Source organism: Conger conger, chromosome 3 (genome assembly GCF_963514075.1).
Source record: "Conger conger chromosome 3, fConCon1.1, whole genome shotgun sequence".
Lineage (NCBI taxonomy): Eukaryota > Metazoa > Chordata > Actinopteri > Anguilliformes > Congridae > Conger > Conger conger.
In genome coordinates this window covers 31,489,832-31,550,779 of record NC_083762.1, presented here as the reverse complement: position 1 = coordinate 31,550,779, position 60,948 = coordinate 31,489,832, and the positions used below count along the sequence as shown (strand labels likewise).

The following is a 60,948-nucleotide window of genomic DNA, read 5'->3' as shown; positions in this document are numbered from 1 at the left end:
TGGCGACCAGTGAAAAGACCGGAACAAGAGAGGCTTCTACATCCCTGGATACTGGTTACCAATGTGCTGGATCAATGAAGAATGACTGAATCTCTCTGGGCAACGGTCCCTCCGTTCTCCATTCTGTGCCTAGGAGAAGGGTGTAGGAGTTGGATATTGCCCTGGTCTTGTTTTCTGCTGCGAATCTTGGCACCTATGCCCCTCTTGGGAAGTAACTGCTCGGTTCAAATGAGCCAAACAAGGCTTTCGAAGTTCTGTTCTTAAAACTTTTACTTCAGCGTGTTATGATATTAGTCCCGATAGACAGTTCACTTAGTTTTGGTCGGCAGTAATGTATATTTCCCATAAATTTCTGTGCATGTACACATATGCACACACACAGACGTACACACAATTCACAGCATGATGAGCTGTTTGACATCTTACATTAGGCTACTAAATATCGCTAAACCCTTCAAGTCATCAAGTCATGTTCACATAATCATGCTGAATGAATGTTTAATGAATGTTTGAGACTATTTTACTTGGAGTGGATGCATGAAAAAACTATCCGTTCCATCTTCATTGAAAGCAATTCGAGGGGCTGATCAACATAAAGCCCTGGCAGTGACGTCACCCACCCCGTCTCGAAACAGGACACTGTGCAGTGTCTTTTCAGATTAGTTCAGCGTTTACAGTGCATCTCCGGGCTCGACATCCCTGTTACCTCAACTTTTTCCACGTTAAAAACTTCTGAACTTCTGCGAAGGCGACAATATGGGTATGATCCAATTATAATTTATGTGTAAAGTCTTATTGTCCTTTATTCGTTGCGGTAGGTCATGAAAACTCATGATGAAGTTACGATATTAACGACCTTTGTCGCTGTTTTGTTTATAACGGTTCAGTGCTGAACTGCAATTGCTGCTTCGAACAGGGTATTGGGGGCGTTTCATAAGTTATTTTTCTAATGTGTATATTTTTATCTGACCCCTTTCGCTTTGAACTGGCTTGAGGTATAACTGAATTAATCGGATGATGCGATTACCGATAAAACCAAAAGGATTTCCCGGCTGTCAGATGCAGTTCTCTATGTTCACTTGTGCTTAGGTACTACCAATCTGCGAAAACTCGCGTTTATTTTCCCGACCTTTCTTAATGACATCGATTGACATTTCAATAATATTGACAGTAATAAATACGTATTCCCTTTACACACATAACATTAGAAAAATCTAATTTTATGAGCTCGCTTTTGTTCCAATTTTATAATAGCCTACTTGTCAGCAAAAGTAACAGTCATGCATGCAAGGAGTTCTAGAATTCTTGTTACCACTATACATTTTGTTTTTCGTGGATGAAGAAAATTACACCGCTGATGTATCCCAGCTGTTTCTTTTTGCTCTTGCCTGTTTTTACTTTCAGTCTGCGGAGCGCACTCATTCGATCTCACCCTGAAAGACAGAGGCATACTAGTGACCCGTGTAGCCGATGTTTTCTAAGCAGAATTGGCGTACCGTGTGTACATGATGGCAGTTCAATATATAAGCGCAACAAGTTTAATTGGAACATATAGAGTAGGAGTGGAACAACTGCTTTGTATAAGAAATATACACTATGATTGTGTGATGTTAATTGAATGACGTTGTAAGTCAAAGCCAATTTGTTTTTATTTCTAAAATGTTCTGTAGGAGGATACTATAGGCTTCTATAGTAAATGATTTCATAAGACCTAATCTTATGAAATCATGTGATAAATCATCTTGTCCTACCGAGAATACATACAGTTCAGGGAATGTTCTGGCTAACTTGTTTAGAAACATTTTTTAAATGGATCCCTAATTGATCACAAGCTATTGCACAATCCCTCCAGCTAGACATCAGTGGGAAAATGTAGAGGTAATTTAGAAAATAACAAGGGAGGGTTGATTCTAGTTTGATCCCTCACAGTATGGCATCCTATTAAAGTAAAGTAGTGAATGCTGGTTATTATACAGTAACAGACATTAAAAAAAACATTTCCTTTTTGTCATTTATTTGTCATTAAGGGATGTTTAAATCATATAGGGCCTGGGTAACAGCCTTGGTCTTTGGGTTTAAACAAGGGTTTCATTGATTAATCTTATATCTTATCAGGAAGCTGAGCTCTTTGGTTATTGGTTGGAGTGAGGGCCATTGGGGTCATGTTTTAGAAGCACAGTGATTCAACACAGTGTAGAATCCTGACTGATGTCTATTGGTCGGCTGAGTTCGTTAGAGCTATTCATAAAAAGAGTGTGTGTGTGTATATGTGTGTGTGTGTGTGTGCATGCATGAAAATTTGCTACAGATGGTGACATCACAAGCCCCCCCCCCCCCCCCCCGGCAGTCATGTCCAGTCTTATCAATCATTTGTTCAATGAGCTGATCCTGTCTCTTGTTAGCGCTTGTTCTACAGTATGCGTTTGGAAAAGTTTGCAAGACTTTATTCAAGCTCTGACTTCACGATAGCCAAACAGGTCTCACAGAAAGCCGCACATTACCCTAATTCACATGAATATTGTGAAGAATCATTTCAGACCATCAGTGATTTTCCTTCTTCTTGTGGAAAGTGTATTGGCAGCCTCTCAGCCTGCTACCATTTAGCATTAGTGTGGAAGATGCTGTGGAATCTACACTTCAACATATGAAATATCCTGAGTCCAGATATACCCCAAGTGTTCACCGTCTCTGTCTAACCGAAAGGAGGCTTTGATAAGGCACCTTTGCTTGGGAAGTCCTTTTCCACTTAAAGACTCTTTTTGGATCTGCAGACCAAATGGGAAAGGAAGATTGACATTCGCTTGAAATCCCAGGGTAGATATCCATCGGCTGTTATGATAATTCCAATGATATGATAATCAGAATTCTTCAATTATTAAAATAACATTAGAATGAACTGAGGACTTGCTTCTAAAATTGTCATACATTCTCATAAACCACTGCTTAGCATGTTGAATAAGTGTTTAGCTGTCTTGTAAGGGAGATTCACAACAAACTATGTTACTGATTCAGGAAGTGATGAATGTATGCTCATCATGCATACAAAATGAGTTGGTGAAATGCTGTATTTGGGCCAAATCAGAATTGGATATTATGTTTTGAACACTGATCCCAGATCAGGACTTAATTGAGGAAACCCATTTGACTTAAGTCCTCTTATTTTCCATGATAACATACATACTGTATTTAGTGAGAGACTGTACAGTCAGATGTACCATACAATTATTGTGCTTGTGAGTCTTTATTTTCCATTTTCATATTCTGTTTCAAATTAGGTGAGGAATTTGTTTGTGCGTGTGTTGGTTTAGGGTTAGTCACCAGATCCCAGAATAGAACAAAATATGTTTTGAAGCTTAGTTTCACAGCAGTACAGAACTGCTGCCATTTTACACATTTCCTCTCAAGTTTCCAAAAACTGAGCTTGTAGTTACTTTTAAAATCTACCATAGATTTGTATTTCTGAAACTCATGGTTGCTCTTGGACTTTTCTTGTATTATAATAACTATACAGTAAGAAAATATTTTCAGAGCATCGATTTCAATGAAATGGCTGAGGTGAAAGTTACCTGTGAGTTAACTGGGAACACAATGAGGACTGATGTCTCAAATTTTTCATGACTGTTCATATGACTCTCACCTGCCCACTCCACAATCACTTTTTCCCCAATGCTGCCCCACCTATAGTTAGTTACCATGATGCATTGCTGAATATTCAGTGGTAAAGGGCTGCACCCACATGGACAAGAGCTGTTTTCATAAATGAATGAATGCAAGGATTTGCCTTCAAAATAGATGAATAACCAAGTTTGTAATATACTCAGTTTTGAATAAGAGATTATAATTTGATGTTTGTCTTTTTCTGGTCAGTAGGAGTTTAGTTGGTGTAATGCAGGAGAAGGGGTATTGCAAGTGAAACTGAGAAATTTACATGCTTTTCAATTTCTGTTTTAGGGAGACAATTGCATCACATGTCATTTACCATTGGGCTGTCTTGTGACCATTTGAGTTAAGGGTAATCTAATACAGTCAATTATGACTAAACAGTGAATAAGCCTTCTCTGTCCACCCATAGACCAGGCATAGAAGCAGTAACCTCTAGAGAACCATAGAGTATAAGATATTTTTCCTGCTGCAAAATTAAAACATTTATTCTGCAAGAAAACTGACTCTCAGGAAAAGGTGATTAACTACTTAGCTACACCAACCTGTACCTGCAGTATGATTTATAAAATGTAATAGCTTGGGTGTGCGGTTGTACTTTTTTCGTACATGCTTTGTATGTTTTCCTTTTGCTTATCTTGATGAGTTGGTCCTAATGTCATTTTTCTTCCCTGTTCTTAAAGCTGCGGGTGTGCTCCTATACTGCAGAGTCCAGTTGTCGAACCATATCTTTCACTGGCATTCAGTACCTATAGCAGGAACTTCCATAGTAATTGGCTTTTTTTAAATAATATAGCAGGAACTTCCATAGTAATTGGCTTTTTTTAAATAATTTTTTTAAATATATATCACAATGGTGATTTCAAAGGGAGATAATTAGACATTTAACAATGTAACTTTAACACTGGAGTTTTTCAGGTAGTGAATCCACAGTCCTTGCAAGGACATCTGGAAACCATCTGATTGTTTTCCTTGTCCAAATTGCGTGAATTGAGTGAATTGTGAGTCAAACTCAACATTTTGTCAATAGGCCCCTCGGCAATGACAGGAAATGACATCACACGTCTCCAGCACAGACTGTGATGTCCTTGAGTAATGTAATGTGCTCTTGTTAAACAATGGATCTAAGCTGTGTATTCAGCTGTTGCATAGCTACCTCTGGAAATGTGAAGTTTTTTTTTGTGGAAACTACAGTTAACCTCTCTTTGGGGTTTTGAATTTCCTTGGCCCCAGGTTCAGCAGCAGTTAACAGACCTGGAAATATTTTCATATGCAGGTGTATGTTGATTTTAACAACATTGACTAACCGGGCCTGTGATGCAAGGCTTCCTATGATTATATTTCCCATTGTCAGCAATTTCAGGGAGCACTGACAAAAACTGACAGAACATGGTACTTCATGGTGAGGTTTTTTGGGTGTCTTTAAAGTTGCTTTTTAACTTAAAAGCCATCTAGCGGGCTGTTTACTACAACACTACACACTTTATAGATGATGAATTTATGTACCCTCTTGAGTTGGTATGAGGATCTGAAGGGAATAATTTTAAGATTAACATATGCTTCAAATGGTGTGAAGAAATTGAAAATGAAATCATCTTTATTCTCCACTTCTCCCTTTTTACTCCGTGCCACGTCTTCAGTTCTTTTCTTTTTTCCCTTTAACTTCCGTCTCCTCTCATCCTCGTCTATTCCAGAGCAGTTGTTCTCATTTGGAGGCTTAATGGTACACTGGTGACAAAGACACACTTTGTTTATTGTGATATGAAATGATCAGGAATAGAGCTTCCTGAGTGAAAATGCTTAATGAAGCATGACCTGGCCCCCAGACTCTCAATAGGAACCCATTCATGGGCACACACATTCATGAGCAAGTGTATTTCTGTATGTGTGCATTCTGGGATCATGGTCTTAATTAGGACATTGTACATGAGTGCACTTTTCAATTGGAAGAAAAGTTCCACAATTTCCGCAAGATGTATTAAGCATGTTCCATCACAATGAAGTCTTTCTTATGTATGCAGACTTGCATGTATGCCCTATAGCACTGCAAGACTTCAACCACTACTTCAACTACTGCTGGAAGATTACAGGTGCCCAAATAACTCCCCTCTCACAAAATGGCACTTGTACAACTTGTACAAAGCAGACTGGTAATGATAAGCAATACCTACACACTGTAGGTGTGTAATTTGATGGTGCTTTTCTACCTGCACAGGTCTTCCTCAGCTATGCGTGATAAATACTTGTTTCACTGTCCGTAAGTTTAAACATTATTTGTAAACCTACAAATGTTAGGAGCATCTAGTCCAGTGTGCAGGTATAAATTTACTTCATGAACAGTGTGTTGCCCTGTCAAAATTCTGCCAATGTCACCTTGCAAAATGCATCTATGTACTGCAATCACTAATTATAACAATTTTTGATCATATCAATTATACTTTTAACCAGGGATTAGAAACTCAGGGAGCAAAAATTATGAAAGAACCCTACTTTAAGAGCATGTAAACTGGTTCATTATGCTATTTTTTCTCCTTGAAAACGCCAAGCTGCAGTCAAATCCATTAAATGTCACTCCATCTGGCACTGGAAGTGGAAACTTCCACTTGGGGGAATCGCTTTAGAAGCCGGAAGTTATGCCTTGACCGTTCTGTAGCGCCTCCCCTTTCTGGCCTACTAGAGAGGCAAATTGAGGTGTGGCCCAGGAAGAGAATCCACAAATGATCTAATACAATTTTAGTAAAAGCAAGAGATTTAAAATTCTGTCCTACAAAGTATCCTTATAGGAAGTAATAGCTACCAAGAGAGCAAAAACAACCTCCTCATTTTGACAAAGGCACAAGCCTGTTGTACAAAATGTCTCCATTAATGAGCTACATGTCCTTTCAGCAGAGTAGAGTAGGGGAATGTATGTCACGGCTGTCGCTGCAATTAGACACTAACCTGTCAAGCTTTCTAACTTCTCAAGAGCCAAAATATCAGTAATAAGAAAACAAAAGTTGAAAATCATTTTTTTAAATGTAGTCCAACATACTTTACTTATTCTGTTTATAGCAGACCATTACAAAATTGAATTGCTTTATGTGGACTGAATGCTAGAATGGAAATGTTATTATGCAGTTTTTGTTCAGAACAAAACAAAATGAGAAATCATTCATTCCTAATTCCTGCTTTTATTGAAACTGTACATTGTGGGCCAAATCCCCTCTGGGAAGACAGATGTGGGGGTATGCTGGGGGCTGAGGGGATACTGGCCTTCATGTCTGTGCTTGGAAAATATGCGGAGATGTGGGTTTTCGTTTGTGCTGAATGCTAGCCAGGGTGAAGTAATGGATTCGACAGGGAGCAAAGCACCGTAGCAGGGCTGATAGACAGCCGTACCATCAGTGAGCCAAGAGAGAGCTCCTGGCCCTCTGCCACATCCTTAATGAATTTACAAAACATGGGACGTGCATTTTCCATCACACCAAAACCCATTTGCCACTTAATACATGTCCATGTGTGGCAAGCATGAAGAATTTATTGATGAGGGAAATCAATGTCCCTTTCTTGATTAGCCCACTTAATTGCTGTGTGTGACTAAACAAACAGGAGCAGTAGCAAACAAACACAAACTGACACACCAGGACACACAAGCATGCACGCAGACACACATACACACACACACGAAGGAACGCACACATACACGCACCAGACCCCAACACACAGTCATGCCCCCTTTCATCATGGCAGGTACTGGGCCAGTGGGTTTATACAGTAGAATATACAGTAAATAATTTAGTTATCATTAGTTATAGTTATCATTAGACAATAATGAGGAGGGACTAAAGATTGTTGCCAGTAGAGATGAAGACATACCACTTTCCATATTTAGGTTCCTGGCTAAGCGGTGTCGTTGAGGAAGTGTTTTTTGTCCAAATGGTCCATATCCCATTTGGAGCCCTGTTTATAGTTAAATATTTAAGTTGGTTGACTTAAAAACTCAGCTATCATGGTAGTGACCATCTGGCTTGCAAGAAATTATACAAAAGCTGTTTTCCTTTGTCAAACTGCAATTGCTAGAAGTTGGAAACTCTCCAGAATTGTTTATTTCTTTGAATACCCCAGAAGTATATTTTGGCATGGAGTAGAGGCAGTCTCAATGGTGCATTCTTAAACTCTTTTTTTGTAAATGAAAACATATTGGCTGTTACATTTGGATGTTTCAGAATTTTGTTCCCACATGCTGTGAGAATTACATGTGAAATCATGCTCCTCATGTCATCTTGTATTTTAGTCTTTACTATCATTGTTCTGTTTTGGCATTCGATCGTGGGGAAATTGTTTAAAGTGTGGACCCAAGAACCAGTACAGGGTCATACTGTACAGGGCCCCCTGGAGTATATTCTGTGAGTCAGCAGCTCTCATCAGATTCAAGCCAGAGAAAACATGAGCCGCATTTCCTGTGCTATACTTTCCCCCGTTTGGAATGCTAATCGCATTGATTAGCGCTCGCTGTGGCAAACCTACACTATTATTTTGGGAGAGCGCATGAAATAATGAGCTCTCCACTGAATCATGTGATGTCAGGCATGATGTTCTTGTCACACTGAGGTTTGCTAGTTGAGCTTGCACAGACATGAGCTGGAGGAAGACACGTTATTTGAAACTTAACAGTCAAACTTTCAGGCTACCAATCGACCAGCGGGGGTCACTGGTGTGCAATGAGATGCTGCCATCCCCATTGAAACCCTCTATTAGCCTCCCCTGAATGATTCTAGAGCTGATTGTATATTGCCCTAGGGAGCTGATTGTATATTGCCTATGGCCACAGTCAACACTTCCATGCTCTGGAGTATATTCACAACATAATAATCATTTAAATGCCTCATTTGGGCTGTAGTGTAGTATAATGGTGATAAAGAAACTGGGCTGATAACCTCATGGTTGAAGGTTTGATTTCCTGGTAAGACACTGCCATTGTATGCTTGATCGAGGTACTTTAGTATATCCAGCTCTATGAATGTAGTAAACTATGAAAAATGCCGTCTGGATAAAGCCATCTACTGAATGACAGGAATATAGTGTATAAGACAACTAATGCAATCCTTCTTACTTAGGGTTTGAGTGGTATTTCAGGACAACTACTCATAATTCAGGTGGTCATATGTGGATTTTGCTTTGAAAGAAAAAAATCACCCAGTTCAACTTCGTCATGCTTGGAAAAACCAGGCTAGAGATTGTTTCAGCAAAATCTCTTTGACACCATAGACAAAGCGCTTGCCATCAACTGTGGGAGTGTGAGGAAATATGGAAATCACTGCCAATACTGTTTTTAAATATGATAAAAGGATAAAAAGAATGACAGAACAACTTGATCTACTGATAGAGGACAAATGCCTGCACACATAATTGATTTTAAAATTGTAATGCTAAGTTGCCAGCTGCCATTAATACCAATGTTTTTCACATTAAATGTAAATAATTAATTATTCCTAACTACTGTATGTGAACATAAGTAACTTCTCTAACTTACTGTATATTAAAAGCAATGGTATTACACATATATAACTGAGGGTGTTTGTCTTATTACATGCAGATAGTACAAAAAAGTGAATTGAAACTGTTAGAAACTGAGTGAATCCACCATATTGATGCATATCTGTGTCTGTGTTAGGGTCTCTTTCAAACTGATCCATGACTGTTTCTCTGTAGCTACGGTCCCCAGAACCCAGAGAATTCCTGTTTAGTTATGGGCCTTGATTTGCTTTGCTTTTCTCAGATGTTTACAGTTTCCAGAAGAAGTATGGGACCCTCTCCACACATATGCTGAGGAAATTCCAAAAGCTCATCTTGAAGTATGCAAGAGAGTTTGAAGGGGTGGGGGGTGGCTGCTTGGGGTTCAGGGGTGGGAAGGCAGGGAGGGGTTAGTGGGCGAAAAAGAATCTGAGGGATCTGTTATAATCGTTGGGACTACTTCCATATGAGCAGGAAGAATACACTGAAGCGACATTTTAAAAATGGCCCATAGTATAGACGAGAGATGTGTAGAGATGACAGTTTTAGACTGCAGATGACAGTTTTCCCGCAACTGCTTACACACATTTTCTGAAATGATACACCATTTTTCCTAAACTATAAGCACAAACCCAAAAACTCAGACTGCTCTGGCCAAACCTCAGCCTTCTAAGGCAAAGTGCAGCTGCTCTCATTGAACATAATAGTAAAAGATGAGGACAACAAAGAACAAAAACAAAAAAGCTTTAAAATAATGTCCTAAATTAGTTGTGCACAGCCAAGGTATTGAAAAACTTTGTATTTTGTACATTTGCCATGTCCAAATAAAGATGATTAGCTTTATGCTAATAATATAATGGAAAACCCCATAGATAGCTAAGAAAACTAGCATGAAACGAAATGCGATGTTTTACACTCCTATGAGGTCTGGTTTTCGCTGTTACTCTGAACTTAATGAATTCATTAGAGCAGTTGATTGCACAGTTAACTCACCACACCTTGTTACTTAGGTCTCAACAGGGCGCTGATTTTAAAGTGAAAACAAAAACCTGAAGACCCAGTAGCTCTCCAGGACCAAACTATTAACACAATCCCAAAACTACACATCAATCTGTACAAACCTCAAACATTGTGATGATGAGTTAATTATATTGAATGTCAGTGCTTTCTAAATGAGAACATGGTGCAACATGCTTTAGGAGATATTTTTACTGGTGAATAGTGTTTATATTTTTGAGTAATGAGTCTTTCCTTTTGGTAGCTGATGGAATGATTTTTGCTTATAGAATCAGTTTTTGTGTGTAACCGTTAAAAACTGTAAAAAGGACACTGCTCTTGGCAGCCTGCCCAGGACCGTATTCAACACTTCACAGAAAGCTCTTTGTGCCGACCTCCCCTTTAATGCCGGTGCTAAACAAAAACAAAAACAAAGGCGTCTGAGGTCCTCCAGCTTGCAGCTGTGAGAAGCATTCACCGCGTGAAGAATTTGGCTGAATTGCTCTCCACTGACGCTTTGCTGGCATCCTCAGTGGGACACTCCCGATTTATTAAGCAGAATCACCAATCCATGCTGAAGTAATGCTTAGAGAGGCTTGAGTGAATACAGAATCTACTGTAGCTTTACACACATACAGATACAAACACACACACACAATCCCATTCACATGCAACACAGTCTCATATGAATGCGTTGGACACAAGCATACATACATGAGCACATTCAAATACAACCGGTCACATGTAAACACACACCCATACACACATGAAGATGTTCAAATGCAACCGGTCACATGTAAACACACATGCATACACACATGAAGATGTTCAGATGCAACTGATCACATACTGTATAAACACACACAAAATATGAACCTATTATAGTGCACAACTGGTTTGCCATTTGTTAACTTTCAAGTGAAGTAATGTACATTGGTTCTCTAAGTGAAATAAACTGGGCCATATTGTCAGCACAGAAAGGTATATGTAGGGTAATGGTTATATAATAACATCTGTTCACTTTTATCAAGCATGAGCACTGAGCATTAGGCCCTAAAAAGGCAGTTATGTTTTGTATTGTATGTTCTATCTGTATCCCTTTTCTGTAATTGTGTCTTTTTCTGAATATTACAATGCTGTTTCATACAGACTGATGATTCATATTTGCCCTGATCACTGTGACTCACATGCATGTGACTTACAATGGTAGTTAGCTTCAAAGGACATTGCTCATGTTGCACACAGTTCAGCTATTATATCTTTCTTCTGCTCTGAAAAACACCTTTGTCCCTCCACTGCTTTAACAGTAATTCCAGTGTTATACCTACACTGTGTTTGTCTCAGTTATACATGCTCCTGAACCCTACAGCTGGTACAGTAGCAAGTTAAACAGTTCAGACCAGCTCCCAGCTTGACATGGTTTGACAAGCTCAAGTTTGGAAACAGCTGGTTGACCAGCTACTACCAGCTCAGACAACCTACCAGCACCAGCTGGTTGAGCAGCTCATACCCAGCTAGACCAGCTAATGACCACCTTGACCAGCTCAATTTTGAAGCATAGCTGGATTTTACAGAAGAGGAGGTATTGATATGCATGGAGAGAATGTGCCAGGCAGATGCACGATCCTGCAATAGTTGAGCTTTCTCCAGGGTTAAACAACAGCTGCAGGAAACACAATCCCCTGTGCATCGGGGGAGTGTAACTGCAACAGAGTTCCTGGGAATTGAGGAAATGGATTAAACGGCAAAGACAAAATATTCCTTGTTCCGCTCAGAGACTTGCGAAAGTGCAAACCATATTGACAGAGCCAGTGGTCAGCTGAGGACCAATAGTATTGACAGTAGATTGTAGCAAAGGTCGTTTGTCACAGCAAAATGCGCTCTGCTGAGAATGATAATCACTGTTATGATAAGGAGCACAAAACAAAATCAATTGTTCAAGTTGTAAAGCAGCACATTATGTCGTTTTGGCATTGTTGTTCTGTGTTAGCCATGCAACTCAAGCCCAAATGAGCTGTGACATACTTTGGCTGGCCCATTTACAGGCACAATCAGTCTCAAATTCCAAACATTTGTAGGGTGCTTGGGAACTCAATGCAGTATGGTAAATGCAGTATGGTACATGTTTATCCTTGTAGGACCCTGCAGGAAAGTTTAAAGTGTTTTGGTTGAAAGCATGTTGCAGTGAAAATATTTTCAAAAATACAATATATATAGTATCTAAAAATACTTATATACTATTTTATTTTTATTTTATGCTACTAAATATTTTTTTATTGAATGTCCCTTGTAGTGTAGGTTTCAGCACAGTAGATTATAGACCAGAATATAAGACCAGAGACTTGTGTTCCCCATGGGGGATGAAAATGAATTGCTGGGTTTTAGGGGGATATTGATGTTCATTAAAGAGACCATGTATGGGGTGCTCTGATAATTCAATGTTTATTAGAGGGATAGTTAAAGTAAAACCTGGGTAACTACAGGATGCAAAAGGATCCCTGTGGTTCACATCTGACAACCAATCTTAAGACTTGGCCCCGTGACCCTGGGCGATATAACATAATGAGTAAGGGCCTCAGTCTAATGTAGTGTTTATGCTGCTGAGAAGTCTCAAGGCATTTTAACCTTTGACCCCAGGTCTGTGGAAAAAAAGAATGATAACAATAATACAATAAAGTAACGACAGCCGGCAGCTGAGGGAACAAAAACAGAGTGGCGCAGGAAAACATCTGGAGGCTGAGGAGCCCTGAATTTCCGGGTTCAGTGCTACTCGCACCGGTTCGGGGGCCAATTAGGGAGTAACAGTTTATTTTATTTTGACACAAATCATGGGCCTGGATTTCCAGATGTTCAAACGAAGTGCGATCTAGTGTTTCCTCTCCCAGTGACCCGCTATTGCTTGCTTCATGGCTAGCTTGGGAGTTGAAGGATTCTCCTCCATGCTGGCCAGCTGTAGCCTATCTGACAAGTTTCCTCATCTGGGAATGGACTCAGGTTTGGAACAAATTTGCCTGGACCTGGTTCACAGTTCCCAATGTGAAAGTGAAAGTGTATTGTTGGTGCAATGAATGTTCTAAACTAGAATGAAAACAATGTACATTGGCATGGAAATTTCAGGGAAATTTGAGGGTGCCAATAATTCTGGAGTCGATTATATATATTCAGCTTTCTGGTAATTTCTTATAAAAAATATAAAGAAAAATACACAGTTTAATGGAACAGGGTACATTATTATTTGCTTCACTGATAATTCTTGATGAAGGTGTTTGTGAGAAACTCATTGATATGGAGATGAGGGTATGAGATTTGCCAGCAGAATGTATGCATATCAAATTTCAAAGACTCTGGGAATTAAACCTATGCACATGAGGAACTCTCTGTTTTCCAGCTCACTTAAACAATTTCCTTATTCTGCTTTTATATCAGTGTCTTATCCCTTCAAAAAAAAAAAGAGATCTTGCCACCAATAAGTATCATCTTTGGCACCTATTACCAAGATAATTCAATGAATGTCCTTACAGACTGACTGGGAAGCACCATGTGGTAGACATAATTTGTTAATCGAGTGTGATACTAAAACACTAATTTTGCCCAAGAGATGGTGGCCCATTTAATGGTGGCCCATTAAACTAATTTGCTTAGTGTAGAGCCAGCTATATCCATCCAGAGGAAAGAGAGACCAGGACCACTTCAAACTTCACACATAACTAACATACACTTTGTTTCCATCTGAAAGAATTTTCAGAGAAAAAATCTATTTTATGCATATAATTCAATTATACATTATTGTCACCACCATATAGTAGAGAGCACTTTCACCACAATGAAATCCTGTTTGCACTTGGTCAATCTTCTGCTGTACTGGATGGGGGAATGAACTGAATCTAATGGGAAAAAACATGGCTTCAGGACACTTTAAAGTATGCACCGTCAGATGCGACAATGAGGCTAATTTTAGGCATCTGAACATGACTGGGTCAAATTCAGTTTTCAGAACTGGCAGCCATGTTAAATTAAATTAGTAAATGCTGTTGTGTGATGTATGAGATTCAATTTTTTTTTTAACTGGTCACTTCAAGTACAGTGGGCATGACATTAATAATTTATGGTTTACATTTAGTGACAGAAGTGATCCTATGGGGGAATGAGGGGCCTGGCTTCTGCTGTGAGCAGTTTGAGAGGATGTGAAAGCAAAGGCTTACTGTGAGGGGTAAGGGGTAAATATAGGCACAGACAAGTGACGTTGCAAGTGGGTCACCCATCCAGGCAGTGTCTGGATCCCTCTTGAGACTGTAGAAGCATGCAGGCAGGCAAGCTCCTTACAGGCAGTTGCAGTGCCTTTTTTTGCTGTCTTTATGGTACCATTTTTAACGCCGTCTGTTATTTTATCCACCTATAAAGAGAGTGTCTGTTCTCCATTATAAAACGGGTAGTCCTGGATGCCTTTCAGCCGTGCTAAAATACACAGCTATGAAGCATTACTATGTCCTGTATGTACAATATCAATGTGCACCTTTAACAAGAAATTGGACCATTGACAGCTAATGTTATTGGCCAGACAATGTTAATGTGTTGCATGGCAACTATTCAGTAATGTTGTTATATAACTACGCTATATTGCTTGATGGATTATTGTTTTTCATTAATAAATGATTGCGTGTATCAAATTAATTTTTTGGCTATAATGTTAATAGAATTACCACCATTTTATAAAAGTAATATATTGTGGTATATTGTGAATCATAATAGCTGAAGGTGTCTAACAACACCTTGTAGCTGTGAATATATTCACAATATGCCACGGTCTCTCATTCCGTATTGCTTAATTAGTGTAATTCACATTTTTCTGATCATTCTAGGGATGTGAGGTCAGGGCAGTCACAGTAGACACCACCTACTTACGTTTTATAGCTACTGGTAATTTATATTCATGGCGTACTAGAAAATGTTGGAATTTGTTCATCAATGTTAGTTAACTGTTCACATGCACATCCCATTGACAACACTGGTGGGGAGGGTGGGTGAGTGTTTGGTCAAAGGTTAGGCTGTGTGCAGCATGTGGTCGTGGGAGGGACAAAGGCCTTCACAGAAGCAGGGTGCAACAGACAGCCCCCAGCAGCTGAAAGGGGTCATGGGAAGTTCAGGGATTAACCAGAAGCTTGTCTGGAAGACTGTTTATGAGCTGTTATGTTGACATTTTTGTTGTGTGTGGGTGTGTATATGTTGTATTGTAAACTTGCAATATTCTACTATTTGTTTAGCAGATGTCTTCAATAAAGGTATAGTCTGGCACTTTAGGAAATGTGCTATGTTTTCCATCATTAGGTGACAGAAAAATATTTGAAAATATCTTCTGGATGCAATATCTTCTCTATCCAGAGGTAAGCTCTGTGAAGTGAAGGAAATACACCCCAGCATCTCCAGAGCTAAGTTACTTACACAGTGTATCTTGTGTGTAAATGGGAAGTACAAATAAAAACAGTAAAACAAGATCTTAGGTGTTTTGAGGCAGCTAAATTCATAACTATAATTGACAAATAATCTGTGCACCCATCAACTGGGAGCAGTGATTAATGTGCAGCAACTAGTAGTTCTAATAGATGCAGTGTAGTACTGTACAGTTGTACTATGTTTCTGAATTTAGCTGCTTCTAAAATAACTAAGATCTTGTTTTTCTGTTTTTATTTTTACTCATCATAAACAGCAGGAATCTCTGTGTAAATAACTCGGCTTCGGATGTTGGAAGGTGTATTTTCGTCACTTCACAAACCTAACACTGCCTCCATCTGTAGCCATCTACTCCTGCCTGAAGATGCTGTTTTTTCTGTCTTATCACTCATCTCATATAACTTATTCTCATCTTTTTACTGAAAGTTATTCTATGGCTGTTTTTCTCAACTGTATAACCAAACACACAATGAAATGTTAAGGTTAGGCCACTGTCTGTCCACCAGGACATGCCATTTGGACCATGTTGACAAGTCCTTATAAAGGGTAAATAACAAGACAATCAGGCTGCCCCTTGTGTTCCCCACATTCATAATGAATGCAAATCAAGGCAGCTGTTTGTGCTTATGAATATTCATGAATGTGAGAGAGACCATTTCTCAGGCCTGGGGTCATTCACATAACTGGGCAGAGGATGTAATGCTTGTGTCTCTCACAGTATTTAGCTGTGAGCAAGGGCAGCTGGGTAATGATTTGAGCTGTACTATAGATCTGAAAGCTAACAGAAACATGGACATAATTAACATCAGGGATATTTACCAATACAATTATTCAAGTATATGCTGTAAGAAAAACAGTCTAACAACTGCTTGAGATATACGCTGGTTTTATTTTTCTCACTGTTCACGATCAAATTATGCTAATTTTGTGGTTTCAAAGGTGACATGCCTTGGAATAATTTATCTGCTTGGACAATTGAATATCCATGATTCAACACTTTACACTAACACAATACTGTATAGTACCATCGTAAATAAGGCCTGACAAGAAACAATATAATCAAAAACACTGATATTGTCCCATTTATTTGAATCAGTCATGTGCCTCCACAGACATAAAGGGCTTATGATGATGGACAGATGAGTAAAAGGATCACAGTACGTTGTATTTTAGATATACATACGATAATGCTGTTCTGATATTTGTTTTTTGCAAATTATAGAAATTAAAGATGCCATTATTATTATTATTATTATTATTATTATTATTATTATTATTATTATTATTATATTAGTAGTAGTAGTAGCAGCAGCAGTAATACAGTAATAGTATATATTGTGATTTTTAAGCATGCAGTCTTGCTAGAAATGTAGCACAGTATTTAATTTAGTCTTAATTTAAACTTTATTCATACGGGGTAGGTTGACTGAGCACACATGCTTATTTACAGCAGCACCCTATTTATTCAACCCCCCACTAGAAGTCTAAAGGCCCAGACACACCAAGCTGGCGTCAAAGAACTATCAGCAACGACGATCACTTTGAGTCACCTCATGTTACCTCACGTTGCCCATATGAATTTAACACACCACAGAGACTACAACTGACAGCCGACATGCACGTACTGCAGCTGTGTGAGAGGAAATAACTCCACACCAGCAGGTGGCGATAGTCGGTGTTCACAATTTTAAAAATCCGGTGGAGCCTTAAACTAACGTTTGCCTGTCATGGTGGTCTGTAATTGAGGCAGGAGAAGCAGGTTTGGTAAATTATATCTTACTCTGCATCACTTTTATATCCTTTTTTAATTTGGAAACATCGCTCATTTGCATTGCCCTGAATGGCAACAAATAATACAACCATTGCATTAACAAAAAAAGCAGATCCCTTTTCGGCAGCAGGATTTACTGGACTGAGCTATGGTGAAAATTTTACTGTGTGGCCACACATTACGGTATATATTCAGCTGCACAAATGTGAGCGTCCTCTCTGTAGTACACTAGAGATATCACTAGGAAATGATGGGCCATAACAAAAGCAGCATTGTTGGTGCTATACAGCAGAAAACAGCACATCATTCCAGGCTGCAGGATGCTAATGCTCTGTTTGGGGATTTGGCAGGGCAATATTTCATTCAGAGGAAACAGTATGGCTTTATCTACTGTGGCGGCCTGCACACAGTTCAAACTTTCATTAATATAAAGTGAGGCGGCCTCTGAATTGTGCATACGGAGGCTAGTGTAGAGTGTAACCGTTCTACAGTGCACTCGTAAATTTAACAGCCCTATTAGTACCATCTTGAAAACAGCATTTGTTCATGCATTAGAAGCATATCAAAGCCAATTGGTCTCAAGTGCATTTTTAAAGGGGGTAATACACAAGCAGAGGTCTACATCCTCAAAGTGATTTACTGTATGTGCTAGCCAGTGGCACATTCATTGTTCCTATTGGCTTAAGTGCACCCTCTTGGCCCCTAAACCGTGTCATGCAGTATTACTGTAATGATGGTTACTGCATACATTACAGAAGAACTGACAATTAACAAACACGGAATTACTTTAATAATATTCTGTTCCATCTGAATGGATTGAATTTATGCAGAACTTTTCATCTGGAGATACCAGAATGCTACACAGTGGAAGGGGAGAATCACCTCAACCGCTACCAATGTGTAGCACCTACCTGGGTGATGCATGGCAGCCATTCTGTACCGCAACATTCACCGGACATCAGCAGAGGTTGAGAGGGAGAAAATTATTGAGCCAGTTAAACTAGAGGGCCCTCATTTCATCCAAAAGGCGGCTTATCTTACTGCACAATTTCCCATTCTGTGCATTGGAACATTGGGGCATATTTGGTGTGTGGGGAAACTCCCTACTGGCCCATATTACTGCTTTGAGCAGCATTGCTATAGATAGTACTTTTGCTATAGAACATTGTGGCATATTTGGTTTGTGGGGAAACCACCTACTGGCCAACATTACTGCTTCTAGCAGCATTGCTATAGATAGTACTTGGATAAAAGTACTATCTATAGCAAATCTAAATGTAAGTAACATTTGACTATATTCAGATGGTAATGCAAGCATTATCTAATGTGATACATTGTATATTCTGATTGATATGAGAGCATTCTTAAGATTTTGATAAATCATATCTGTAGACACAGGTGAGAAGAATTCATGCTCATTCATAGGAATGGAGCATATAAATAATTAATTAATTCATCCTCTCTGCTATTTGACATTATCATTTTCCCAAAAAAATCAACAGTGCATGTGCAAGCACTTGCCTTCTTTCAATCTGTCAATGCCAGTTGGTTCTGTAGACAGCAGGATTTAACCATGATGTTCTGGGAAGCAACACACTGTTATGCTGGCCACCATAACAATGAGTATCAGAGCCAAAACAAAATCAGCGTAAACATGCAATTACCACTTTGCTGATTCAGAGGTTCTGAGGCATAAATGCTTTCAAACATTGGCAATTACTCCCTGGGACTATCCTTAAAGAGGCCCTTTGAAAAATGTAGCATGGTGTGCTATGGCTATTTGGTTGTCGGATACGACATTTGCATAGGGATAATTAATTTGGAATACCACATTAATGTATTATGTACATAAGGCATTCACTTGCTATGTTACACATAACAAATGAGTCATCAGAAGTGCACATTTGAAGTTACCATCAAAAAGCAGAAGCCCTGAGGTGATAGTCCACCTAGGTTAGTTTAATTAAGAAGGCAGCATAATATTATTGTGGTCTTCATTACTGACAGTGAATTTATGGATTTGTAGTGTACGCAGGGCACTGCAAATCTATGATCAGCTTTAAGGCACAACTGTCATTCTGATTAAATAACTACCATTAACTTGTTGAAGTTGCAGGCTCTAGAGATTGAAGGATTTCTGCCGCTTCATAGCGTCCCTCTTAAAAATGAAATGCTTTACGTTTCTTTGTGATAGTAGTAATTGCGTTTCTCTGTGTGTTAACACAGTTTTATTGCGCAAAGTAAACAATAGTTTAATTTCCTGTTAAATGATCATTATTGCTGCCATTCATTAGATGTTTGTTAAATGCTCATTTTTTCTGGTAATATAAGTTTCCTCATTTCATTGTGAAACTTTTTGAAGGAACAATATACGTGTACAATTTCTGTGCACATAGTTTTGCATGCACACCATACAGGGGTCGTCTTTTACAGTATTGGATTGACAGACCCAGTAAACACCCAAGTCAGATCAAAATCTAATTAAATTTGTTGGGGAAATTCATAGCATATTCAGTTTTCTCTTATTAAGTTTCATCTTCTTCATCTATCTTAGTAAAACAATGCATTGGCTTATTAATAGTGCAATAGTGAAGGATTGGCAGATGGTTGTATTATCCTGCTGTAAACCCATTTTGGTCATAATTGCATTTGGCTGCAAACATCACTTTAAACATTGTTGTGATCTTGCCCAGTCCAGCTGGATCAGTAAGTGGAAATTGTGAGCAACCACATGCAACCAGCCGTTTGAAGGAGAAAGACGTTTCACTTTTATGTATCAGATTTGACCTTGGTTAATAGTTTCTTGGTAGAAAACACAATCACATAACATAACACGTGATGGGAGAATGTCAAATCATTCCAATTACCAGTTATCTAATTACCAGGAAGCCAAAATACCACCTCTAGAGGAACAGTGATGATAAATTCTGAACCTTTTCAAGTGAAAGGAAGCTGTTTTGTGAAACAACTTAGTGCATTGTGCTCTATGTATTCATTTGTGCTTCCCCCATTATCTATGTACAGCTCTGAAGGTAAACAAGCAGTAATGGTCCGTTCATATGAGTTATTGCTTCCTTGGGCTCCTTTTTCTCAGTTTGAAAGTAATGACTGAAGACAGCTGTTCTGGTTCAGTTGTTTGATGGATGTTTTCAGCAGCTTCTCGGTAATAAAAAAGCAGGAATTTCCTATATTGAGAAAATAGATTTGAGCGTACCAGAATGTTGAATATAAAGTTTTATGGAAAAAGATGTCACAAGCCAGTAATGAGCAGGTTGTGATGCAGATTATGACTCCAGACTGTTAAAAGATTAACAGAAGCTGGCATTCCAATGTTACCTGCTCATGGTGAAATTTGAAATATCGTACCTTCTATGCATTTGTTGTTATTTTGATGAACTCACGTACAGAAGATTAATCTGACACTTGTATGCCCAGCTCTAAGAATTTCACCAGTTTCAATGAAAGAAACTGTGTTGGTATTTCAGCAGCTTAGATGCAACATTTATCTATTTTAGTATATTTTCAAACCTGTGTTGTGTCACACCTCCTATTCCCTACTTCCCTCAATAATTTGTTGTCGCCCCAAAGCCTGTCAGCAATTTCTCAACAATCCCCGGCATTTGGATTTTGGAAACTTGAGATTTACAGTTTTCCATGACAGTTGATACACGTCTCTTTGTAAAAAGACATTGACATCACTCGCCTGTCCTTGTCTGTCTATGAGATCTCGCCTTGGGAAGCAACCTGCTGAATCTCTGTGTGGATGAAAAACCTCAGTGTATTAGAGGCACCTGTTTATGAGCTGAAAGCCTACTGAAGACAGTATTTGTCACTCTGTTTGCAGTTCCAGGCGGAGTTCATAAGCCTTCTTGTCAATGCATGCTTACATTCTTCCATTTTATCTTTTTTATTTCCCTGTGTGGCTCTCAACCAGTAGTATCCTGTAAATAGTTGAAAGTCTAACCCATTTCCATGACACCAGTGTAATAATGAAATGTCTAAATGTTTTACTTTAAGATATAATTCTCCTGCACTATGGAAAGTATTCAACCACAAAAATATTGGCCTGGTTGAAAGTGGCCTGATGCTTTATGATTATCATATTTTAAACAGTGGTATTCTCAGAATACCAGAATACTGTGGTTTGCATTCTTTGCATTCACCAACCTAGGTTGCCCATAATGGTAAGCAAAGGGACATTTTATTACAATAAGTTGGTAATTGTTGCACCAAAAATGTAAAAAATTGGGTCCTGTTTACTGTCGGTATGCACCCTGCTGAAAAAAACAGCTCAAGCAAGGTTTTGACCAGTTCAGACCAGCTCGAAAGTCAACATGATTTAGCTGGCTAAACAGTTGAGACCAGTTCCCAGCTTGACATGGTTTGACCAGCTCAAGCTACCAGCTCAGATGAGCTACCAGCACTAGCTAGTTGATCAGGTCATACCCAGCTAAACCAGCTTATTCAATTTTCAAGCTGGTCAAGCTCACATAGCTCAATTTTACAGCAGGCAACATTTTAATTTGCTATAGTCCCCATATTGAAAAAAAGCACTAATTTCCACTGGGAAACCTCAGGGAGTAAGAGTTTGGCACATTATGCAGAAATACAATCCTCAGCAGAGCAGTAACATTGGGGTTATTGTATGTTGGAGTAAATACAGTCCAGCTGCATCATTTTCTCATCTCCATTATGATAGTGTTTTTAAGAAATGGAAACTAACTCTGGAGTGTCTTGTAATCAACGGCTAGTTTCAACTCCCCAAAGACCATACTGGATCTAATACTGCTGAAGTGGGCATTTTCTGCCTGAACAGGATTTCCCAGGATCTGTATGGATTCTGTGTAGCCCTTTCACTTCCTGCAAGTCAGCTGCTTTCTCCAGAAATCTGTCGTAACCTCCCACGGTGCATTTACTGATACAAAACAGCAGGATGAAGCGTGAAGAGTCATTTAAGGTGACAGTTATTGTATTACATTTGGCCCAAGTGATTAGGAATTTCATGCCTTTTCATGATAGGGCATCCCCAGAAATGGTTTGTAGCTTTTTTAAAACTGTATCTCAGAACATTTTATTTCTATACCCCAGGTTAGAAATGAAAGTGAATGAGATTATATTTTTTCAAAAAGCCAGAGCAATCATATTCTGTCAGTGATCCACTGATTAAAACAAAACATTGTATTCTGTTGTGGAGAGCAAAATATGTCAATTGGATCAATAAAAATAATTTACAGAACGCTGCAACCTCACCCATTAAGGAGTTTGTGAAACCTCACTCTCCCATCACTATCCCAACTCATCTTTGGCAGCAAAGTCTTGGCTTGATTCTGAACGGGGTGTGAACCATGTAATTGTTCTTTTGTTGCAGGTTTGGATCCGTATACAAGTCTTAGTTATCATTCCAAAGGAGATTAGCCTTAGAATCCGTGAAGCTAACCCCAGAACCGGCAGGCTCTTATTCCTGTGTGAATTTCCCAGCAATACATGAACAAATCTGCAACAGATGGCATCTCCACATATGTATGCTGAGAGGTTCAGAGGAGAGAGCTGCAGGGTGTCTCAGATTTGGCTGATACTCGAGATAGCCTTGGAGGTACACCTTATGGCAGTCAAGGGATACTCTTCTGCAGATTTAAGCAGGGGGTCTGACCCCCGCAGCCCTGGCCTGCATGGTTGGTGAAGAGCATGTGAACAGAACTGTGCTGGTGCAAGTGCTCTCCCCAGCTCTGAACCTTTTATGTTTGCTCGTGTCAACAATGTCTCCATGCTCTCTTACATAATGCTTATGCACTTTAGGTCATTTACTGTAAAATTATATTGTTCTACCCCTACCGCAGGCTAGCTAAGTGTATATTTAGCACCATGTATTTGGGGGGCACTGTGCTTTTGGGGCTGAAGTACCAGAGTGGTATAGAGCAAACGTAAAGACTGACACTCTGACATAATACTGAGCCACTTTGTGCTCCTTGGAAAAAAATGCCTTCTCAGCTCACACGCTCTAGTGCATCCTCTGAGCAAACAGCTCTTTATAGAATATGGCCTTCATATTCCCACTAGCTGCTGACTTTGTGGTCATTGGTGATCCATTTCAGTACACATAAGCCTCTGTTGCAAAAAGCTGATTTCCCCATTGAAGTCCTATTCAAAACTATGACTGTACCCTGGCAAAATTTTACTATTTTGGACAGTACTTTTATATTGTAAAATGTCTTTAACTCGTCTGAGTCTCACAGAAGAGGATATAAGTTTATTTTCATTCCTATTCATCCCTTCATATTTAGATAAAACCCCAGTGCACTTGTGGCCAAAATGTCCCATTGTCAAACATGGCAGCTTCCATGAATTGACTTCATGCATCATTGAGCAGCTCCCATGGGAATCCATGGAGCCAGTGATCAGAAGCTGCCTCCAGTGCTTATACTATATCTTGATGGCTATATCTGAAAATCGTGTGGGAAATAGAAGGAGAAGCTGAAGCGCAAGAGCCCATGATGGCCTGATCATTTTCTGTGGGTCTGATACTTGACAAGGTAACAACTGCAGTAGACTGCAGACCAATATCCGTGGTCCGTATCTTAGGAGGCTAAAGCAGACTGAAACCCACAGATGCTGTGCTAGCAGTGTCCGTCCATCACCGCATGTCATGAGAGACTTTTGGCATATTTGTGACCGCCTGACTGGTATTAATGCAGATATTGCTGTATTTTTTAAAGGTGACGTGATCCCAGCTGTCTGCAATATAATATTACAAAGCTACCAACATAAGTAGCCAAGCAAAATGTCTTGTTTTATTGGTGTGTTCGCTTCTGCCATTTTAGGGGTTTATGCAGGGATGAAAACAGAGGAGGTAGGAGACGTTTTTGATTGTAAACACAGGAGCGAAGAATGGAAATAAATGCTGCATACTATGCCTCTAATTACATAAAAATGCGAGATAATTCAGAGCTCTATATACTACAGCAGCAGTGTCAGACGCTTAGATGATAAGTTTATGTCACTTATTCTCAAGATAGTCTAAACACCTTTTTTTCCGAGGCCTAAATTAGCTTTTGAATTGAAAGTAGACTGCAAGAACTGTAGATACTGACTACAGATAATGACTTAAGTTTAACATCCCACAGGAATGTGGAACTTCACGAACAGGTGTAGATCCCACTGGATATCTCTCCTAAAAAGAGACAAAGCACTCGCACCCCCTTATTGGGGCCGTGCCTTGAATGACGATGAAGCCCTGGAGGACGCAGAGGCCTGCATTGAGGGCTGGTCATTATGCCCTGAGAGTGGGTCCTCAATAGACCCCTTAGTGCTCGCTCACCCGTAAAGACCCACGCTCCTCTGGCCCCCCATACAGGGGAAGAGGTTCTCATGAACCCCACCCTGAGTCCTGGCTCCATTCATGTTAATGACAAGGAAAAAGTTAACTCCTTGGTCATGCCACAAACTCTCCTCTTGGACAGTTGGACAGTTTTTAGTCAACTGAGGTAAAAATAGCTGTGTGTCAAAGTAAAAAAAGAAAAAGAAACACTTGTTTTTGGGAGGGGTGGGGGTTCAGATTGTAATTTATTGAAAAATGTATCATTCTAATAATAGTTCAGTAGTAAATATGATGACAGGTTTAAGATCAACCCTTATCTCAAAACCACTCTTGTTTACGCTTTTCCTGTAACACCCAGGTATAATGACTACTTGACATGGTAGAAGTGCCATAATGTTAATTTGATCCAGGATTTCAGATGATTAACCACCACTTGCTGTGTTTGACTTTGTGAACAATAATAAGACTTTAGGACAATATGTATAACAGGGTGACTGTAATAGGGGATATGGCTATATAGAGTACATTATTTTTCTCTTCTTAAATGGATGCTGAAAACTGATTTGGTGTTATTGTGTTTGGCTCAATTGAAGGTTTTAGTATTTAATGTTTAAAGTTGTGGTCATCTAGTTATTTTACTTGCTTGACTTTTCATCCTGCATCCAAAACAGTCCTCTTTTACTCAGGTACCGTTTGCTTCTACATCGGCAGTGTATGTGGCAAAACATATCACAGGAGTTTCCCCAGGACTAGAGATACATGACTATATCTTATTTTCAGCAGTTTGTAATGAAAAGAGTACAGAGTGGTGTGGCTGATAGCTGGTTGTGAACCAGTACAGTGATACCTCACAGTACGAGTTTAATTTGTTCATGACCAAGCTCGTTTTATGATTTACTCGTTTTACAAATTTTCCCCGTTTAAATTAATTGAAATATAATTAATCCGTTCCAACTCCCAAAAACCAAAAAATCACCCAAAAATCATTTTTTATGGGTTTTAAAAAAGAAAAGGTGTAGTTACAAGAAAAATGACAATTATAAAAACATAATACAGTAAAAGAGAATGCAAAATAAATAATGTAAACTGGTTTTATTAATTTAATTACCTTAATATCCGCGTGAACTGAGCGAGCGGTGGCCGCGCTCGTTGGGAGACCGTGTGCGAGCTCAGCACCAACTAGCGGTCGCTGTATGAACCTCGCCCATACTGTGGATTTCCACTCGTACTTCAAGACAAGAATTTGCACGAGCCTCGGCTCATACAACAAATTACTGTACACTGGTGCACTCGCACTGCGAGGTTCTACTGTATTTGATTAGTAGTTCAGTTTATAGTTTACCCATAATACCTATGGACACATAATACATTTTCAGAAGCAATGCGTACACCTTGCTTAAGGGTACTGCGACACTGAATCAAACTCCTGCAAATAATATGTGGGTCCCGTCGCTGTCCTGGCTAGAGCTATCTCAGGAATTGATATTTTAAAAAGACCATCTGCAAGGCATTAATAACAGCAAGGAAGTAGGCATGGGGGCCAGATAAACGCACATGTAGAGTCTTAAATGCCACTCCCTGAGGACTAGACCACTGGAAAGCTTTTGTACAGCTCTCAAAATTAAACTCCTCTGGCAATCACCGTATCTAGAGACAGAGAGTAGAAAAGCAGTTTATTAGCTACATCCTGTTGAGATCCCTACTGCAGATATGGGTCTCAGTCGTCCAATGGGAGTGACATGGTGACGTGCTGTGGGGAAATGCATGAAAATTAATGGGCAAAACATCATATACAGGATGTGCTTTTTCCATACATGTACATAAATATATACTACTGGCCCATATACAGATTACTGCTGTAATGGAAACTGCTGTAACTTCAGCATTGATGACCATCTCATGTAAACAAGAGAAGATCCTAGTTCTGTCTCCTGTGTGGTGGGAACTGTGCCATTGGACATGTGTTTGCAATTGTTTGGTCTTTTCATCTTCTTAAGAAACCGCTTTATTGGACGGCTCAGTTTCCTGGCTTCCAGGGTGCCCGAAGTAATTAGGACAAGGTTTTCATTTGAGCAACAACTTTGGTCATTTTAATGACACTGATGGTCTTTAGTTTGAAGGAAGTTGGATGGAAAGACTCACTGAGAGACGTATCATCCACTACAGTGTATACCCACTCAGAGCCAACAGCACAGCGATTGAGTGATTGTATCATAAAGCGCTCTGTACCATTGAAAAATCACAACTTTCATAAATTTTCACCATAGTGTCACTGCCATGCATCTCCATTCATAGGTCCACCGTGGCTGGAATGTATAAACACCTCATATTGCCAAATTCACATTCCACAGCATTAATTCTACCTCAAATTGCCCCAGTCAGCCTTCAGTTAGACTTCTTGTTTTCCAATGCCTTATTGCTGTTCAGGTGAGCAGGGTTCCTCACCTGAATTGCCTCACTATATATTCAGCTGCAGAAATGGATACTGTGTAAAAATACAAATGTCATGTCATGTCCGTTGAAGAGTCTCTGCCAAAATGCCAGTAATATAATCCATAAAAAAGCTTGTTAAAGATCCATCTATCCATCCATCACCTAATCTGCTTATTCCTGGACTGTTTGCCAATCTGTCGCACAGCACATACACCATTCACTCATACACTCATATCTAGGGGCAGTTTAGACTCTCCAATGAACCTGACCTATATGTGGGACCTGGACTGTGGGAGAAAACCCACACAGACACAGGAGGAATATGCAAACTCCACACAGAAAGGCCAGAATTCAAACCCAGGACCTTCTTGCTGTGTGGCAATTGTGAAACACTGCATTATTATTTTATATTCCCTTCACTCTCTGTACTCTGTGACATTTGTGACATCATGTGAATCGGACTGATGGCCCTCTTTCAATGAGGACTGCATACAGATGGCGATTACTTTGTTTTGAATGAGTTGTTTACAATGGAAGTGGAGGTGGCCTTGTTGGCTTTATCCCTCTCTGAGTCCTATCAGTAGAATTTAGACCCTTCACAACACAACCCCCCCCCCACACACACACACACACACGCAGATCTCTGATTATCCAGCGCCTATTTTTCAGAGAAACTCCATATGTGTACAGTATTAGCATGTAACATGTTCAGATCTAGTCTAAACAGATAGAGCTCAGATTTATATCTGTTTCTGTTTCTCTTTCCATTTACATATCATTCTGTTTATGTTTATCAGTCTCTCTCTCTCTCTCTCTCTCTCTCTCTCTCTCTCTCTCTCAGTCAAGCACACACATACTCGCTCTCTCTGTGATTCCACTAAAGGGCAATTTCCCCCTTCCCCTTTTCTCTCTCTCTGAGGGGGGTCAGCAGATGGAAGGGGGCGGCGAGGGGAGGCTGTTAATGCATGCTGCGGGAGCAGGGGGCATATGGTGCGAATCAGACTGGGGAGTGTCCAACCCCCCCTCCAAACCCCCCTCCGAACCCCCCTGTGGACCGATGGGAAAGAGAGACTGGGGATTGTGCGATGACATGCATTCTCTCCATGAGCGGAGAGCAAAGTGGGGCTTTTATCCGCACACAGTAAGGGGAGGGGGGTCTATTTCTCCTCCATACATAGATGACCCCCCCATCCTCCCCCGTGATGTAATGACTCCATTCCAATGTGGCACCGCTTAATTGTTATTCATTTGGAGCCTCCTCGCCAAAGAAGTCTTCGACAACAGGAGAGGGAGGGGGGGAAGGGGTCTGTACGGATTCATGTCCGTCTGTGTATAAGCTGGGGGATGTGAAAAAGTTAATTTTATTCCCGCTATATCCTGACTGATGTTACAGTACACAAGGAAAGTGGGCATTTTTTCCCCTTAAAGTGAGGTAGTGAATGACGTATGGCCAGAGCGTTAGCTGGCAGAATTGTCTGTTGACCGCTAAGCTGGGGAAAATCCGATCAGACGAGACCTTTGCATCTTGGAAACGGATTGCGATATTCCGAGGAGCGGCACGCCACTCAATCAGGGGGAGCGAGGGGGGCGAGAGAGCAAAAGAGAAAGAGCGGGCGTGAGTAAGTGAGAGAGAGAGAGAGAGAGCGTGTGAGAGAGAGAGAGAGAAATAGAGCATAGTGAAAAGTATCTGTAAAAAAGGGAAGCATTTTTGGTGGATTGGGTCAAGCCAGCCATGGAAACTACACCAGAAGAGAACCAAGACCAGAACCAAGACACAAAACGTATCAGTAAGTCCAGACAAAGGGCTAGGGCTTCGGGTTTTCCATAGAGCTGTTTACAAAGAGGTTTAACCTACTTGCGACTGCTTTCGTTCACGCAATACAAAGCAGGGTAGCCTCCTCTGTTCTCTATGGCGGAATTCATTCAAGCAAGCTCCCTGAAAAGATAATTCACAGAACATTAAAATGATGCTATTGTTTAATTTTCAGATGAGTAGAATCAGAGGGGGCCTTTGCTTTGTTTTATGGGGCATGATAAATGTCCATTTGTTCAGTCTTAAGCTACAGTAACTGTGATGAAATCCTCATTGACATGAACAAAAAAAAACAATCTGTGCAGGTATTTGACTGAGAGGGAATAGCATTTGCGTCTGATGGAAATATAGCATTTAATTTTAAATGTGTGTACTTTTGTACCACAATTCATTGCATTCCGTTTATTCTCCTTGGAGATTGTTCATGATGTGGTGTGCCTCGATCTGTGTATATGTGGGAAGATTCACGTTGCTTTGTTACCATTGATGTCAGCGCTATAATTGTGCAGGATATTTATGTGGAGTCATTTGCGGGAGTGTATTTATTTCTCCCATGTGGGACATTCATAGACCCAGTTTGAACGCCGTGGCTGACCAGTTGGTTTGTTGTTACGATGTACATAAAAAAGGTTGATTGGGGGGAGGGAGCAACGCTCGATACAAAGACAAGCACATCATCATACTGATACACAGCAACCGTGATTAATCACTCTGCCGTGACGGGGCTGTGATCCGATTGCAGCCTGACACACATTTTTATACACACACACAAACACACATGCACACAAAAGAGACATACAGTACACACGCAAAGCACTTGCATGCCCACACACACTCACACACTGCTAGGTACCAAATATCAAGCCGCCCTCTTCATGACAGAAATAAACACATTTTCTTTCTCATTTTTCTTGATTAAATTTCCTTCACTCTTTTGTTCTCTCTCTACCGTCAGAGTACAAGCTGCACAATTTCACACTAAACAAATGTTTCATAATTTATGTGCAGGTTTTTATTTTGATGATTTTTGATGCATGTATTTTCAAAGGCATAAATAACAAAAAGAAACACAGTTGTTGTTGGCTCATGACTGAATGCAGGACGAGTTGTGGTTGTTTGAACTCATTATATTGCATTTAGAAAGCAGAAAGATGGAGCTGATTCAAAAGATGGAGCCAAGCCCTGGTAGTGAATTTTCCATCAGCATCATACAGTATATGTTCTGCCATCATGAGACAAAATCCACAATGCAAGCCATTCTGTTTCCTCTTTGCTTTGTTGAGAATTACAACCCTAAACCTAATTATCAACCTAGATTTTTAGGTGAACAGGTCTAAACTCTGGATGATTATTAGAAACGTTCTATGATAGTGAAAAGTGGTGCTTGGAAATGATGGGTGTATTTGGTGGTACGGGTGGCTCTATCTGTTTCTTCTCCATCAGTCTTCTCCAACAGCAGAGATGTTCACATCGATCATTACTTCACACCCTGCCAGCCACCGGAGGATGGGCTCCCCCTCTATAGCTGGGTTCCTTTAGACTTCTTCCCATTGGGGAGTTTCTTCTCGCCTTCGTTTGAGGGTTTTCTCCAAACTGGGTCGTTTTGTTTACCTCATGTACTTATTTTGGGGTTCTGGTATGGTGTTGAACCTTTTCCTTTTTGCTCATCTGTTACTCTGTAAAGTGTTTGGGACAGTCTTCAGTAAAAAGAAGACTATAAAATCCTAGCCCCACCCCATGCAGAAACCTCACCGAGCGACACATCCCTCTGTCTCCCGAATATGAATCCTTCCCCCATGTAGATACGCTAAGAGGGGGAATGAGGGAATGAGAGGGTCTTCCTCAAATAGTAATTGGGCTGTGCGCCCCAGCATAATTACAAACAACAGACAAGCGGAAACCGTCTCTTAATAAAGGCAGAGCATGGGTCTCAGAATAATTATGAGCTATTCTTAGATGCACAGCCCTGGGGGGCTGCTTTCTGGGAGGGGGGCAGGAGGTGTTTGGAAGGATGGGATGGAGGAAGTGTTGAAGTTCTTCACGGAGTGGATGAGTGGGAGCAACAACAGCAGTGTGTTTGAGGAGGGGGTGGATGGATCTGGCAGCACCCCAGTGCACATTAACTTGGAAGATTTTATAAGTGGCTGCAATACAGTATATGAGAGAGATGTGCAACAATAGAGGATGTGCTCAGTGGTACTCACCCCACCCCACAGTGGACTGTTGTTGTCTCAGAGAGTACGTGCATATTTTCCATTAATCTGTGCTGTTTCAGTGTAGTCTTTAAAAATATTTCTGTTTTGGCTGATTTTTGGCATTCCACTGCAGTTTCCCTGCAAGTCTGCTCTATTCATTATTTTAAGGGGGAATATTGATATTGTCCATATTATTATGAAAATTATCACAAGGAAAAATATATAGCTGATAATATGATTATATTGGTGACAATATTATATGTTTATGGCTGTGTGCATCTTCTTCTTAATAATAATGATAATGATAATGATTAAACCTGCAAGCAGGGTTGAGGGGGCCAAGCAGTCCAGCAGGGTTGCCATGGCAACTTGATGGGATCATGTTAAAAGTGTTGCTGTAAGCACTGATAGCAAGTGTTTTGTCAATTGACCAAAGATTGCATGTAACTGAGATATGAGCTTGCGTCCTGTTGAGGTTGTTTGCCTTTGATTCAGCTCTAATGGATGAATGTTTTTGAGAATCTGAAATCCATCTGATAACTTTTGCAAAGCTTGTTCCGAAGATGATCTATGCCAAATCTCATCTCCTGAAGTATCACCTGACAGAATAATTACTTTTGTTAAGGGAAACACATCAACACTTACGAGGCAAAAAGAGTTTGGTATCAACACATCAACGCGTTACTGAGATATTCCCTCACTTCCTGATTTTGATTGACTGGACTGAACAAACAATTCTGAAAATCTAAAATCCATCTGATAATTTCTGTCAGGTTTAGTCTGAAGATCATCTTGGTGAAACTTGGGCAAACTTGGCCTGTGGCCTGTGAAATGATAAAAATCCAATATGGCCAATTAGGTTGACATGAAAAGTTGCCGTTTGTGTCTCGACCTCTCACCATATCAGCAGACGCCAGAATTATTATTTTTAAATATCATCAGTTATTACGCATTTCTGTCTCCCCAGTGGTCGAATGATAGATTTTTATTTGGTGCTTCCAAAAATTGGGTCCATGTACCAAGTTTGGTTTTGATACATCAAAGCGTTGCTGAGTTATGACCACTTTCTGTTTGGTGCTTTCGATTGACTGTAATGGACGAACGCCTTTGTTTCTGCCTAGGGATCTTCCAAGATACAATCACACACAAAAATAATTGGGCAAAACGCTTTTTTACTTATTACTTATGTAATCAAAAATCCATCTTATAACTTTTGTGAGGCTTGGTCTGAACATTATCTGTGCCAAATTTGGTGAAGATTGGGCAAACTTTGTGGCCTGTGAAAAATAGTAAAAAAAATTCCCGAAAATATGGCGGAAAATCCGGTAGACACACATTGTGTTCTGACGTAGCTTCGCTGCTTGGCCCCCAATAATTAGTATTATTATTAGTATTAGAGGTAGTAGTGGTAGTAGTAGCAGTAGTAGTAGATGTGGTTGTAATAGTAGTAGTCATTGTTATTGTTATTCTTGCTGCTATCATGTAGCGTATCCCATATTGTGGCAGTGACAATAGAATTAGTAGTAGTTCCTTTTGTTGTACTGTAACAATAGTAACAGTGCTATATAGCGTACCTGTGTTTGTAGCAGCAGCAGTCATAGTAGTACCACTGCATTAGTAGCTGCAGGGTGCCAGTGGTATTCATAATAGCAGTCATAGTAGAATCAATCTTTTTTTGCTGGAGCAATCAAGGTAAAGTACTCAGCTGTATTCTTCTATGACTGCTATTATGACTATCATCGGAGAGGGACATGTGTAATGGTAAGAACAAAGGCTCTTATAAAACACAAAGCACTCAGTTTTCGCATAAATTGCACTTTTAATCCAAGGGGAGGATATGACGGAGATGAAACAGGATTTTTTCTCAGTAATTATACAAAAGCTTTCTGTCTGCATGTGCTTTACTTCCGAGGGAGAGTGGTGTGATGCAGAGGTGAAATTAAAGTTGCATTATTGTCCAAAGAACTTTGTGAACTTTGCACCTCCATCTTCATAGAAATTGGTGAATAACAGTGCATGGAAAAATATTAAACTTATCTCGACTCATTTTGATGTCAGGGTTTTGATTTTGGACCAACCCATTTTGATGTGATTTGGACCATATGTGCCTTGTCTTGTTACGACTGTGTTTGTTTGGCTGTGTACTATGAACTTTATCCAAAAAACAACACAATGCAAAATGTCCCCCTCGGAGTTGCATTGGGACACTTTGTTAAATAACAAGCAAACGAGCATCAAGAGAGCTTAGGTTAGAGTGACATGCTCTGGGTAACCTTAATCCCACCCAAGCCTTTCTTGCTCACACTGCTTCAAACACAGGGACACACGATTGCTGATATTGGCGTATGACATGATCCTTTCTGACAGAAGAAAGAGTAAGAAGGAACAAAAAAGAATACAGTGCATCCCTAAATCCATACATCCCAAATGTAAATCTGTGCAACCAAGGAAGGAAACTTATAGCACGAGTGGCTCTACATCACCATCTCCTCTGCTGAGTACCTCTTAAGGATTATAACTCAGCTGCTGACCTTGCAGTGCGAGGCCGTTATGGACTCTTATTGCCATCGATCTCCCATGAACGAGGCCTTACGAGCGAAGCGGCCATAACGCAGGTGACTAGCAGAGGGTGAGACAGCACGACACGGGGCTTTAGTTCCGCGACGGTGTAAATGCCGGTGTTTCTGCTGCACGGGGTGTGTCGGCAGTGCTGAGCGGGGGGCGGGGTGAAGGGGGTGGGGAGGGTTTAAGCCCATTGCACCTGTCAGGTGCAGTTTGTCAGAGATCTGTGACTTCACTTCCAGTGGAGTTCAGAGCTTGTTATGCTGAGCGAAGCACGCGGAGCCGAGAGATAAGCTGGTAATTCCTTGATAAATGTATTTATGAGGTGTGAAGGAATGTACAGCGGGAACCAGAATTATTGGCACCCTTGATATATGTGTACTAAACTGTAATGCTGTATACTAAAAGAATAAAGAGTGCACTTTATTACCCCGCTCTTCAGTTCAGACCACAGGTTTTTCATGGGATTTAAGTCTGCCAAGATTAGCCAAGATTTCCTGGTACTATGTTGATTTAATTGTGCCACTGATTTTAAATAGTGGCCCTGGACCACAGGCAGCAAAACATCTCCCTAACATCAATGACCCACCGCCATATTTGACAGTAGGCTTCTCCATTCTCATTTGCTGCCAAACATATGTATGGCCAAAACATTCAATTTTGCTCTCATATGAGCACTCTCATCCAGTCATAATTCCAATGAGGTTTGACAAACTCAAGATGCTTGGTTTTGTTTATTGTGCCCAGTAAGGGCTGTTGGTATGGAGGTTCCATTTTATGTGTTTTTTAGACTTGGTGACCCCAAGCCAATCTCTGCAAATCTTAAACTGCAATACGTATGGCCTCCCTCACCATCTTCCTTACTGTCCGATTGGATAATATGTACTTGCATCCACTTCCTGGCAAGCTTGCAACGATTCCTTGTTTTACACCTTTTTATTATTGCCCTTACAGTTCTAAGTGGTATGACCGACAGCTCAGAATTGACAGCTCTTTGGCTCATTTTCATACTCTAGTGAAACAGGAAGTGATGGAATGACAAAAGCCTTTTTTTCCATTTTAATTAAGGGTGCCAATAATTCTGGAGCTTACTGTATGCCTGTGTTTGTGTACGTGCTAACATGTTGCTCATAGGTGATGATTCTCCTTTTTATATTCAGTAGAATTTTTCAAACAAGACAGCATAATCTTTAACAGCTCCAGTGGAGTATTTTCATGATACTCTCTGGTGGTCAGCTTTAACAGTGTGGGGTGCAGGATGTTTATCATAGACGGTTGTTATTTCTTTGAGTCGTGCCATGCACCCTGTGCTGGGAAGGAAGACGTGATTAATAAATAAATCAGTGGAGCGCTCCTAAAGTGTGAAGGCTTCTGTCCATCTGCGCCGGTTCATTGTGATGGAGTGGTGCATGCTGGGAGACAGGATGGAGCTCTGCGGTTGGGCCGCGCTGCGGTCAGGCCCAGAACAAGGCGGCGGAAATGGCGGGTCCTTGGCCCCGCATTGCGCTGAATGGCCCTCACTGCGGAGGCCCCCAGTCTGATAAACAGGCTGAACACTGCTTCTTTGTGTGTGCTATTGACTGAGCTGCATACTTTCTTTTTCTCATTTATGTGCTTCTGTACATCCATATTTTCAATATTTTTTTATTGCTGAGGGAGTCTGGTTTTGGCAGCAAACAGTGATTCTGTTTCCAAGCATCTCTCTCCCTCTCTCTCTCTTTCTTTGGGAAAGCCTATCTTGTCAGTGTGTTTGCCTTATCTGCTATGGATGGGAACATGTGAAAGTCAGCAGATTTTCATCTGGAGTGTGTGTGTGTGTGTGCGTGTGTATGTGTGTGCATGTGTGTGTGTGTGTGAGTTTTAGGATCAAGAGAGAAGAAGGCCCTTTCTGGATAAGTTTGGCCATGTAACTCAAGAATTCAGTGAGGTCTGTGTAAATTCAAGAGCTGCTTCTTTCTTTCACCTTCTTTAATATCCACTCACCGCATCACACCTACATAGTCAGTTAGAGATGCTTTCGCCTGACGGTTTTACCCAGTGACAGGTTGCCGCAGCAGGCCTTCCTCCCAGCTCATGCCCAGTCCCTGGATCCGATCCACTTCCCACTGATGCTCAATCTGTGCATTTTTTCAGCTCTCATGTAGAACCCTTCTTTCCCTGGCAGGGCCACTTTCCATTGCTCATTCCTAGTGATGGAATCTCAGAAGAATGTCTTCTGCTTTATTATATCTAATTGCCTTTTTTAATTCTTTCCAGTTTTCACTGTGTGCTTTGCTGTAGGGTGCACTGTGGAAGATTATTATCATTGGCGAAAGGTTGGATGAGGCCTGTTCTGCGAGTGATGGCAGTTCGGTACATTGACAACAGTTCCGAGCATGGGATCATCCTTCACTTTCTCTTTATTAGTTATGAGAAGGGCAGGACTGAGAGCATTTTCTGTCTGTCCCAAAAGAGTAATTATCCCTCTTTCATATCCCCCAATGTGATACCTGGAGGCCAATTAAAAGACAATTAAATTGATATTTTCATCTGGGAGAGACTAATCTAATGTCAGATTTTATTTAAACTTTTATTTAAGCAGGGTATCCTACTGAAACCAAGGGTCTCTTTTGCAGACTACACAATGTCAGACAAGCCATGTACAAAGTCATTACACAACTTCATATGTACCTATGAGAGAATGATACATTGCACTTGCATACATTGGAATATAGAATAGTTCATGCATTTGAACAAACAAATACACACATGCACATGTACACTTTATTCAGTTATAAGATGAGCCCCCTAAGCCTTAAACTATCTAAAGGACACCAAGGCATCTAGTTTAAGTGACTGAAATCTAGTCCACATGTGTGGTGCTGTATACTTTAAAATCAGTTCTCCATATTTCAGTTGTGCATCTTGGAGTGTCTAGAATAATCCAATTGCAAGATCTTGTTCCATAGTTTGAGTTTCTAAAAGATAAGATAAAAAGGCAGCTTTGTGAGGAGGGCTTTGTATATACATAAAGTGCTGGGCTGCTTTCTCGTTAGAGCAAACGATTGCCATGGTACTGCATGGGAAAGAAAGCAGCAATGTGTACGAAACCCATCACCTGTAATAAAACATAATACTCTATGATTGACTGCATCCCAGGGTTTTATGACTGTGGCTGTGGCATACTGTATGTAATATATCCCCATAGTCCATAAATGCTAAAATTATAGCTTGCACAATCTTTTTGTGGTTCTCAACTGTGAGGCAAGACTTGTTTCTGTATAGGAATCCAGTGCTGACTGAGTTTTCTTTGTTAAATTCATAATATGTATTTTTAAAATGGGCAATCCAAATGTCTAGTATTTGATGTATTTATTGTGTGAGATTCACTCAAAAGCAACCTGCATGTATGATATAGCCAGCCTTATTGATATTGCAGAGGTGTATAGGACTGTCATCATCATAGATTATGCTTGCTATTTAATTTATATAAATTGTAAATAGAAAAGGTCCAAGTATAGAGCCCAGTGGTACACCTTTCTTTATCACCACAGTCGTTCTGTTCCATCTGCTGTAATTGCTTGCTTTCTGCCTGATGAGTAATTGTGAAACCACTGCATTTTGTGCATTGTCATCAGGATAAACCTATTTACTGAGATTTGCTAAAAAATAAGATTGCTATGGATTCAATATATTACTTGCGGTTAAGAAAGTACATAATTGTATATTTACCCGATATTCGACAAGCAGGACAGGTTAGAAATCTTACATTGCTAGCATCACTCCCTTTAAATGATCAAACATTAGCTGCTTTCCATGCTCAAGATACCTCCATTAAAAATGACCAATTACCAATGACCTGGTAATCAGTGGTGTCACAAGCTATAAAATGCCAGGACCTAATTTATCCTCACCAGTGGATTTTTTCACATCAATAGATAGTAGCACTTCAGTACCTCCTTCTCAGTGAATGTGCTGAAATGGAACTGTGCCCAAGTATCTTTATTCAAATTAAAGGAATTATCTATTGACTATTTAGTCAGTACAGTATATCACTGGGATTAGATTATGGGCACATACAGTACATTACATTATTGGCATTTGGCAGACACTCTTATCCAGAGTGACGTACAGTTGATGAGACTAAGCAGGAGACAATCCTCCCCTGGAGCAATGCAGGGTTAAGGGCCTTGCTCAAGGGCCCAACGGCTTTGTGGCTACACCGGGATTAGAACCACCAACCATGCGTGTCCCAGTCCTTTACCTTAACCACTACGCTACAGGCCGCCCTACAGTACATACACACGTCCCTATCAATACTGTTTGGAATCTGGAGAGTAGATTAATTCCAGCACAGTAGCAATACTCATGGTAGTCGTAATGTATGTAAGTAGTCCACCTCAGACTATAGACACGTAATGCGAGATATGTCAAATTATAAAAACTGTCAAGGATCAAATTCTTCCATTACAGCATGGAGGAGCCTCCTGCCACTGGCTTACCCCCTCGGCAAATGGAGTGCCGAAATGATAAAGTACACGGGTGGGCCAGTCATAACACCAGAGGTCGGTATTGTGGCGTTCACTGGAATGGAGAAGGCTCCAATTCAGTGGCCACAGCCAGGCCTCTCCAGCGCAGCAAACACACGGCGTGCAGATTTATAGTGTTATTCCACCAAGGCATGATGTGAGGTGCAGGCCTTTCGGGGGCGGACAGGCGGGAACAGTATTTGCTCTAGCAGTTGGTCTGGAGGACAGCTTTTTAATAGCACATGTCTGTGCAACCCTGTGGAGGTGTGGGAAAAACAAAATGCTGGGGCAGGTGTGTGTGTGTGTGTGTGTGTGTGTGTGGAGGAGAGGGGAGGGGGAGTCCAGATGCTCACAGAGCTGCAGAGTTTAACCCAGCTTTAACAGGATGAATGGGCCAGTGATGAAAATGCCAAAGCTGATAAAGGCAGGCCATTACTCTGTGGGGTAGATAATCAGCTGGCGGAAACATTGATCAGTGTGTATGTGTGTGTGTGTGTGGAGGGGCTTAAAAGCTGCTGTCCAAATGGTTGTGTGAGTGTTTGTCCTCATTGAAGCCTGTCACACCACCCAGGCAGATGTTGACATTGCAGTTTAACCTTCATGCTGCTCTGTCAGAAGTAGGGAACATTTAGTGTGCAGTCTGAGGGTGTCCTCGGCACTATGCACCTTAGTGTGACACACTGACATGTATGAACAGTGTGCAACAAATATGGCATGAACATGGCAGTTGCAATTATGCTATTTCAAGCTTCTTATAAAACAGTACATAATTTTACATACTAATACATCAAATAGACAGTCACGCTTTCATGAATTCAAAAATGACGTACTCATCTGTTGAGTCCATCTAAAATCAAGAAGTTGGGTGAAAGTTCAAGAAAAAATGGTATAATGACCAGATAACTTTTTTTCTTGCTTACAATACAACACACATTTTACTGCATAATGTTTCTTAGCTGTTTCTTAGTTTCTTAGATGTAAATAAAAATGAACAGTGTAAGAAGTTTAAGTTCAGCTGGGTTGTCAGAAGCCACCTGCTGCCAGACTGCTGCTCCCCTTTCTGTATTATCTCACTGATGGTGTGTCTTCTAATGTGTATCTTGGTCAACAGCTTTCAGTTTCCGTATTGACAGTCTAAAATAATTCATAGCTACAAAATGAGTAGTGAAATAATTGTCCATTTTAGTGACCACAGAATTTCTAAATCAAATTGCTGCTAAAGGGGGCAAAGCACACTGCATTCAAATTGCCAGGAGCCTTATCCGCGAGTTTACATATTTGCCTTGCGATTCATTTGCTAATCAAATGAAGTTTATGCTTGAATCTCTGTACTACACTGATACACTGATATCATCAAGCACTGGGGGAGGACATTTTGAGTCCTCACTATGACTGTGCTCCTGTCACACTGCATTTCCCTCTTTGGAAAGAGTGTGTGTCCATGTGTGTGTGAAATGTGGGGTGAGTAACACAGTGACATGCTGCCATGGCAACTGCTGTTCGCCAGCCTTGGGAAAATGTGTTTGTTGTAAACCCTCCATGTTTCACTAAGGAGAGGGATGAACTTAGTGATTTAGCAGAATTAGTTAAATACTTGCACTTAAGTATACATATGCATTCAGATATTTACATACAAGTTGAAAACATTTACCATCTGCACAGTTAATAATGTGTGTGTGTATGCTGCCAGCAATACATTTTCCCTCATCACTTGTTTGAAATGTTTTATCGGGCAAATAAATTCTGTGTGGCATTATTCCCCATTATAGAAACATGAAAATATGGATTTAGGACCAGCGAGGCCCAGATTGTAAGAAGGGTATCAAGAAAACAAGAGTATGCCATATCATAGTGTACATACCTGACTTTGCAAGCAAACAAATATTATGTTTCTAAGATTAAGATTACTCATTAGTTTCCTATTTCAGCCTTGTTCAAGTCCATTTACCAGTGTTATGTCCTTGGCTTTGTCATGGTCAAGTGTTAAACTCACAACTCTGCCCTCCACATCTGATTAATGCTGCACTGATTGATTAATTAATTATTGGAATAAATCAATGCATTGAGCTTTAATTTCTTTGTAATCCTGCTAAACGTACACTATTTGTGAACTTGCAATGCTTTCGTCAAAATTCCTGTGGATTCCAGCAGCCAATAGTTTCAGTCAACCAAATAGAAATACAGACAATCTGTATGAATCTCAAAGGATACAAAATTCTGCATCTAAGCTACTACTTAGCTGCTACAAAGCCCTTATCTCACGATTGAGAGCAAACACAGAACAAGGAAAGAAACTGCAATCTCAAAACAGTGCTTTTTCCATGACCCAGTTTTTTCTCTGATGTGACATCTCAGGTGAATGTAATAATTTTGTCCCTTTTGTTGAGTATAATGGCTGCTGCTATTTTTTAGCTAGTGACAACAGCGAACTCTTAGCTAGCTAAGTTAGCTATCCTTAGCAACCAAAGTTGTAGTCGATAGCACAGCTGTTGATAATACCCGGTAGCTTGAGGCATATTTTAAAGGCAATAAGCCTGACATGTGCCGCCTGCTTTAGAAAATATCTGGCTAACTTTAACGTTACCCTCTGTCTTCAGTTGCATTCCAGTTTGAATCATTTTTAAAAAAAAGCGGTACTAAACTCAGCTGAAATTGATGTGTTTATGTTAACATTCCTATTCTGTAAGCCACTTTTATTATCAGTGGAATTTTGCTGAGAATGCTGAGAAGTAATATTTATATATTATATTATGAATATTACATTGCTACAGTGCAACTGACCTCATCTTGTAAAGAATCTGCAACGCTACTATGAATGCCATGTAACCCTGTTGCAAATCCCATTGATTCTTGCTCCTAACCAGAGATCAGTGTGCCTAGTCAATACAATCGGTTCAGTGACTTTTGATGTTTTTTTTTATTTTTGGCTCAACCTTGAAAAACTTTTCATCCAGGAAAAATGGAAAATGCTATCCCCTGCTTGTATTTATTACATAATTCATGCTGGTGCATGTTTGATGAATTTGGTCAACACTCCAATAGGAAAAACATGGCAGGCTCATCCGTAACGCTATTTCCGGGCCATGGCAGCCATCTTGCGGTGGTTCCACTTGTGGAAGTGCCAAATTGAATAGGATTGAATGGAAACATTTGTGAGCACGTTTCCCTCGTAGTTCTTATACAGTATACTGTGAAAGCAAGGCTCCGCTGTACCCTGATGCCCTGGATCAGGCTCTATGTATGCTCAGTACTGATCAGTGTGGTGAGGATCTTCATGATCTTGACAGGCTTTATTGCATTCGGTGGGAATACTTTTCAGTGGAAAGAATCACTGCTACTTTGTGTTTCTGCACAAAATCCCATTTTGAGAAACTGCAAGCCACAAAGTGAGAACGAGACAGGAAGTCCTAACAAATTGCTGGGGAGAATTATGCTGCTGAACTCTTTGCTTTGTCCCAGTCCCGAAATAACATTTTAGGTAGCTTGTAAAATTGCAGCACTCAGCAATTGCAGTCATTATTGCTGAATGCGGTTCCTTTTACAAGGACTTAATGCAAAGCATAAGGTGGCCAGTATTCATATTTCATGAAAAAGAGACATTTAACTGCAGATTGACAGTACTGAAGATGAATTGGCCTCTGTGTATCATTTAATTCTGTCATAATCAATTGGCATCGATTTCCTTAATTCCTTGGCTGTACATCATTCAGCATGTGTGCTTTCCATTAGTGCAGTTGCTCTATATTCAGCTGATGACTTGCCAGCTAAGATCTTGCAGACATTACCATGGATGCCTTAGCAATGTAAAATTGGAGGAAGAGTGCCCTGTTGGATCCTAGGGAATTTGTCACATAACTTGTCACATAACAAGATTGCACAGTTTTGGGAGCTGCTAGCACAGTGTGCAGACACAGATTATTTTACCTATTAAGCTCACACTACTATAATGCTTTGGCAAAGCCAATGTCCCAATGACGTACAACCACAAATCAAAAATTTATATTTAATTCATTTAAATGAAACATTCAAATGTTCATATTTAACATGACCACATTTCAACTTAAAGACATTATCTGAATGTCTTTCTATAGGGTTTGTATGTAAGCACTACAGCATTACAGTAGGCAGTATAGTAAATATAATATTAACAATACAGAATTTCAGGCCTGTGGGACAACAACAATGTGAACGATGACCCTGGACATTTTTGGTAGAATTACTGTTCTATATAGAACATTCTTAGTCTCCTCTCCTTAGTGAACTATAATTTGAATGTACAGTAATTATTTTGTGAGAAATTAATGGTGAGGGTTGCCATGGAAACTTGCATGTAAGGTATGCAGTGCTGCTTGTTTTATATGCTTTTTTGTGTGACATTTTCTGTCTGACCATGCTGTCTATAAAAGAGCTGAATAAATAATTAGTCATCTTGTGGATCTATACAGTACGACCTTTGGAAAATTGATTCATAGTGATTATCAGTTGAATCATCCTCTTTCAGTTAATGTACTTTGCATTGTTAATGCATATGTGTTAAAGCAAAAAAAAAAAAAGAAAGACATTCCGATGGAATCGAAAGAGTACAATTTTACATAAGGAAGGCAGCAATAGCTCCCACTTCCTGCCCCCACACCTTGGGGTGTGAAGAGGATTGTGATGTAATACTTTAGGCCGAGATATTCCCGGCACTACAGTACAGATGGTACAGATTGTCATCCACTGTTTTGCTGAAATATCCCCTCCCTTCTCCCTTCCCTTTGTTTGTTTGTGCAGGTTGCTTCGAATGCTGCATCAAGTGTTTGGGCGGGGTCCCCTACGCGTCACTGGTGGCGACCATCCTCTGCTTCTCCGGTGTAGCCCTGTTCTGCGGCTGTGGCCATGTGGCACTGACTGGCACGGTCACTATCCTGGAAACCCACTTCTCCAAGATCACCTCTGACCATGCAGTATTAACGGATGTGTAAGTCACTGCTTTCATTGGTTTCCCCTGTCGTTCTTAATTCTGTTTATAATACAACTAATATAATCTTTTGGAACAACTTCACTCGAATGATACATCATTGAATTAGCCTGCATACTGTTCTTAAAGGAATTTCATAACAAATGTCATTACTTGCATAATGCATGCAGTGCAAAACAGATTCAGAAAAACTGATTCAATGTCATGTATTCATATATCATAGTAATGTTACATGACATCGGGTATAATATCCTGTCATGAGTAGTTAGGACAGGTGTTCATGCTTATGATTATGTTATATATTTTTTCAATTGTAGTTTACCAGAGATCATTCTAATACAAACAACCTTAAACCCTTGACTATGATAACATATTTCAAATACACATGATACCTTGTGTAAATAAGACAGCTTCGGAGTTGCTGTAAGGTGTAATTCTTCACGTTGAAGGAGGTAGGCTACTGACTTTGGTAGGCTTCAAGTCTTTATGCTAAGCTAACATGTTATGCTAACATGAAAATTGAGATGTTCATCTCGTCTAAGTCTGGGTAAGTCAGAAAAAAGGTGTTTGCCTTTAAGGTATAGTTTTAGGGAAAGGGGAATTGTTATGAATCATCCTCACAAAAGTCTGATGGTCTAATCTTGGCTTAAGAGTGTTTGTGTGCTTTGTCTTTGTGCAGAATACAGCTGATGCAGTACATTATCTATGGAATCGCCTCCTTCTTTTTCCTGTATGGCATCATTCTTCTGGCAGAAGGTTTCTACACCACCAGTGCTGTCAAGGAGCTTCACAGCGAGTTCAAGACCACCATCTGTGGGAGATGCATCAGTGGAATGGTACATTAGATACTCACAGACACACACAACCACACACACATCCTCACATGCGCACACATACACACGCACACACTCACACCCACACACACACACACACGCTTCATACTTAACCCTTTAAGGTATAAGATCACAAATGTATGTGACTAGAATGTTGTGAAGCAACTGACCATTCTAATGCTGATATAACAATCCATACTGGTTATTGAAAGCAATTCATGAAAAAACTGCTCTTCAAAGGGTTAAAGGCTCACACTGTAATTTACATGGAACCTTCATCAAATGAAACCTTCCATGAAGGCAACTGAGTGCCTAGGTGGATCATGGTACTCATAGTATTTAACACTGGTATCTTGGTAACTTTGCTTAGCCCACTGACCTGAGCCTTTATTACTGTTGCTGTCCACTTAAGGATACTGTGGCAATGTCAAGTGTAGTTAGGCATTATTTTTTTTAGTCAAAACATTAGCTAACTATTCTTTCGATATCTTGCCTGATGAGTGAGTGATTTGTTTGTTTCCATGGTGATAAGCTGAACAAGGACTCCAAAATGTCAGTTATATAATAATATAGACGAATGAGCGGAATATGAACAAGGAAGTAGTGTCAGTCCGACACTCATTTTTAATACTTATTTCTTCTTTTGAAGTGCTTTTTACGAGGATCTTTACCATTATTATGGCATTAGCATTATAGTAGCAACCAAAATTACTGGTTGGGCCTTTAATGTGGAAAGGTAATGATGACAGTGATGACCATCATCATCATCATCATCAGACAGTTGTAATCATGATGAAATGTGTCTATGTGCAGTTTGTGTTCCTGACCTACATCCTGGGCGTGGCCTGGCTCGGTGTGTTCGGCTTCTCCGCTGTTCCCGTCTTCCTCTTCTACAACATGTGGTCCACCTGCACCGCCATGAGGTCACCAGTGGCAAACATCACCTCCGTGGACTCCATCTGTGTCGATGTCCGTCAGTATGGTGAGCGCATTGTGCAATATCAGTATTCCAGCCGTGTATGGGTTTCACCTGCTGCTGCTCACATACGCAGAAAATGGTTGTTCAACTTATACTGTTCAAACTTCCAGAAGGTATCTCACCTGATATTGTTGGGGGTCATTGAGTCGCTGAAGAACCTGCATGGTAAGAAAGGTTTTGGCTAACAGCAAAATGACTGTGTGGAAAGCATTACAATTTCATTTGCAGTTTTTCTACACATTACCAGCAAAGTGAAAGGGAAAGAAAAACAACACTTGTGAAAATGGTGCACTAAAATGAAATTAAATGTTTATCCAATATTGTTAACAGAGATATTCCATGCCGTCCCAGAGTACTAACATTGAATGACAATTCGAAACTTGATTTATCTCTACCTCAAAATCGTGTATGGCTGGCTGGCCTCTCTGCAGCTAAAAAGATGCATGCACAAAGATGGAAGCTGCCACTGCCCTGGTCTCATTGGGTAAATAACTTTCTACATGCAGATATTGAACGCTCAGATTCATGGAGCTAATTACAGAAATGTGGACACTTTGCATCCAGCTGCTGTAGAATCGTGTGATTTCTCGTTTTGATTTTGGATTTCGGTGATTTCATTGTGGGGGGGGGGGGTTAAGGTGGAAAATACACTGTTGAAAGCTCTGTTTGAGAATTTTGGCTGAATGTGAAAACACATTTGATCACAAAAAAAACAAAACACATAAATGTCAAGGCCAAAATTAAACTCAGCCCATAACATTATATTACAGTTATTTACTATAACTGACGCTTTTACTGTTATCCAAAGCGACTTACCGTTGATTAGACCAAGCAGGGGGCAATCCGTTCTGGTCTCCAGCTTGCTGCTCAGAGCCATCTTCTTCAGGAATTGTACAGTAATGTACTCACAAGGATGGGCTTCCAATGTGGCACTTTACAGAAATGTAAAATTGAAGGACTCCTTAAATTTCTTTTCTCAAAGTTCCCTTCCTCTCTCTCCATTGTCTGCATTCAGCACCTTTATTATTCCAATAGGATATAATGACTTTGAGTGCTATCAGAGCTTGTGACATAATGAAGTCCCTCATTATGAATTTCAAAGATATATCTGGAGTGAGCAAGATCCACCTTGCGGTAATTGATAATGTCATAAATGAGACGGGTGCGTGGGGGTTGGACCCAAAATGCACGACTCAGAAACAATAGTAATATAAAGACCCCTCAGGGCTTTATTCGGGACGAATCCCAGGAGAGTAGTCAACACAAGCAAAGTCCATACACGTAGATCCAGCCAAACAAAAAGTAAACTAACAAAAAGCACGGTGCCGAGGGAAGAGGCAAACTCGTAGTCGGTAGACTTGCAGGGAGGTCCGGTAGCAGGAGAGCTGTCAGCGGGGCAGATGAACAGACGGACGGCAGGCAGAGGCGTAGTCGTGGGCGAAGCGGGAGTCGAAACCATGAAACAATCAGCAAAGCAAAAGTACAAAAACGGTAGGCGAGGACGTAGTCAAAAAACAAACGATGGTCACAAAACAGAAATCAATAAACAATGGTCGGTAACAGGCTTGGATCGTAATCGTGTAATCAATAGTGGTAAATGCTCAAGAGTTGCGTGGTAAACAGAGGCAGACAATTTCGCAGTGAACAGTAGCGTGACTGGGCTATAAATGCGGGTGTAGACAGGTGCAGACAATTAGTTAGAGCGTAGCAAGGAAATGGAAAACAGGTGCAATGGATGACAAGTTTAACAAGGAGATTAGTAATCGTTAGTAATAAACCTATCCTGCCCTAGCATTAGTAAATTAGTAAATGACATGCACGAGAAACATAAGGTAACATGAACACATGATTAGTTTGTTAGTTTCTACCCAATCCTGATCTAGCGTTAGTAGTTTTAGTAAATAGACAAATGGAAACAATTAGGGAGTGAAATGACAGAGAGAGAGAGAGAGAAAAGGCGGAACGCAAGGTTTGCGGAAAAACATGTAAAAGTGTATGCATAACAACGACCAGTAAACGTAACAATAAACATGCATCAAAACATAACACAAAGCGAAACTAAGACGATAATCACTCAACATAACAAGGTAATATAATAGTACGAAAACATAACTAGACATGACAAGAAAATAAATCGTAACGAAACATAACTAAACAACATGACGAACCTAGACTAACATAATACATGATAAGACAATACAAGACTAATACAAAATGAATAAACATAAAACATGGCGAGACAGACCTGAAACGTGACAATAAAGGATGATTTAGTCCTGTATCCTATTTGTGTGTTCAATGTGATTTATGTGAATGTGAGGCATTGCTTACATATATCATAGGTATTATTCCTTGGAACGCCACACCTGGGAAGGCCTGTGGATCCACGCTGGGCGAAATCTGTAACACCAGTGAGGTAAGACCACCTTGCCCCTTCCTCATATGCAGTACTTACACTCAGTGACCACTTTTTTAGGTAGACCTGTACACCAGCTTCTTAATGCAAATATTTAATCAGCCAAGCATGTAGCACCAAACTACATATATAAAAGTATGCAGTTCAGCTGTTTTTTAGACCAAATGTCAGCAAACGGAATAAATGTGATCTCACTTTGACCATGGAATGATTGTAGGTGCCAGACAGGGTGGTTTGAGTATCTCAGAAATTGCTGATCTCCTGGGATTTTCACATATACAGCAGGGAATGGTGTGGAAAAAAAAACATCCAGTGAACAGCAGTTTGGTGGTAAAAAATGTGTTGAGAGGTCAGAGAAGGGCCAGATAGGTCAAAGCTGACAGTTACTGTGACAGTAACGCAAATAACTGCATTACAACAGTGGTATGCAGAAGAGCATCTCTGAACACAATGTGTCAAAGCTTATAATCTCGGAAACCCAAATTAAAACATGTTGTTGCAGTGCCAAGTACTATCGATACTGAACATCTGTTACTGTATATTTATTAATATGACACTCCTCTACTCCTCTTGCAGTTCTACCTGTCTTACCACCTGTATATTGTAGCGTGTGCTGGGGCTGGCGCCACTGTTATTGCACTGGTAAGTGTACAGTTCTCATCCTCTTGTATGACCTGCTGATGTATAATACAGACAGGAATGGGCAAAATGCATGTGCAAATGCAAATGCAAAACACAGAATATCCCCCAAATAAATACATATAAACTACAGTCAAAATATTTGGTGGCACAGGTTGCTTTGCAGAGGCATAAACCATAGGAAACAAGAGGTAAACAACCTGTATTAGATATGAAATATATTAATGCAAACATATACAGTATATCATGTACATCCATTTGAAATACTGCCCATCTGTGTTATGCGGTGACCCCTCAGTGATTTTCTTGAATATGGTGGAAGACAATAGAGACAGTTTTTCTCAGACGCCCAGTTCTGTGTGCAGAACATCCTTGGGCCTCAGGCCACCAGTATTTCTGTATAGGAGATTGCAGTATGGCGGTGTGTTGAATTGTAATGAGGATTTGCCCAATCTAATGTTCTCATGGTCAGTTCTCCCGTGGGAAGCACTCAAATGAATGGAGGCAGAGACCGCAAAACTGATGACTGTGTATTATCGTCAGATCATTTCATTTGTCTGACAGTTTAATAGTCGATAATGCTATCTAATAGCATAGGCCGCAACCATATGCTGTGAATGGATTTTTGATGGCAGAATTGCATAGAAAGTATAATAATGTAATGTAATAATAATCAAGGATGAATCCAAAAGGTTGCTTATAGAACCAGTACTGAACAATTGTATATTTATTGCATTCGTATAATTTGGATATACATTGAAAATCCTAAAGATGAAATTTGGGCCAAAACCTACGCTTGGCAGATGCATTATATAATCTGAAATGGACGAAAGGTGCAACATTTTCGAACTGCAACACGTGTATATTGTCTTCTAATCAAGAACACTTCTATGGAGGAATGAAAAACAGATCAATGACACCATGGAGGGTAGAGATCTGTTGCTATAGCAGCAGTTACCAGGGCATCCAGGCTGTTGAGGCTTTCTGGTAGGCGGAGTGTTGTCTCACCCCCCTCTGTTCTGTTCTCTTCCACCAGCTGATCTACATGATGGCTACCACTTATAACTATGCCGTTTTGAAGTTTAAGAGTCGGGAAGACTGCTGCACTAAGTTTTAATTCACATTAAAAGCACACACAGCAGTCTATGGAGCTGAGTAGAGAGAGCAGTCACTGACAACATGGACTAAAAAAATGCAAAAAATCTTCCATTCTCTTCTCCTTGACTTTATCATCTGTAAATAGCAGTTTGTTGTGTGTCCAAGGACAGGCCCATTCGAAGGTATGGTACCTGGGTTAGGTTTGTGTTTGTACATCCTGCCATGTGAGACTCCTGTTTTCTTAAAGTGAACAAACAGAGTCGATAACATATCCCGTCATGTAGTGTAAACAATTTTGCTTTATCTGAGCACCATGTTTAGATAGTTTTTAATACCCACAGGTTATGTCATTTTTACATTTGCAAGGTAGACGAGACAGACATGCTATAGTAAGCTCTCACCATTCTCAAGCCAGGTGCCATACCTTACTGTATTCCATTGGGCACAACTTGTCATCAGTGTGGTGACTTAGAAGAAAGTTGAGCAATAGTACTAGAAAATAATTGTACAGGGAGGCAACAAGCGTTAATGAAGGATTTGTCTACAACCGGAATTGTATTTTTGCTTGGTGTCTGTAGTTTCAGAGTATGAGTACTCCATATATATATTTTAAAAATTATTCCTGTTTTAGAATGTCATTTTTTAAACAAGATGTGCCTTCATAGTTTAAGCTGATGGTAGGGAATATCTTTTTTTATTATTCATACAAAGGTTTCCATAAAAAATGCTTTACTTGCCACTATTGTTTAATACTGAGCCTGCATGCCTGTATTTTGTTGTTTTATTTTCTTAATGGTTAATTGTACTTCACATTTCATAAGGATTACGTTTTTTTAAGATTTTGAACACTGTAGTTATTATTTTCTCTTTCTATACAAAATAAACATGCTTTATGTACAAACGAAGCACCCATGGTCTTTTCCTTATCAAATGTGTATAAATAGAGGTTCCAGTGGAAAATAACGTATGTTAGACGACATAAATATTATTAATGAAAAATTGCCACAGTGGCATTCATTCAGATCTTGCAGTGGTGTTTTCGTTCCTTTGTAATTATACTAACAGCCATTGGTATAAACTACACTAAAATCTCAGAGTGCACCCATCCCATCATATCCCAGTAGTTCACCTCCCTTTAGTTCCCTTATCTCACAATAATAATAATAATAATAATAATAATAATAATAATAATAATAACAACTTTTTGTGTGATGTAGCTCTACTTGTTTAGCTTGCTTTGCATCCTTACCTGCTCACTGGCCATCCACCTCACCCTTCTCTTCCAGATCCACTTCCTCATGATTCTCTCTGCCAATTGGGCCTACCTAAAGGATGCGAGTCACATGCATGCGTACCAAGACATCAAAACCAGGGAGGAGCAGGAGCTGCAAGACATCCAGTCCCGCTCCAAGGAATGTCTCAATTCCTACTCATAAGGATTATACCCCTCCCTCACCCCGCTCTCCCCTGCCTTCCGTCCTCCCTGGCCACGTCTAAGCGCCGGACCAAGAGAACTCACGGCTACTATAACCGGGCAACCGCCCTCACGCAGCACAGCACTAACACGGCCCTTAACAACAGACTAATCATTCTTCACTGTCGCTTTCTGCACTAACTCTACGGGGAGTTGACAGAAACCTTTGGTGTGTGTGTGTGTGTGTGTGTGTATGTGCATGTAAGAGAGAGAAAGTGTGTTTGTGTGTGTTTGTGCGTGCATGTGTGTACACATACACACACATACCAACTTTTTAATATTCAAAATATGTCACTGAAATTTTGAATATGATCTTCTTATGTCCTTTCTTTCTGTAGCCCTTTTTTCTTAACCAGTGATGGCTGGTAATGCTTGAAACATTGCACTATATTTTAAAGCAGAAAAGGAACAAGCACTATCAGATCTGTTTTACAGTGATCTGCCATGTATTTTGATAAATAGCATAAAAAAACACTATACATTACATCACAGCATAATGAGCCTTACAAAACAACAGATAAAGAACAAAATGTTTTTTTAAACAGTGCAATGGGTTGTTTCTATTTGCACATTTTTGTGTGATGTTTGGTCTTAACTTTTAACAACAAACAGTGGTGACACATGAAGGTGCAGCATCTCTTTGTAAAATGAAATATGCATGTGCTGCTTTCTGGGAATTGTAGTTCATTCATGTGTCAACTGTCATCAGTTCCAGCAACAAGTTTCTTTTTTTCTTTTTTCTTTTTTTTTTTTTGAAACAGGGTTGGTTTAAATGTAGTTTTCCTTTCTTGGGACTGATAAAAGTAATCAATTTTAATTCCACTGAAAATAAAAAATAGGTAAATAATCCGAGTTTCAGAAGACTCATGCCCTAAAAGAAATGCTACCTCAGGTACTCCATTTTCCATTCCTTTAAGAAAAGCATTCTACTGTTCATTTAGGTTAAAGTTATACATGAGCAAATATGAATGAGGTCATTAAAAAATTACACGGAATATGATCCATTCATCAAAATGACAAATGCATGTTACAAAAAATGTACATATTTCCAATGTGAGTATGTTACCAAGTATGTTACTCTGTCAAAAATGTCTCATCCAAGAATTAAAACCCTAATTGGGAAGGCTTGGCAAAGGATTTTAGCTTCTACATTTTTCTTTCAGAATATAGCCAATTTGAATATTAATATTTTAGTTATTGGTTTAATATTACAGCAGCATAATATTCAAAAATAAAGTGTGAAAAAGAAGCAGGACAAAAAACTATGGGATTTGTTGTAAAAGCTTCTTTCTTCTATGCTTAATGGTGTGAAACTTGTGAAAATGCTTGCTAATGTAAAATGTACAATTTACTCAAGTCTGTACAAACATACTAATTTGTAGATGGTTCTATTGTAAACGGCTGTTACAGGTACATGTCTCTCCCCTGTCATTACAGTATAGTACATTCCATAGCCTACTCTACATTTTACCTACTTATGAAGGAAATGATTAAGATGCATTCTTCAATTTTGATTTAATGTACTGTGCTTTGTTACCATTGCGGACTATGTGATTATACAGGTTCTATGTTTCTGAAACAGTGAGAGTAAGGTGTCAGTAAGTGTGAATGTGAACCCCACTGTGGTCTGCCACATGACCTCTGACAGGAAGTGTAACTATGAAAAAGTACTATGAGTGTGTGTCAATATTGTCAAAATGGTGCCTCCTTTCCCCCACTTGTCTCTTCCTATCTGGAAATATGGGGGGAGGAAATGAGTGCAGGAAAGAAGGATACATTTTTTAAGTATTGGGACACACCCTAGATGTGTACAATGTAAAGATGTTATAAGTCAGGAATATTTTTTCTTTTTGTCTTTTATGTTGTTGTTTTTTTATTATTGTTGTTGGTTTGACCACAAAAAAATGCAACAAAAAAACAAAAAAAGAAACGTTATTTTCAAAACTCTGAAAATATATTTCGGCATTGTTTCCATGTGCAAAGTTTAAAATACTGACAAGAATTACTGATATACTATCTGTTTTCTGTTCGGTAGAAGAAATGTACATGGCATCTTGATGTATATTCATTATTGCATGGATGAGAGAGAACTTTCTGCAGTAATACAGGTGATGTGTAGTCATTTGTACTGACAAAAATATGGTAGGCAGTGTTTGCCCATTTCCTTTTTTCTAACAGAAAAAAAATCCATGTTATGTTGATGATAGCATAGTAGTTGTAGTTGTTTATTAGTCAATTTTTTTATGTCTAAAGTTAAAATCATGTATAGTACCAATTTTGTAACCTAATAGTCAATCAATATTTTCTACGAGTGCCAAGGGTTTCCTTGTGGTTCTATTCACTTAGATGGTAAACATTTGTAGAGAAAATCATTAGTGCTGTGACTTGTATGTTGACAGCTGTGGATTACCACTGTCTAACCCAAAATTACAGCGTCACAACAAACACAGCAAGACTGTGACAGCATTGTTTTTTCCCAGCCTTTGAATGTTTAATATCAATTGAGCAAAACATACTTTATGCCATTTAGACAATTACATAGTGGCTTACATGGCCACATTTTTGTTTAGTAAAATAGTTTGATGATAAGCTGGTGCTATTTATTGCTAAATATGTTTCCACCCAGTGAATAATTGGGAAGACACTATCAAGCCTCAAGACACTATGGCCATCCAGACGATGAATTAGGGTACCTCCAGGGTAGACTAAGAGCAGGAAATTTACATTATTGGCTTCCATATACCATGTGGTTAACAAAAACCCAGTACTTCACAACTTGCAAGCATCTTGAGAAACGAGGACACCCTTGGACACTCCAGCAACCAACCAACTGTGTTTTTATGAAAATCAAAATAAATAACTGAATACTTAAAATGTGTGTGACTCATTTTTGCAAGAAGGCTACAATCATACCAACCCTCATAACTGCATTAGACAATAAATTATTGCTTTCAGATATGAACACAATTACTTCTAATAGGAAGTTGCAAAAGTAAAGCTGAAATAAGATCACATTTTCTCTGTTTATTCTTACTTTTCACTCTTCGTGAGCTGAACTTTTGTTCTTCTTTCAAAAGTATGATCCAGAAACATGAGGTGCAGCAGTACACATGATGTATTTCTCCATTGGTCAGAATTTCTAGAACGTTTGCCCTGTGTGGCCTGTTTAGAAGTAGCAGATGTGACCTGTTTACACTCACTCTATTTTAAACTTATACAGCACATACATATCATGTACTTTGGCACAGCTGTGCTTCAGAGTGTTTCAGTCACAGCATAGTTCATAAATCCCCCCAAAAAAAGATCAATTCTGTGCATCTCCCACATAAATCCTCCATCTCCTCCTCTCGCTTCTCATGGAGAAATGGGGCTACTGGAAAAGTATCCACACAGCACAGGATTTTGCAAACTAGTTATTCAGGTACCTGAGGTATCTCAGCTATCAATGCGGAAATGTAGATATTGGTTGTTTTTTTTTTTTGTTTTTTTTTTTTCAGATTTTTCCCTTTTCCCTTTTTGCCCGAATGAGAGCGACACGCCTTCTTCAAGCCATCTCGTCTCGTGCCCGTTGCCGTGATTCCGAGGCGCCCGAGGTGCTTATTGTGCGGCGACCTAATAACCCTGCCAAGTCCCTCCCTCTGGAGCAGCGAGCCAATTATTGCTGCCCCACGTGAGCCGGCCAAACTTGGATATTGGTTGCTTTTGAATATTTCATAGCTCAAATGTTTTCTTATTATACTGTATATCAGATTAGTTCTATATTAATGGTGTAGTGTAAATGCTGAGGGCAGGGATCAACAGTCTTAGGAAAGGATGCATTGGAAGACATTGGGTAGGATCAGCCACAGCTGTGCTCATGCAACGTGAGCTGGTACCAGTGTTTTTCTTAGCGGTGCATTATAAGTCACATCTTCTTCAATCCGCAAGCCTGAAATTTGGTCATTCTAATGACTGGGCCAGTTCAGTGAGAGGGAAATGGTCATGGTCACGGATGAAGTTATCACATACAGGTGTTGCCAATCCAGCAGAGGACAAGCAAGGGGACTAGCAGTCTTTGGAATGAGGCTTTTGGGCACAAACTCTCTGGAGTGCAGATTGACCAGGAAAACTATGGAAATTTGGCAGACAGGACCATTTTAGGGACAATCAGAGCAAGCCACGAGTACCTGGAATACTGTTATCCCTGCTGACAGAATACATACAGTATATGCCTTGGGTGACACAATGCAAATTCAGCACAGATTCAGGTCAGATTCAGTCCGAGATCATGTTACCTAGAGCTTTTACTAAGAACATTCACATGGACAGGGAAGGCATAGTTTTATGATCAAGTACATGGCATTAGAAAGCAGGTATCATTTTATAAACAGTGGGGCAGGTATAGAAACAGACAAAGTTACATGGGGCAGGTATAGTTTTAGAAACAAGCACATTTACAAGGGGCATTAATAGTTTCAGGAATAGGAGCATTGACTGGGTAGGTTTATTTTTATGAATTTAGGCATGAGATCTGGTATACTTTCCGGTGCAGCAGTTGTGGGGCACCCGCTATGGTGCTTCTCTAAAGGGGACTGCTGTGGTGACAGGGTTCCCATGCCGGGCCTCCATGAGGAGACAGATTCCCTTGTCCTGGAGTAGCTGTGGAATGTGTCCGGGGGTCAAGAGGGACAGCAACACAAAGGGCCCTTTATTCCATATCATAATGGAAGAGGGTGGGATGTAGAACCCACCATCCACCATCAGCCAGCGCCATACAACAAAGACACTCCGTTAGCCTTCCCACCAATGTCTGGATTTAGAAAGCAGTGGTGTTTTTACGTTATTGCCTCAAACTACTGGCAATCACAGTAGAAATATGTACGTCCAGTGAGCAAACAGGACAAGTGACTGAGATTCTCTATGTCAGCCTACCTGGTCAGCCTAAGTGATACTAACCCGTCTTACCCAAAGTCATGATATGCAATGACTTGCAATGCATAGCCGACACAGGTCACTGTGATGCCAAATGTTTATTTGAAAAAAAAGAAAATAAATGTTCTCACATCTAAGCGTTCAGCCCAGCGTTTAGCATGCTGCTACTGCACCAGCTATTGATAGCGCCATCAGCTTTGATAAGCCTGCCTGAATAACATGCAACTAAATGTAATAAAGTTGTGCTGCTCTCTACAGTGTGTATCAGAGAACAAAGGAGTTATATGGTGTGGGATCTGAACTACACTGAGGAAGTGGTTGTGACTAATGTGGCGGTGGCCGGGGCGGGGCCCCCGGAGGGGGCCGGTGACAAGATGGGAGTGGACGGATGACATCGCAACGATCCCACGCTCACTGCCTCGGAAATGGGAACTGAGTGAGAGGTGAGGGCAGCTGGGATTGGTGTCCCCAAGGCTTTACACTGCGTAATTCAACTCCCACAGAGCAAGTGCATTTCACACTCATGCAAGTACCTTTCATCCAGTGTGGACCAATATAAACTCTGTTAGAATTGAATTAACAAGGTCAGCTGGACTGAGCAAGAGTAAAGACATAATGCTCTCAAGGGACCTCAATGCCTGCAGTCTGCTTATCTCAGCTGTCAGAATATCAGCCGAAATGATATTCTGAAAAAAATATTTTCAAAATATGTCACTATTTATTTGCACATAATTACTTTATATTCTTATCAAAATATAAGTGTACACAATATAAAATACACCTCCAAAACCCAACAATGGGCTCATTCTTTGAGTTTTCACTTTGTTGTATGATATTACTTTTTTTTTCATGGCAGAAAATATCTTTCACACACAGGTAACTGCTGTGTACAAAGGGATGAAATGGAATGACTGAACCAAAGTGTGCCATTGGTTCAGTCATTCTATCTGTTTGGGGGGTGGGTGGTTCACTGAAGTCTCAGAGGATTAATGTGAACCATATGAACCTGTGTGGATCTATTACTAAAGTAAGAAAATAAAACATGTGCAAAATGTATTTCTCTGCAGCAAGATATCAGTGGCTAGCTAGATGCAACACATCAATAGCCCGTGTGCACCTGGACCAGAGCAGTGACTGGATGTTTGTGGATATGAGAGGAGCAACACCCAGCCCTCACCCCATCAGAGGACTGCCATGCCACCACCGGGGAGGGGAACAGGATGCATAGCCCACCCAAGAAATCTGTCATTAATGAAATTGAAATTAAGATTAGATCATTATCGATTAGTCTCATCATCAAGGTTTTATTCAGCAAAATTTGGATTCAAAAGCACAAACTCAGATTTCCACACAAACATCTCTGGTCCCAGCCTCATAATTATTTTAGAAACATGGTTCCATGAAGACACAAACACTCAATGTACCCCAAACTATAGACAAATTTTACTTCTGTCCCTAAAACATTAAAATATCAAACATGGCAGAGACTCAAGGGGGGTGGTAATATGGTATAAAGAGGAGCTGTCGTCAAGTTTAATTGAAATTGAAAAAAAAAAAAACACTATGTGTGGCTTAGACCCAAATTACTACCAAGGCATTTGCTTCATGGCCACAATGTACCCATCTTCTAATGTCTAATTCCACCATGATAATGCACCATGTCATAAAGCAAAAGTTGTCTCAAATTGTCTCATGAACATGACAATGAGTTCAATGTTCTTCAGGGGCCTTTCCAGTCACCAGATCTGAATCCAACAGAACACCTTTGCGCCAAGCAGACTTCCCCCGCTCCAGCAGAGACATAGCTCATAACTGTAAGTATCAAAGGGGATACAATCCACTACCAATACTAGTAATACTGTACCCTTGTGCACCAACGCCGGTTTCCACCAGAATTTTCAATTGCGGGACAAAGGTATAGCATGGGGGTTAGCCCCCACACTGATTTTGGGGCATGATTGGCCAGGGCTTAAAGAGATGGCGAGGGTAAAGCCAGTAGCCTGTCAAAGGGGGTGTGTTCATTGTCCTGTTGCTGCAGCTGGGTAGGAGCTGGTCACTGGAGATGAGGATCCAGGGGAGGGACTGTCGGGCGGTCACGTCCCGGGGATGGCTGAGACAGAATCCCAGCCTGCAGACTCCCCTCTACTCTCTCGAGTGACTGACTTCACCTTCAAACAGTCGCGGAATGATAAGCTAAGTCAAGTAGCTGACCAAGTGATTACGATTGATGGGAGGCTGCTCAACCAGCAGAGGGCAGTGTCAAACCCTTACTATTATATAATTAACAAGTTATAGTCATGACCCACGAACAGGGGAGGACAGCACACAACTTTTAGTGCCAAAAAGCCGTCGTAAAATGTTTTTTCAGGTGTCTCACAGCACTCCAATGGCAGGTCATTTGGGACAATATAAAACACTGAACCGAATAATGGTTCGATTTTATTGGGCAGGTATATGGGAAGACGTCCTTTGGTGGTGTACAGTATGGCCAGAGTGTCAAAAAGTAAATCCTGCAGCCATTCCAAAAGCACCTTTGCACTCATTACCCTTAATAGATATCCCCTCAAAAGAATTAGCATGGACCTCGTCGGACCATTAGGGTGGAGCACAAAAGGATATTGCTTTGTATTAGTCATAGTAGACTATGCAACCCGGTATCTGGAAGTGGTCAAGTGTATTCGAACCAGTGTCTACCACTCTCAAACAGACAGTAGAGCGGTTCAATAAGATGCTGAAGACAATGATTTGTAAGTTTGTTTCCACCGATATCTGAAATTGAGATACATTTTGACCCCCTGTCATTTGCCGTATGAGAGGTTTTCCCCCTTTGAGTTACTGTATAGGTGAAAGCTCCATGGCGTTTTGGACCTGTTCAAGGAAATCTTTGAGGAAAAACTATTTAAATTTAATTTAATTTAACTAATTTAATTCAGTATGTATTGGACCTGTGAGCAAAGCTGCACCCACTCAGTCAAATTGCACCCCGAACATTTTCTCCAGGCTCAAGAAGGTCAGAGACGACAATACAACAGGGGAGTGCAATTTCGAATCACTTGTCTGGTCCCACTTGGCAGCCATCTCTGGAACAGCAAGCAGAGCTAGCGTGATTGCAACAAGATTTTGCAGACGTTTTCCCACCCCTACCTTATAGAACACCACATACACACCCCTCTGGGCACTGTTAGAAATCGCCTGTACCGATTGCCTGAGCACAAGAAAAAAGTAGTTCAAGAAGAATTTGAAGATGATGCTGGCGATGGGACTAATAGAGGAATCGCACATTGATCAGTGCAGTCCCATCGTGCTTGTTTCCAAGCCAGATGGGTCTGTTCGATTCTGCATGGGTTATCGAAATGTTATGCCAGTCCTGTGCCTCGAGTCGACGAGCTGCTGGATCTAACCAAGGGCTACTGGCAGAGTCCCTTGTCCAAGGGAAAATCTGTGTTTTCCACTCCACTGGGATTACACCAATTTGTTACGCTTCCGCTCTGGTTACATGGAGCTCCAGCGATTCTTCCAGCATCTGATGGGCAGGCTGTTGTGACCACATGCTACCTATGCCGCTGTATATGCAGCATCTGCCGGCCATCTGGAAGATGCTGTGAAGGGCGGGGCTCACTGCTAACCCAGGGAAGTATGCAATTGGGCTGAAGGAAGTACAGTACCCGGGGTTCCTCTTGGGACGGGGACGGGTCAGTCCCCTAGTTTAAAACCGCGGCCATTTCGGCGTGTCCCCAACCTGAATTCCTCTCCAAGGAAGGTTGGGGGGCCGGAAGTCAGTCAAGGCCAAGGCACCTTGGCTGCATTCTGATGGTGGAGGTGTGTGGCAGCTGGGGCTCGGTTTGCTGGACGAAGGCAGGGCAATCCGAGGAGCATGCCTACTGGTTAAGTAGACACACACAATTAATCCAGGCTGTTAAATGTGTGCTCTTTCCCGCTGTAGGCGTCTGAGACCAGGGAAGCTGTGTCTGAGAGACGGAGGTGAAAGGCAGGAGAGCTGGAAAGCAACAGTTCAGTTTATTTTGTTTGCCTTTATTATTTTACCTGGATCCCGTGAGGGTAGCGGCAAAGACATTGGGTCTCATTCATGAAACGTTAGTAAGTCTATGTGCAGAGTTCCACATAAACGTAAACACATGTGTATGATCATGAATGCCAATCCATCGTAAAGTGAAAGCGCGCTCCCGGTAATCAGCAATTAGCATAAATCCCCGCCCCTGAATAGACAATGATTGCCATATAAGGAGGTGTAGACGCATCCAGTCGACCTGTCAGTCATCATGGCGTAAACAAGGAAAGAGAGAGAGAAAGAAAAAAAAAAATATATATATATATATATATATATAAAATCCGAGATCGAAATCTTCTTGGGTGAAATATATTTTATTGGGTAAAAAATATTTTATTTTCTTCTATCAGTAGTGGTGTTGTGACAGGAACAGGCAAAGCGAAGGCCTGGAAGGAGGTGACAGATGCTGTTAATGTTGCCTCTGTAGACAATAGAACCATATCCGAGGTTAAACGTAAATGGTTTGACATGAAACTGGAGGCAAAGAAACGCATGCATCAGCCACAGGAGGAGGAGGCTCACAGGCACAAATATCACCTGCTGACGAGCGCATCGCTGGCATTATTGGGGAGACCTCTCTGTCAGGAATTATACCTGACGGAGACACCGACATGCCTCCACTGGAGACAACATCAAACCCAGATGGTAAGGTGATAATTGTTGTATCATAATACATTCTGAAAACCATTACTGAGAGCTTGGTGGTTAGTATAGTTTAACCTAGGTCGTACAGTCCCACCAAACAAACAGAACATTTGTGGGGGTTTCTCTTCGGATTGAAGTGGAAACGGGAAACCAGTAATGTTATATTGTGCGATATGGTGCGTAATGGATATGTAGAGCTATTTAACATTCAGTTAAATAAAACTGCAGTTTTGTATGCATCGTCTTCAAATTATTTGAATCTTAATAGCCTAAAGCTCTGTTTTATACTGTACAGCTCCAAACAACTCTTCAATGGTTCTGAATTTCTGTATGTTTACACTAGGACTCGGAACTGTACTGTCCTCTCGGGTCCACTTTTGCACGTGTTCTTGTGTTTGATTTGCACTTTGTTGTACGTCGCTCTGGATAAGAGCGTCTGCTAAATGCCACGTAATGTAACGTAATGTAAAAATAAGTCTGCAGCCAACGTAAATTAAACATTTTTCAAATAAGATTTATTTAATGTTTCTTTCAAATGAAAAAAGAGCCACGCATAAAACGAAAAAAAACAAACGTTGTCTCATATTTCTAGCTGGCGAGTGCTCCTCCCATGATGTGGCTCCACCACCTGCTGCCACCGCTGCTGCTCCTGCTGCACCCAGGTACCGAGGCCGAAGAGGTGATCCGGCTGTCCTTACGGATGAGGTCCTGAGGAATCAAGAAAGTCTAC

At 40.3% G+C, this 60,948-nt stretch overlaps 1 protein-coding gene across 3 annotated transcripts; it reads left to right on the top strand.

The window, feature by feature from the left end:
* The first annotated feature begins 620 nt into the window (after window positions 1-620).
* Window positions 621-53,467, top strand: gpm6bb (glycoprotein M6Bb). Of its 3 annotated transcripts, none has more exons than XM_061235619.1 (7): window positions 621-760; window positions 42,968-43,154; window positions 43,834-43,990; window positions 44,801-44,969; window positions 47,309-47,382; window positions 47,959-48,024; window positions 49,058-50,020. In XM_061235619.1, the coding sequence occupies exons 1-7, from the start codon at window positions 757-759 to the stop codon at window positions 49,136-49,138; spliced, it is 738 nt and encodes a 245-aa protein (XP_061091603.1). In that variant the 5' UTR covers window positions 621-756; the 3' UTR covers window positions 49,139-50,020. The 3 variants fall into 3 exon arrangements, with proteins under 3 accessions (XP_061091603.1, XP_061091604.1, XP_061091602.1); XM_061235620.1 differs by lacking the exons at window positions 621-760; window positions 49,058-50,020 and adding exons at window positions 28,750-28,903; window positions 50,406-53,467; XM_061235618.1 differs by lacking the exon at window positions 621-760 and adding an exon at window positions 28,754-28,903.
* Window positions 53,468-60,948: the final 7,481 nt, after the last annotated feature.

Coding starts and splice junctions, on each gene's coding strand:
- gpm6bb (XM_061235620.1), top strand. CDS start 28,849: ATGGAAACTACACCAGAAGAGAACCAAGACCAGAACCAAGACACAAAA. Junction 43,991..44,800: donor GGAGATGCATCAGTGGAATG/GTACATTAGATA, acceptor GTCTATGTGCAG/TTTGTGTTCCTGACCTACAT. Junction 47,383..47,958: donor AAATCTGTAACACCAGTGAG/GTAAGACCACCT, acceptor CTCCTCTTGCAG/TTCTACCTGTCTTACCACCT.